Raw genomic sequence first — 63,684 nt, 5'->3', positions numbered from 1 at the left:
GGAAACAAGCCAGTCAAAGTGCAGGGTATCAACAATGAAACATACAACTTTCTTCTAGTTCTTAAATGCTTCCTCCCCCCACTATCGTGATCCCAATTCTACCTTACAAATCTGGCTAGACCAGAGGATGTACACTAGTACAGATAGGAACTGAAACACAGGGAATCCAGGACAGATGATCACTTCAGGACCAATTGTGAGAGTGACGATACAGGGAGGGTGGAGAGAAGGTGGGGTAGAAATGGGGAATCGATTACAAGGATCTACATATATCCTCCTCCCTGGGTGATGGACAACAGAAAAGTGGGTGAAGGGAGACAGTGTAAGGTATGACAAAATAATAATTTATAAATTATCAAGGGCTCATAAGGGAGAGGGAGGGGTAGAAAGAGGAAAAATGAGGAGCTAATACCAATGGTTCAAGCAGAAAGCAAATGTTTTGAGAATGATGATGGCAACAGATGTACAAATGTGCTTGACACAATGGATGGATGGATGGATTGTGATAAGAGGTATACGAGCCCCCAATAAAATGATTAAACAGAAAAATGAACACTATTTTGGTCTCTAAAGAGATTAAAAAATTCTCAGTGTACAACCATGATTCAAGAAACTCCTGATTTCTTGCCTTTTTATGTATGAAAATAGATACCATTCAGCAGCTTATTTCTGATTAAAATGAAAGAACAGAAACACATACATGCTTCTAATGATATTAGAGATGAAAGGTCTATTAATAAAATGCAGTAATTTGTTGTAAATTTGCCTTCTGATCATTAACTTTTCTTTTATAATATTTTTCTTTTGTTTATTTATAATTGTACCATTTATTATGAGACAAACATCAAACTTGACATGTGCAATCTTTAAAGCACAATTTGTGAAAGTTGATTTTTTGTTGTGTAAAATCAACAGAATTAAACATTGATTATTGAAAAGAAAGAAAGAAAAACTCAATATTCACTTAATAGAAAAATGAAACAATCGATATCTCACACCATATACAAAAACTAACTCCAGATGGATGAAAGACTTAAATGGATGTGGTAGTTACATAATTGCAGGTCAACTTGATAAATAGGATATAGGGATGGAGTCTAGCCTGTCAATCAGGTCACAGCTTGCTTGATGCCTCCTTGTGGGCATGGCTTTCTCATGAGGATTCTGGCAGTTTTCCTCTCTTCCTCCATCTGTCTACTAAACATTCTTGTTGACAAACCACATGGCTGATGGCAGCCAGAGCCCTGGAGCCATTGGACCCACAGGACTTCCCACCCACCGGCGTGTGGTCTTCCTGCACTCGGCATCACTGCCTGTGCTGCGTGAGTCTGAAGAGGAATCATGGGCTAGTATCAGACTTACTGCCTAATATCGAACTTATGGACTTGATCTGGACTGGGCTGGGATGTTTTCTTAACACACACTACTCTTTGATATAAAACTCTCTCTTACACACATATGAGTGTGTCTGGATTTGTTTCTCTAGTCAACCTAGACAACCACAATGTAAAACCCGAAGCTATAAAGATAATCCAAGAAAAACTGATGCCAAACCTAGGGGCCCGAACCCATGGCGTAGGGACAGTATAAACACGTGAACAGCAGAAAACAATCCACATTCCTGGGGCCTCCTAAAATTAGCTTTGATAGACAACAGGGTGAAAAGAGATCATACAGAGGGGGCAATGTTGACCAAAGGGATAATCAATCTCTCAAATGTTTAGAAAACGTCAATACCTCAGCAACAAAAACACAAACAGTTAATTTTTTCAGTGGGTAGAGGACATGACAAACACCTGAAGAAATGAATGCTTGCGATTATTAGACAAAGAGAGATGCGAAGCAAAACAACAATAAGATATCTTCTCCCCCTGCTATCAATAACAACATTCCAGAAAGACAGAAAGATGCTGGTGGGAAGTTTAAAGGCTGGAAGCCTCAGACACAGCTGGTGCGACTGTCAAGTGGTGCAACACTTGAGCTTCCGTTCAAAGTTGGAATCAGAAATACCATATGATCCAGTAAGCCCATGAAGTAGCTTAGAGAAATAAAGATGTGAAGCAGACATGCACCTCAATGAAAAACTGTTGTTGTTGTTGTTGTTGTTGGGTGCCATTGTGTCTGTTCTGACCCAGAACACAACAGAATGAAACACTGCCCAGTCCTGTGCCATCCTCACAATTGTTCCTATGTTTGAGCCTATGGTTGCAGCCACTGTGTCAGGACATCCTGTCAAAAGCTTTGCTCTTTTTGCTGCACCAAACATGATGTCCTTCTCCAGAGACAGGTCTCTCCTGATCACCTGTCCACAGTCTGTAAGAAGTCTTGCCATCCTTGATTCTAAGAGGTGCTCTGGCCGTACTTCTTCCAATGCAGGTCGGTCTGTCCTTTTAGCGGCCATGGTATTTTCAATATTCTTTTCCAGCACCACAATTCGAAGGTATCGATTCTTCTTTGGTCTTCCTTATTCCAGCTTCTTTATTCTGTATGCGCAACTTTCACATGCGTCTGAGGCCATTGAAAATACCATGGCTTGAGTCAGGCTCACCTTCGTCCTCAAATGAAATTACCATCCTTGCTTTTCAACACTCTAAAGAGATCTTACGCAGCAGATTTACCTAGTGTAACTCATTTTTGATCTCTTGACTGCTGCTTCCATGAGCATGGATTGTGCACGATTCTTGACAATTTCAACCTTTTCTCCATTATCATGATGCTGCCTGTTGGTCCAAATGCGAGAAAGACTTTGGTCTTCTTTAAATTGAGTCATAATCCACGCCGAAGGCTGCAATCCTTGATCTTTATCAACAATGATCTCAAGTCCTCCTTACTTTCAGCAAGATTGGGTCTTCTGTATGCTACGGGTTGTTAATAATATGAATGAGTTAGTAACCTGGCTGTATCACTTCCAAGATGGATTTGTTTGTCCTTGTAGCAGTGCATGGTATATTGAGTATGCTTTACCAACTCCATCATTCAAATACATCAATTCTTCTGCGGTCTTCCTTATTCATTGTCCAGCTTTCAAATGCATACGAGATGATTGAAAGAACATGATTTGAGTCAGGCACACCTTACCTTACTCTTGAAAGTGATATTTTCACTCTTTCTCCCCTTAAACAGGTTGTTTGCAGCATATGTGCTCAATGCAATAAATCCTTTTAGTTCTTGACTGATTTTTCCTATGAGCATTGATTGTGGATGCAACGAACACTAAAACTTTGATCTTTCAACATTTATCATGATGTTGTTTGTTGGTCACGTTTTAATGGACTTTTGTTCTTTGGTTACATAGAGGTATAATCCATGCTGAAATCCGCAGTCTCTGATCATCTTCAAGAACTACTTCAAGCCCCCTTCGCTTTCAGCAAGCAAGTGCTTGTCATCAGAATACCACAGGTATTCAGGTGTCAGCTTTCCTCTAACCCGGAGACCACGTTCTATCTGACTCTTTGCTCAGCATACAGACTAAGTCTGATGAAAGAATGCAAATGGTAGGAAGGCCTGTAAGGTGTACAATAACACCAGGGGTTTTCACACACCTTGGAACAATCCAGAGGGATCCGAGGGCAGGATTTTCCCAGAGTTAAAGTTCAGAAGGCAGGAAGGGAAAGGAAAGAAAGATGAAGGGAAATAATAAGCACAAGGAAGAAGTGGGAATCCTGATGGTACATTGTGTGAAGGTCATGAAGCAGACTGCATATGAGTTGCCGGTTGGAAAACCAAATTGTTCTGCAAACAGTCACTTACATGAGAATTCTTTAATAGGATTTTCCTAGAAATGGATAATACAACAGAAGTGTTGGGAGATTGTTGTGAAAACAACTGTGAGATACCACCTAACATCCTCAAAGATAGCCCGATTCAGGAAAACAGAAAGCAACAAGTGGTAGAGGGGTGTGGTGAGAGAGGAACACTCATCCACTGCTAGTGGTCCTATAGGTATGTTCAGCCATTATGGAGATCGAGATGGTGATACCTAAAACAAATGGAAATTGAGCTCCTATATGACCCAGCAATCCCCCTCCTGGGCATATATCCAGAAGAAGTAAGAAATAGTCTGTAACCACTCCTCTGTGTTCCAATGTTCATTGCAGTACAGTTCACAATCACAAAAAATTGGAAAAAGCCTAAATTTCCATCAACCGATGGAGTGGGTTAAAAACTGGTACATGCATACAATGGAGTACTATGCCTCCCTAAAAAGCAGTGGCAAATGCATGAAACATATCAACACATGAGAAGACTTGGAGGAAATTATGCTAAGTGAAGTAAGTCAAGCACAATAGGACAAATACAACTTGAGTCCTCTGAGGTAAGTTTAAAAAGCACAAGGGCATAGGGGAAAAGCAACCAAGTGCATAAATTCCTGGGACGAGGTCCTGGCACCCTAACAGGTCAAACCCAACCCAAAGATGCATATGGCAGCCAACTAAAAAGGAGGGGGAGAGGGGGAATACGTAGATAATGGGGAAACAGGACACTAACTCACACAGAGTGAGGGTATTGTTCATGTTTCCACAGGAAACAAGAAAGGAACCAGACCTCAACCTGGGCACCAAGCCTCAAAGGCAACATTCCGGCATAGAGCAACAAGCAAGCAGAAAGGTCTGCGGGGGCCAGCCCCAGTCCCAGCTATGTTGACCTCATCCCCCAAAGAATTAATTACTGAGGACAGCACTGAAGATACAGCCGGGGGAGAGTTGCGGGTCTGTCCGGATCACACAAGAGCAAACAGAGTAAGAGAGAGAGAGAGAGGGAGACTGCATCTTGGTCCACCAAGCCTTGAGGACAACATTCCTGCTCAGAGCAGCTAAAGCACAGAGAGGACCATGAGGCTAGTCCCACCACGAGACATAACGACCCCCTCACTGAGCCCGGGAGACACAGAGTGGGAATTGTGCCCAGTCTGACACCCCACACCAGGGTGAAACACAAAGGGAGCACAACAGAGGAGCAGAAGGAGCAAAAAAAAAAACGTCCCCAAGAAATCGGAAAATAGATTTCAGAGTGGGTTTGGAAAATATTCAGAAGGGTCAGCAGACAGACCTGGAACTATTTACATAGGAGTTTTTTGTGGTGCTGGGTTTGTTCTGTTTGTCGGTTTTTCTCTTTTTTCCTTTCTTTCTTTTTTCTTTTTCTTTTTCTCATGTCTATCCGTACAGGATAGGTAAGATAGCTGATTGCAAGGAGAAAATAATGAGACCCACGCCTCTGGGGGGACATGGGAGAGGAGGAAGCTGGAGAAAAGGAGGAGCTAGCCAACAAACCCAGGGACAAGGGAATAATAAGAGATCTAATATTGATGGTGGGGAGGGTGTAGAATGCCTGATGGGGTTTGATCAAGTGCAGTGTAGCTGAGAGAAAATACCGAGAGTAGAATTAAGATCGAACATGATAGTGGGACAGGAGGAAAGTAAAAAAGAAATAGAGGAAATAACTAGGAGGCAAAATACATTTATAGAGGCATAAATTTAGGCATGCATATATGTAAATATATTAATATATAACAATAGGAATATAGGTCTACGTACATATATTTAAAGGTTAAGCATTAAAGCAGCAGACGGGCATTGGGTCTCTACTCAAGTACTCCCTCAATGCAAGAACACTTTGTTCTAATTAGCTAGCATTCTGCAATGTCCACCTTCCCAACAAGATCACTAAAGTCAAAATGGGTGCTTAAGCAAATGTGATGAAGTAAGCTGATGGTGCCCAGTTATTAAAATATATAGCATCTGGAATCTTAAAGACTTAAAGTTAAACACGCGGTCATCTAGCAGGGAAGCAACAAAGCCCATACGGAAGAAACATACCAGCCTGTGTGATCACAAGGGATCAGGTAACAGGCATCAGAATATCCAAAACAAACAAAAATATTGATGCAAACGATGGGAGTCAGAGTGGAGACCCAAGGCCCATCTGTAGATAATCGGGCATTCCCTCACAGAAGGGTCACAAGGAAAGAAAAAGACCCCAGAGTGCAGCACAGCACCGAAAGAACACAAACATCCCTCTAGTTCAGTGGTTCTCAACCTTCCTAATGCTGTGACCCTTAAATACAGTTCCTCATGTTGTGGCGACCCCCCCAACCATAAAATGATTTTCGTTGCTTCTTCATAACTGTAATTTTGCTACTGTTACAAATCGTGCAATCCCTGTGAAAGGGTCGTTCAACCCCCAAAGGGGTCGCAACCGACAGGTTGAGAACCACTGCTCTAGTTCTTTAATGCTTCCTCCACCACCACCCCCGCCCCACTATCATGACCCCAGTTCTACCTTACAAATCTGGCTAGACCGGAGAATGAACGCTGGTCCAGATAAGAGCTCCAGAAATGTGGAATCAACGACGGCTAATACTCTCAGGAGTTGCAATGGGAGTAGAGAGACCATGAGGGTAGGAGGAAAGTGGGGGAAGAAAGGAGAGAAATGGGGAACCGACTACAATTATGTATAGTCCACCCCCTTCCCCAGGGGGATGAACACCAGTAACATGGATGAAGGAAGACAGCAGGCAGTATAAGATATGAAAATAATAATAATTTATAAATTATCAAGGAATCATGAGGGTAGGAGGGTTAGGGAGGGAAGAGGGGAAGAGGAGCTGATACCAAGGGCTCAAACAGACTGAAAACATTTTGAAAATGATGGTGGCAACATATGTACAAATGTGCTTGATACAGTTGATGTATGGATTGTTATAAGAGCTATAAGAGCCTCCCATAAAATGATTTGTTTGTAATAAAAAGGACATGTGCTGGCTGTATGATATGTAAATCATGTGCCAATAAAACTGTTGGAAATCAAATAAAGTGTGTCCCCCCGACCCCGCCAAAAAAAGAAAATATGCTGGCTTTGGTCAGCACATCTTAGTCCTCAAAGTGATGTCTTTGTTTCGCAACACTTGAAGAAGATCTCTTGTGGTAGATTTGCAATATCACTTGGCTTCTTGACTTCATCCTTGGGTGCTGACTGGATCCTAGCAAAATGAAATCCTTGGGAATGCTGTGTTATCCGTTTATCACAATTCCCCATTGCTGAGAATGTTTGGGTTTGTGCTGAAGAGAAATAGAATGTGAAGGCTGTAGTCAGATCTTCATCAGTCAATGTTTCAGGCTCTCACTTCCAGGGAGCAGAGTTGTGTCATCTGAATGTTGCAGGCTGTTCATGAGTCTTCCTCTAATCCTGATGTCACGTTCTTCTGTGTGTAGCCTAGTTCCTCGAGTTATTTGCTCAGCATTCAAACTAAGTATGATGAAAATATACCACCTGATACACACCTTTCCACCCAGTTCTTTGCAAATGACGGCCTCTTTTACTGTGTCCTGGTTCACCAATTCCACCTGAGCACAGGAAATGTTCTGAAATTCCTCTTCTCCTCAAGGTTGCCCATAATTGTCTGTGAGTCACACATTGAGATGAATCTGAATAGTCAATAAAACACAGGTAACTTGTTTTCAGTAGTGACCCTCATTCCTGATCTCTTCCGAGTGCAGCTTGAATTTCTGCCAGTTCCCTGTCATTGAATTGCTTCAATTGTGATAGGATAATCCTCAGCAGATTTTTATTTGTGTAGGATATTAATAGTGGTTTTTGCCTTCTGTTGGGTCACCTTTCTCAAAAATAGGCACAAATATGGATCTTTCCCCCATTGATTAACTAGCTATCTGTCTTCCAAATTCACATATAGAACTCTTTGATATTGCAACTCATCTGTTTCTCTTTTCTTTCCGCTTGAGGAATGCCACGTGCGTGGTTCTCCAACCCAGGTCTTTGCACATGTCCTGAGGATACTCCACGTTGCCTTCTCAAGCTGCCCTTTGAAATCCTCTTTCAAATGTCCTCTGCTTCTTCCACTGCCATGTGTTGAAAAACGAGTTTCAGAGCCTCTTCTGGCACTCATTTGGGTCTCTCTCTCTCTCTCTCTCTCTCTCTCTCTATATATATATATATATATATATATATATATATATATATATATATATATATATATATATATATATATCTTTCTTTCTTTCTTTCTTTCTTTCTTTCTTTCTTTCTTTCTTATTTTTTGTGCTGTCTTCAACTAGAATGTCCCTGATGTCAAACCATAGCTCACCTTGTCTTTGGTCATTAGGCTCAGTGTATCAAATCTGTTCTTGAGATGTTCCAGGTTCAAAATCTATATGTTCTATAGATTCAGACGAGCCATAGTTTGACTCAGGTTTTCATTTTCTTCAGCTTCAAACTGAACTTGGCATACGCAGTTGGCCCCTGGCCTTGTCCTGTTAGATGATACTGAGCTTCTCTATCATCTCTTTCCTCAGATGTAGTCCATTTGGTTCCAGTGTATTCCACCTGGTGAGGACCATGTGTATACTTGCCATTTAAGGTGTTGGAAAAAAAAAGAGTGAATGTAATGGATAAGTTGTTGATCTTGTAAAATTGTATTATGAGATCTCTGACTTTGTTTCTGTTGCTAAGGCCAGATTTCCCAACAACTGATCCTTTTCTTTCTTGCTTTTTGCTTTTGTTTCCATTTTATAAATCACTGTATTGGGGCTCTTACTACATCTCTTATAGCAGCCCATTGATCCTTTTCTTTGTGTCCAGCCTTTGCATTCCATTCACCAGTAAGTGCGGACACATCTTGATGGCATGTTTGATCAATTCAGGCTTCAGAATGGGGGGCGGGGGACTTCACTGTTTTGATCTTTGGCATGAGTGATGGGTGCATAACTTTTTTTTAAGGGGCACTCCTATGCCTTTCCATATATAGATCTATTGTCCATCTTTTTATTGTGAGTTGTGTAAGGGTTTATATTTCAGATCATTATGTTTGTCTTTCAATGATTTATAAAACTTAACAAATCTCCCAGTTGGTTGCCAGGGATGTACTCCTGACTTTTTTTCTCATTCCCCTTGTAGAATAGAGCAATCCCATTTTCAGGAGTGTCTAGGAGTGCAATTGCTCTAAGCCAGTGTTTCCTACATCAGGCAATACCATCCAGCAGAGGCACCGGAGCAACCCAGGGAGACCGACAAAGCAGACCCTACACTTACCCTGAGGCTAGAGTACAAATGCTTTCAAATGTCAGTGGGACACTATTTTTACTTTATTTCATTTTTCTTGAAAAGGGAGCAGTAGGACCAAATAAGTTTAGGAAGTTGTGGTCTAATCAATAAGGAAGTACAGGAGAGAGAAATCCGTCATTCAGGAAGGAGGGGTGGTTCAACATCAGAGAAAGAAAAGGTTGTGTTGGGGTGATGGCGAATGAAGGTGCCATAAAGCAGCTGTACAGGAAGTTATGGAATAACGTAGGCATCAGAGCATTTGGGCTCCAGGCCATTATCCCCATGAGAAGGCAAAACTGACACCTGCCCACCATGTCCAAATGGACTGATAGTGTTACACTCTTGACTTGGTGTCAAGGGTGAAGTAGTTGGTTACAAGTATATAGAAAAGAAAGCAGAGGAAACGTGAGGGGAAACAAGATCCTTTGCAAGAAGGAAATGTAGTCATTGGTATAGTCTATACCTCATGAAGATCATTTATGTAACTATGACAATGTACGTGGTGAATATTGTTCCATACCAAAATGATGGTGGGGAGGAAGCATGTGTGCATGGTGTTGGTGTGTGTGCAGAATGTGGTGCGGTTGGGGAGAAGTTGTATAAGGAAGCTAAGTTACCATTTACCATAGTACCTCCACCTTGAGGATGAAGTAGAGTGTGTGGTCAGATGCACAAACAGGTTTGCAGCGAACCACAGGACTGGTGGCAAGAAAGGGGCAGGAATCTCCAGCTGAGCAGTTTGCCCTCCAGCTCCTGCAAAAGCACGGGCCCTGCTGGAAAGCTTTCACGGGATTGTAGAGGGTGGAGAATTGTCAAGAGGAGGCTACAAAAGAGACTTGGAAGAGGTTGCTCTCACAGTAGATAGTCTAGACAAAGATTTGCTCAGCATCTTAGAGTCAGTTAAGATTGAAGATGAGATGCAAGTCTTCTAAATTTAAGGGTCATGCCCTCAGGACATGTAGCAGGTCAGTCCTCCAGGAAATCAATGGTGCTCTATGGTGTGTCCTTAGAGTGACCAGGAGGACAACAATGGCACATGGTCTATCCCAAGGACTTAGTCCACATCATGTGGCTCACCTACCATGCAGAGAACAATGCTGAGCAGTGAGGGGTCCTGCTAATCCTCATAGAAACCTCTCAGTGTAGGCAGGATTTTATTATCTCTATTTTCTAGAAGGGGAAACTGAACAACAGAACATTTCATAATCTTACCAACTTTTCCCAGATCATAAATAGCCACGTTGGTGTTTGCATACAAAATGTCTGATTCCAGGCTCATCACGCACCATCATAGCCCATAAAAACAGCAAAAATGTGTTCAGAGCCTTTAAGGGAGAGACTCAATGACTCGCTGTTACCAAGGGGTGGGTCCAGTCCTCTGACCCAGGTCTCCAGCGATTCCTAAGACCATCCTACATAGCTTTGGGTTATTCTTGTTGTTATGTGCTATCAAGTCAACTCTACCTTATGGCAGTAATATGTGTAACAGCATAAGACATTGCCTGGTCCCACGTCTGTTTTCATGACAGGTGGTATGTCTGACTCTGTTGTTGCAGCTATGGGATATAAAAAGACTTCTCCCAGCTTGTCTCCCCAAAATATATGCTATACCTAAGAGGCCAATATATGGTGGGAAATCAGATATTTGGAGATATTCTCCCTAAAGGCATTCAACCATTTAGAGCAATCAGACTGTATTGTCTGTCCTGCCATAGGTGGGGCTCGCTCCCTGCTGTTAAGGACAATGGATTGCTTTCCTGATGGAGAGCTCAGAATAAGTCAAACCCGCTCAGCGACAACCAAGGTTAGGCTGCTATCCTGCATCTAGGATCCTCCCATCTTGTCACATGTGTACCCCTAATCCATCCTCTTCCTATTACTTATACACCCCCTAGATCATCCCTGACCATATTGCCATATCATACAACCCCTTCCTGTGACGTATGTAGTTACCTGTAATCAAGGACTTGCACGTCCCCCAAGTATAAATAAGTTGGTTAGAAATGAATCCCCTCTCTCCTACCCTCTCCTCCATCCATGCTCTCCATCCATGACTGCTGAGATCATGGCCATCCAGGAGATGAGCATGCTACCATGAAATGTGTCTGACTCCTTTATTTTACTCTCTCTCCTATCTCTCTTATTCTCTATGACTTTACTATAATCCTTATGTATTATAACTGTACACTTGTGCCTATGGACCCGTGACATACTGTTAAGGGCTGGTCTCCTCTGACATCAATCCACTTCATTAAGGGTTTCTATCCTGTTCACCAACCTTCCACTTGACCAACATGATGTTCTTTTCTAGTGACTGGTCTATTCTGATGATGTGTTAAAATGAGTGATCAGAGGTCTCACCATACATGCTTTTAAGGAAAATTCCATGACAAACAAAGCAACCGAATTTTAAAACTAGGTCATCCTTTGTCCTAGAGTTAACCTTCCCACGAGTGCTCAATGGAATAGAGTAAGCAATTACAAAATCCCCGAAGACCTGGTCTTCCCAGACTCTCAGAGTGCAGATGGTAAAATGACTTGCCTGCCCTCTCCTAGCCTTCACCCTTCTAACCCTGGCAGTGTGGCACAGGAAAGTTTAACTTTGGAAATTGAGCACCCAGCATGCTAATCCTGGGTAAACCACTTTCCATCCTTATCAACTTGGACAAGTTACCTCAATCCCCTCTCTTCCCTGGTGGCAGAATGCTGATGATAATAGGGTTGTTTGATGACCCAGGGGAGCTCAGAACAGTGCTGGTCATGCACTAAGTGCCTCAGAGGGCTGATTTTTTTTTCTCATTACCAAAGACCTGCTGGACCAAGCTCAAATGCTGCTGCCCACTTGTGCCTGCACATAGCCTGCTTAGCATCATCAGACCTACTTCTTTTCTTTTCTGCTGTTTTTTCTTTGTTTCTAAGAGGGATGTTGTTATTTGGTTACATTGAAACAATTCCAACTCACAGTGGCTGTGGAAGTTACATAATCTGGAGTCAATTTGAGACTATTAAGAGTAAAGAGTGGAATTTAGCCTGTCAATCAGGTCGCAGCTTGATGGCCTCATTTGGAGGCTCTCTGGAGACAAATAGCTCACTGGAGGCCAGACCCACACTCTCTGCTACACATTCCTATTCACAGGCCACATTGGAGCTATGCTGATGGAGCCAGAGCCCTAGAGTTGGAGGAGTCACAGGAAGACCCACACTAGTGCTGAGATACTTTAACCATCACTGGATCCACAAGACTTTCCACCCACTGGCCTGTGATCTTCCTGCATTCGGCATCATTGCATGTGTTGCATGAGTCTGAAGAGGAATGTATAGACTGGTATCAGACATATGGGCTAATAATTGACTTAAGGACTTGGACTGGAATAGGCAGGGGTGTTTTCTCAATATACAATTACTCTTGATATAAAGCTCTTTCTTACACAGATTTGAGTGTCTATGAATGTGTTTCCCTAGCCAACCCAGACTAGCACAGTGACCCTAGGCACAACAGAAAAAATACCTTCTTCTCCTGCACCATAGTCACAAGTTTGCTCAGGCTTGAGCCAATTTCTGCAGCCACTGTATCAATTCATCTTGTCCAGGGTCTTCGTCTTGCTCTCTGTCCCTCTACTTTATCAAGAATGATGTCCTCCAGGAACTGGTCCTTCCTGATAACATGTCCAAAGTACTTGGGACAAAGTCTAGCCATCCTTACTTCTAAGGAGAATTCTAACTGCACTTCTGAAGAGACAGATATGTTTGGTCTGTGGGGAGGGGGGATGCTCATGGTACTTTCAGTATTCTTCGCTGGCACTGTCACTCAAATGCAGCAATTCTCCTTTGGTCCTCCTTATTCACATGCCTTCAATGAGGAGGAGATTGAAGATATGGAATGAGTCAGGTGCACCTGAGTCGTCTACATACCATCTTTGTCTTTCAACACCTGTGCACCACATTTACCCAATGAGAGGTGTCATTGATTGTGGATTCAAGCATGACAAAATCCTTGATAACATCAATCTTTTCTCCATTTATCATGATGTTACCTATTGGTCCAGTTGTAATCCATATAGACAGCTGCAATTGGACTTCTGGCAAGATGGCAACTGAGCAATACGTACCAAAGGGAATCCACAGCAACACGTACCAAAGGGAATCCACAGTGAAGGACAGTCACTGAGAGGGAAATTACACACTGCCGGGTCCCAGGAGGAGCATCATAAAGATAAGTAGGCACAGATCCCCTAGGTTTTGAGGAGCTGGGGGCTTTGGCTTACCACAGTAGAGGCCAGCTAGGGCTTAACTTTAGTCTCACCACTGTCTTGGCCAAATGGGGATCACTTAGAACTGGCCCAAGGGCTTTATCTCAACACAGTCACAGCTTGCCACCACCTCAGGGCAAGGTTTAAACCCCTTCAACCCCAAGACAGGGTTCGGGGCTCAGTCATGTTGTTACTTTTGTTTTCCTTTCTTTTCTCTTTCCCCACAGTCACGGTGGACTCAGGGTTTTTTTTCCTTTCTTTTTCTCTTCCCTTTTTCCTCACATGCCATTGCCGACCTCGAGGTCACTCCCTTTAACCTAGGTCATTTACACCTGCCCTCTACCCAGCTGGGGGAGCTCCCCCCTCTGCAGCATAATCCGAGGCTGGGGATTTCCTCCAGAGGAAATGCAGCCTGTGTGGCTGGGGGTCCTCCCACCCACCTTCTGTGGTCACACATGACTGAAGGAACTTCCTTCTGCCTACTGTAGTGCCTCACAGAGCCTAAGGCAACACTTGTTGGTCGAGCTCGGCCAACACTTGCCAACATTCCACGCTGCTGTGGGAACTTCTGCCCAACTTCTGCATTGATCTACCTGATGAGGGCAATTCCGCCCACCAGTTGTGGTGCTCTACACCAAAAAAGGCTCACCCACCTGCCTTCTATGGCACTCCAGCTGCAGCAGGCACCCCTATGCCCTTTGGACAGTCAAAGCTTCCATGGGCTACACCATCACGGCTTCTTGTGGGATCGCCCAGGGCAGCACCATCCTCAAGGGTCCACAACTTGTCCTTCAAGTAACAGAACACTGGTTGACTAGGGAAAGAGTGAAGCCAGGGAAAGATAAAGTGATATGCCAATTCCGTAGTGCAATTAGGTGCAGGCAATTCAAAGAAGCATTCCTATGAGTGTCCCAGAGAGAGCTCAGTGCTCTTCAACTCTATGGAAAATGGCACCCAGTTCCTCTAAAACAACGCAACACAAAGAACAATCAGCCCCAATGACCTCAACTAGAAAATAGGAGAAACAAGAGGCAATGGCAGAAGATGTCCTGAAACTAACAACATGCAAAGAAGAAGCAGACATTGATCTGCCAGAGAAAGAAATTTTCAGAATGCTGCTTGGAGTCATACAAGATAAGAGGGAAACAATACAGAAAAAGGATGAATTGATAGAAGAGATAAACACCACACACCAAAGGGAAATAAAAGAGCTTAGGGATGAGATAGCAAAAAAGAGTAGCAGACTCACGGACTTTGCCAACTGCTGAAGGAGGTAGACAGATGCACCAGTGACCTAGAGCACTGCCAAGCAGATTTTAACAAAATGTAAACAAAAGTCTAATAAGATCGTCATAGAAGCTGTAGAAAACCTAAGAGCTAGGTCAGATGCTGTGAAGAGGAATAACATCAGCATAATTAGCTTACTGGAGTAAGACACAACAAAGAAATCATCTGCAACAATAGTGAGAGCATTCTTAGAGGAAAACTTCCCTTGCTTAATAAATGAAAACGAGGCAACCATTCAGGAGGCTGAAATGACACCAGCTAGACTGACGTCACCAACTTGGAGGAATAGGACAAAATTATGAGAGCAGCTAGGGAAAAACAAGCAATCACATGTAAAGTTTCTCAAATAAGAATATGCTCAGACCTATCAGCAAAAGCTATTATGAAGGGAGAGTGAGTAACATGTTCCAAAAATTAAAGGAAAATACTGCAAACCCAAGAATACTCTATCCAGCCAAATTATGTATCAAGATAGATGGAGAAGAGTCTTCCCAGACAAGAAAAAGTCAAAGAATACGTTAGAAAAAACCCAGTCCTACAAAAGATCCTTGACGATCCAGTATGAGCAAAAGAACAGCACTCACTGGGCGCAAATAAGAGACCACCACATAGAACAACCCCCACCCCCGGGGGCAACAAAGAGAAAACAGCCCCCAAGATAACCTTGGCTTAAAGGTGAGCCACACACACACATGAATACATACACGCTCATCACACTGATAAGAAAGGGAGGTAGGCTCAGTGTAAGAATATTGGTTCTACACCAGCCTGTGTGATCGAGTGGTCCCGAAGGGATCAGTTACCAGGCATCAAAGAACAAAAAACCATATCATTGACTACACACCTCCATGATAGGATCGCTGAAGACAAATGGGTGCATAAGCAAATGTGGTGAAGAAAGCTGATGGTGCCCGGCTATCAAAAGAGATAGTGTCTGGGGTCTTAAAGGCTTGAAGGTGAACAAGCGGCCATCTAGCTCAGAAGCAAAAAGGCCCACATGGAAGAAGCACACCGGCCAGTGCGATCACGAGGTGCCAAGGGACCAGGTATAAGGCATCATGCAAAAAAAAAAAAAAAAAGATATAAGTGTGTGTATGTATGTGTATATGTGTGTATATGTATATATGTATATGTATATATGTATATATATATACCATATTAAATGAAGGGGGAAGTGCAGAGTGGAGACCCAAGGCCCAAGTGTCGGCAAATGGAGATCCCCTCATAGAGGGGTTTAGGAGAGGAGATGGGTTAATTAGGGTGCGAGGTAGTACCGATCAAGAACACAGCTTTCCCCCAGATCCTGGATGCTTCCTCCCCCCAACTACCATGATCCGAATTCTACCTTGCAGGCCTGGATAGGACAGAGGCTGTACACTGGTACATATGAGGGCTGGAGGTACAGGGAATCCAGGGTGGATGATACCTTCAGGACCAAGGGTGTGAGGGACGATGCTGGGAGAGTGGAGGGTGAGTGGGTTGGAAAGGGGGAACTGATGACAAGGATCCACTTGTGACCTCTTCCCTGGGAGAGGGACAGCAGAGAAGGGGGGAAGGGAGACTCCGGATAGGGCAAGATATGACAAAATAACGATGTATAAATTACCAAGGGCACATGAGGGAGGGGGGAAAGGGGAGGGAGGGGGGAAAAAAGAGGACCTGATGCAAGGGGCTTAAGTGGAGAGCAAATGCCTTGAGAATGATTGGGGCAGGGAATGTATGGATGTGCTTTATACAATTGATGTATGTATATGTATGGATTGTGATAAGAATTGTATGAGCCCCAATAAATTGTTAAAAAAAAAAACAAAAAAATAACTATGAATGCAAAGAAAAAAGAGAATATTGGTTCTATTAGCCTGGCATTCCATGATTCTCACCTTCCTGACACAATTGCTGAAGACAAAGTGGGTGCATAAGCAGATGTGGTGAAGAAAGCTGATGGAGCCTGGCTATCAAAAGATATAGCATCTAGGGTCATAAAGAATTGAAGTTAAACAAGCGGCCATCTAGCTCAGAAACAACAAAGCCCACATGGAAGAAGCACACCAGCCTGTGTGTTCATGAGGTGTCTATGGGATCAGTTATCAGGCATCAGCAGAACAAAAATTCATGTAATTCAGAATTGGGGGTGGCAGATTGGGGCCCAAAAGTCCATCTGTAAGCAACTGATATCCTCTTACAGGAGGGTCACGGGGAGGAGAGGAGCCAGTCAGGGTGCAGTGTAACAACGATGAAACATACAACTTTTCTCAAGTTCCTAAATGTTTCCTCCCCCAACACTGTCATGACCCCAATTCTACCTTACCAATCTGGCTAGACCAGAGGAGGTACACTGGTACAGATAGGAAGTGGAAACACAGGGAATCCAGGACAGATGACCACTTCAGGACCAGTGGTGAGGGTGGTGATGCTGGGAGAGTGGAGGGAAGGTTGGGTAGAGAGGGGGAACTGATTATAAGGATCTACTTATAACCTCCTCCCTGGGGGACAGACAACAGAAAAGTGGGTGAAGGGAGATGTCAGACAGTGTAAGATATGACAAAATAATAGTTTATAAATTATCAAGGGTTCATGAAGGAAGGGCAGCAGGAAGGAAGGAGGAAAATGAGGAGCTGATGCCAGGGGCTTAGGTGGAGAGCAAAGGTTTTAAGAATAATGAGAGTAATGAATGCAAAAAAATGTGATTTACACAATTGGTGTATGTATGAATTATGATAAGAGTTGTGAGTCCCCAATTAAAATGAACTTTTTTTTTAAAGAAAGGGGGAAAAAAGAAGAAAGCGAGGTAGGAAAACACCCAACAAAAAAGGTATAAGATGACATCACCAAGTCCACAGATGGATGTAATAACCCTGAATTTCAATGGACTGAACTCAGGCATTAAAAGACTGAGGCTAGGAGACTGGTTAAGCAAACATAACCCATCAATCTGCTGCTTACAGGAGACACATCTCAAAACTACACACAAAAATAGGCTGAGAATCAAAGGCTAGAGGAATACATACAAAGGAAATATAAATTCAAAAAAAGCAGGATTGCAAACCTAATCTCAGATAAAAATTGATCTCAAAGTGCAAACCATAAAAGGAGATAAGGAGTGACAGTATGTAGTGCTCAAGGAAATGGTAGACAAACAACCAGTAAGTGCTTTAAACATGTATTTCCCAAAAGAGACACTCACAGAAAACGTCAATAAGATGCTCCAAAAGATGAAAAAAGAAATCACAGGATCAACAATTATAGTAGGTGATTTCAATACACCAATCTCTGAGAAAGATAGATCACAGGGAAAGAAGCTCAATAAGGAGGCTAAAGTAGAAAGTTTGACCTGATAGATATTTACAGAGCTCTTTACCAAAATACAAAAAAATAAATCACATTTTTTCAAGTCCACATGGCACATATTCAAGATAGACCACATGCTGGGGTATAAGTTGAATCTGCATAAATTTAAGCACATTTATATCATACAGACCTCTCTCTCTCTCTCTCTCTCTGACCACTGTCCCATAAGGCTGGAAATCAATAAAAGGAAGATGAAGAAAACAAAAGCAAACCATTGAAGGCTGAATAACTCTCTATTGCAAAAAGAGTATGTACTGGCCCAGATCAGAGATGAAATTACAAAATTTCTAAAACCAATGATAATGAGAACACGATGTACCGAAATGTATGGGACACAGAAAAGGCAGTTATCAGAGGAAGTTTCCTAGCAATACAGGCACACATGAAAAAGGAAGAGAGACTCATGATTGATATGCTGGCACAAAATTTACAGCAACGAGAGCAGAGCCAACAAGCCCATCCTACTAATAGCAGGAAAAGAAATCATAAAAATCAGGACTGAGATTCAGGAGAGGGAAACTAAGAAAACTAGGGGTAACTAAATGCTGCTAAGGGTTGGTTCTTTGAGAGAATAAACAGACTCGACAGACCACTGGCAAACCGAACCAAAAAAAGAAGGAAACAAATTTGAATAGCAAGGATGAGGGATGAAAGAGGGGACATTACGATAGACCCTACTGAAATCAAAAGGATAATGACACAGTACTACAATGGACTGTACTCCAATGAATTTAATACTTGGGAGACATGGACAATTTCTTGGAAAAACAATCCCTCCTTAGACTATCCCCGATGGACATCAAGAATTCCAACAGACCCCTAGCAGTAGAATAAATAGAAAAGTTTATCAAGGGATTGCCAACAAAAATATCCCCTGGACCAGATGGCTTCACTGGGGAATTCTACCAAGCATTCTGAGAAGAACTGATACCAATCCTACCCAAACTCTTACAGAACATATAAAAAGGTGTCAATCTCTTTCTATGAAGCCAGTATAACTCTGATACCAAAACCGGGCAAGGATCCCACAAGAATCGAGAACTACAGACCAATATCCCTAATGAACATCGATGCAAAAATCCTTAACAACATACTGGCCAACAGAATACAAAAATATATAAAAGAAATAATTCACCATGACCAAGTGGGATTCATACCAGGGATGCAGGGATGGTTCAACGTACAAAAGACCATGAGTATCATTCATCACATTGACATGAAAAATAATAAGAACCACATGATAATATGGACAGGTATGGAAAAAGCATTTGGCAACATCCAAAACCAATTCCTGTTTAAGACACTCAATAAGGAATGGAAGGAAAATTCCTCAATAAAATACAAGCTATACATGAAAAACCAACAGCCAACATGGTAGTCAATGGAGAAAAAATGAATACAATCCTATTGAAAAGGGGGACCAGAGAAGGATGCCCCTTATCCCTACTCTTATGTAGCATTGTATTGGAGGTCTTAGCTAACAGCATAAGGCAAAGAAAAGATATCCAAAGTATTTTACTGGGAAAGGAAGAGGCGAAACTACCATTATTCGTAGATTATATATTATATATTTATATATGTAAAATCCCAAAAGCTGCAAAGGGGGGGTCCTGGAAGCAATAGAGGAATATGGCAGAGTGGCAGGATACAAGAACAACAAAAAGAAGTTTATCGGACTGTCATACACATCAGACAAGATCACAGAAGAGGAGATCAAAAAGGCAATACCCTTCAAAATAGCAAAGCACACATAGAAATATCTAGGGATATGCCTGACTGAAAAAGAGAAAGAGAGATTTGTATGCGGAAAACTATAGAACACTATCACAAGAAACCAAGAGTGACCTCAACAAATGGAACAATATCCCCTGCTTGTGGATTGGAAGACTCAATATAATCAAGATGTCAGTTCTGCTCAAGGCACCATAAGTTTATTGCAATCCCGATACAATAACCATCATCTTTCTTACAAGAAATAGAAGAACTGATTACCAGAGTGAAGAAGCCCAGAATTAGCAAAGAACTCCTCAAGAAGAAGGACACAGTGGGAGAGCTTACTTTATCTGAATTTAGCACATATTATACAATCACGGTAGTCAAAACCTCCTGGTGTTGATATAATGACAGATACTCAGGTCAATGGAAAAGTACTGAAAACCCAGAAATAAAAACATCAGCATACAGACTACTGAGCTTTGATGAGGGACCAAAAAATATCAAATGGGAAACGGATGCCCTCCTCAAAAGTAGTGCTGGAAAAAATGGATGTCTACCTGCAGAAAAATGAAGTGAGACCCTTATCTCAGTTCATGCACAAGAATAAACTCAAGGTGGATCAGACCTTGAGGTAAAACCCAAAACTATTAGGGCCATCGCTGAGGGAATTGGGGCAAACCTGAGGACTATGGCGCAGGGAATACACAGGCTATCAGAAACAGGGAAGGACACAAACACAGAGGAGTCACAAATTGACAAGTGGGATATACTGAAGATAAAACACCTTGTACATTTAAAGAATTCACCAAGAGAATAATAAGAGAGCGCACGGACTGGGAAAACATCTTTAGCAATGACACATCAAACAAAGAACTTATTACTAAAATCTACAATACTCTGCTGGCTTCCAAAAAGAAAAAAAAAACTAATTGCCCACTGACGCGGTGGGCAAAGGACCTGAACAGAAGTTTCACAAGAGCAGAAATCCAAATGGCCAATAAACATATGAGAAAATGTTCTCAATCATTAGCCATAAGAGAAATGCAAATTAAAACAACTTTGAGATACCACCTAGCACCCTCAAAGATAGCCCAATTCAAAAAAATCAGAAAACAGCAAGTGTTGGAGGGGCTACGGTGAGATAGGACTCTCATCCCCTGCTGATGGACCAGTAGGTATGTACAGCCACTATGAAAATAGATTTGGCAATATCTAAAGCAGATGGGAATTGAGCTACCATATGACCCAGCAATCCCCCTACTGGGAATATACCCAGAAGAGGCAAGAAACAAACCACAGTGAGACATCTGTGCTCCAATGTTCATCGTGGCACAGTTCACAATTACAAGGAGTTGGAAACAACCCAAATTTCCATCAACAGACGAATGGATTAAAAAACTGTGGTACACACATACAATGGAGTACTATGCATCTTTAAAAGGCTGTGATGAATGCAAGAAACACATCACTGCATGTGAAGAATTGGAGCAAATTATGCTAAGGGAAGTAAGCCAAGCACAAAAGGACAAGTACAACATGAGTCCACTGAGGTAAGCTTAAAAATGCAAAAGGGGAATAGGGAAAAAATCTACCATATACAAACATTCCCAGGGTGAGGTCCAGGTAGTATGGCAGGGGCCAGACCAAATCTAGGGATACAATCTAGTCAACTAAAAAGAAGTGGTGGGGAGCAAAAAAAAAAACCAACATGGGTATCAGGAGAACAGGGCACTAACCCACCCAAAGGGAGGGTATTGTTTATATCTCCACAGAGAAAGAGGGACCAGACTTCAATCCCGTGTGCCAAGACGTGAATGCAACATGCTGGCATGGAGTAGGGAACCAGTGGAGAGGTCTGAGGGGCTGGCCCCAATCCCAACTACATGGACAGCACCCCTTCCCCTAAGAAAAATTCACTTCAGAGAACAGCACTGAAGCTACAGCTCAGGAAGAGGACACAGGGACAAATGAAAGGGGAGGAAGAGAGAGTGGAACACATACTGGTCCACCATGTCCTGAGGATGATATCCCCACTCAGAGCTGCCAATGCACAGAGAGGACCACTCACAGCTCTTCCCAGGACAGCCCCACTATGAGACACGACGTCCCTCACTGACCCATAGCACTACAGGGACAACACTGGAGTCAGTGCAGGAATTGCGTGCCATCTGACCTCACCACACTGAGGGGAAGCACTGAGGGTGTGCAACAGAACAGCACGAGGAACAGGGCAAAGAAGTCGCCAGGAATACCAAAAATAGACTTTGGGGCCAAGGTGTGGCACCCTATCAGACTAGACCGGAAAACACTACTAAAGTTCAACAAACACACCTGGAACAGGATTTTTTTTCCTTTTCTTTTTTGTCATTGGTTTTGTTGTTGCTGCTGTTGTTTTGTTTTCTTTTGTTGCTTTGTTTTGCTCTCTCTTGTTTTTTTGAGCATATTTATTATCTCTGCAGGTTTATCTAGATAAGATAGTTGGGATATACAATCTGGAGAAGAAAACAATGGGGCCAATGGTTCCGAGGGGACATGGGAGAGGGTGAGGCATGGGAAAGGAGTATGTGCTAACAAACCCAGGGACAAGGAAACAAGTGATCCAAAATCGATGGCCAGGGGGTCTAGGAGGTCAGGTAGGGCTTGATCAAGGGCAATGTAACCGAGAGAAATTACTGAAACCCAAATAAAGGCTGAACATGATAGTGGGACAAGAGGAAAGTAAAAGGAAATAGAGGAAAGAACTAAGAGGCAAAGGGCATTTATAGAGGTCTAAATACCGTCATGTACATTTATAAAAATATTTATATATGAGAAAGGGGAAATAGATCTATGTGCATATATTTATAGGTTTAGTATTAAGGTAGAGGATGGACATTGGGCCTCTACTCAAGTATTCCCTCAATGCAAGAACACTTTGTTGTGTTAAACTAGCATTCCATGGTGCTCACCTTCCCAACACGATCGCTGAAGACAAAGCGAGTGCATAAGCAAATGTGGTGAAGAAAGCTGATGGAGCCTGGCTATCAAAATACATAGTGCCTGGGGTCTTAAAGGCTTGAAGATAAACAAGCGGCCATCTAGCTGAGTACCAACAAAGCCCACATGGAAAAAGAATACTAGCTTGTGTGATCACGAGGTGTTGTTTGGGTCAGGTATCAGGCATCAAAGAACAAAAAAAATCACATCGTTGTGAATGAGAGGGAGCGTGGAGTGGAGACCCAAAGCCTATCTGTAAGCAACTGGACATCCCCTTATGGAAGGGTGGTGGGGAGGAGACGAGCCATTCCCCAGGTGCAGTATAACACTGATGAAACATACAACTTTGCTCCAGTTCTTTGATGCTTCCTCCCTCCACCCCTATCATGATCCCAGTTCTAGCTTACAAATACGGCTGGACCAGAGGATGTACACTGGTACAGATCAGAGCTGGAAACACAGGGAATCCAAGACAGATAAACCCCTCAGGACCAATAATGAGTGTAGAGATACAAGGAGGGGAAGGGAAAGGTGGGGGGGGAAACTGATCACAATGATCTACATTTAACCCCCTCCCTGGGGGACAGACAACAGAAAAGTGGGTGAAGGGAGACATCAGTCATTGTAAGACATGAAAAAATAATCATTAATAAATTATCAAGGGTTCCTGTGATAGGGAGGGCCGGGGAGGGAGGGGGAAAATAAGACGCTCATACCAAAAGCTCAAGTAGAAAGAAAATGTTTTGAGAATGATGATGGCAATAAATGTATGAATGTGCTTGACAATGCATGGATGTATGGATTGTGATAAGAACTATACAAGCCCCCAAGAAAATGATTTTTTAAAATAATCAATCACAGACAACAAATCTCACAACTGACTATGATAAAACTGTGGTTGAGAAATGGTCTCCTAATACACTTATTCTTCCAAACACCACATTTTTATTTTGATTTTTTTTAAATTTAACTAACTCATAGTTCCTTTCTTTCATGAATAGTACACATTTCCAATAAATTAATTGTAATTTTCTTGAGGGGAATTCCCATGAAACAAGTCCTATGACTTTCCCCATTGCATGGAAAACCCTGAAAATGTAATGTTTAACGCAGAAAGCCAGTTGTAGAATGCAACATAGAATATATTACTTTAATATTTTCCAAAAATGCAAAGTAAAACTATTTTATAAATAAATACAAAAAAGGAATGCTGCAATTCTTGACCTCTTTTAGCAAAAAGGATCGTCTCTTATAATATAGGTAGCACAATGAGAGTCACACATGTGTAGATCAGCTCATGAAGAAGGAAAAGAAAGGTATTTCTTCACAAGAACATCATGAAGCTGTTACTGTACCAGTAAATTAATGGATGTTTTATCTCTGTTTTAAAATAATTTTAGGATTGAACACCTGGTCTGGCAATTTGCAGCCCAATGCCCAATCCACTATTCCACTGCCTAGAAGTCTGTATTGCAGTGAACAATCTTCTGTGAATGTTGAGTGCATGTTTGATTAAGTTTCGACAGCAAAAGTTGGTAAAAATCTCAATTTCTTCATGCCTGGCATTAATGATTGGTGTGAAAATTTGAATAAAACATTCGCATGAGCTGGTCTTGTAGGAATATTGATATTATCCTATAGTTCACAGCATTGTAGTTGTGCTTTAAGTTCAAGCTTGAAATTTTCTTTTTGATGATGAGTGTGACATTCTGCCTCAGTCTGTCAGTCCCGGCATAGTAGATCCTGCGATTATCTGATTCCAAAGGCCCATGACCAGTCCTTTTCTGCTTACAAATGCCAAGGATCCACTATTTGTCAGTTTGTCATTGTGTCCTCCCATCGTACTTATTAAATCTGTATGCTGAGCAAATAGTCAGAAGCTAAATTATGAAGAAGAACGTGGCATCAGAATTAGAGGAAGGCTTATTAACAACCTGCAATATGCAAATGACCCAATGTTGTTTGCTGGAAGTGAGGAAAACATGAAGCACTTGCTGATAAAGATCAAGGATTCTAGCCTTCAGTATGGATTACGGCTCAGTGTAAGGAAGACCAAAATGCTCACAACCAGACCATTAGGTAACATCATGATAACTAGAGAAATGGTTGAAGTTGTCGAGGATTTTTTCTTGCTTATATCCACAATCAATCGTCATGGAAGCAGCAGTCAAGAAGCAAAGGATGCATTGCATTGGGTAAATCTGCTGTACAAGACCTCTTCAGGGTACTGAAGAGCAAGGCTGTTACTTTGAGCACTAAAGTGCACCTGACCCAAGCCATGGTATTCTCCATTGCCTCATACGCATGAGAAAATTGGACTTCGTGTAAGAAAGACCAAAGAAGAATCAACGCGTTTGAACTGTGGCACTGGAGGAGAATTCTCAAAGCACCATGGAATGCTAAAGGAAAGGGCGATCTGTGTTGGAGGAAGTATGGTCGGAGTGCTCCTTGGAGGCAAGGATGGAGAGACTTCATCTTACATACTTCGCACATGTTGACCCTGGAGAAGGACATCAAACTTGGTAAAATAGAGGGTAGCATAAAAGAGGAAGGCCTCAAGGAGATGGACTGGCACAGTGGCTGCAGCAATAGGCTCAAGTCCAAGAGCAATTGTGAGGAAGACACAGCGATGAGCAGTGGTTCCTTCTGCTGTGCATACAGTCGCTGTGGGGGAACCCTAACAGCAGCAACAATAATGCCCAGGAGACTGATCTTTATGAATCCCAATTCTTCTGGATCACTTGCATTTTTCACAGCTTCATGCTTCATACAATGCATGATCCAATCATTAAGGCATTTTGGAAGCTGTTTGTGGGAGTTATATAATCCGGTGTCGATTTGAAACTTAAGGGTGTAGTGGGGGGAGGGGGGAATCTAGGATGTCAATCAGGATATAGCCAATGAGACTTCTGTGTGGGCATGGCCTTCCCCTAAGTCAATGGTTCTCAACCTGTGTGTCCCGACCCCTTTGGGGGTCAAACAACCCTTTCACAGGGGTCGCCTGTGAAAATAGCAAGATTAGAGTTATGAAGTAGCAATGAAAGTAATTTTATGGGAGGGGGTCACCACAATATGAGGAATTGTATTAGAGGGTCACGGCATTCGGAAAGTTGAGAACCACTGCCCCACGTTGTCTGGAAATTCCAGTATTTCCCCTTTGGAGGTGGGAGACCCCTCTCTCTCTGCTCACTCCCTGGGAGACTTTGTAGCTGACAAGACACATGGAAATGCACTAGTGCCCTGACCTGGAGAAGCCATTTGAAGAACTCTGCCAGCACTGAGATGTTTACAACGCCACTGGGCCCACAAGACTTTGCACCCACTGGCCTGTGATTGTCCTGCATTCAGCATCATCGCATGTGTTTCGTGAGTGTGAAGAGGACTTTATAGATTGGTTTCGGACATATGGGCTAATATCAGACTTATGGACTTGATCTGGGCTGGGATGTTTTCTTAATGTACAATTAGTTTGATAAAAAACTCTCTCGTACATGTATGAGTCTCTATGAATTTGTCTATCCACACTAACACACTGTTTCTTCTCATTTTGGATCACGGCCCCGTCAGCAAATGGGGTGCCCGTGTGCTGGTAGTCCATCAGAACAGGTTCTGCTTCTCTACAAAGGTTTCCGCTGGCCAATTTCTTCAGAAGTGGATCACCAGATTCTCACTCCTGGCTTTAAGTTCTGAAGAAACCTGTCTACTATGAATGACCCTGCTGGTAAAATGCAAGCAACACGGTTTCCAGCATCACAGCCACATGCACGCTACCACAGTCAGACAAACTGACAGGTGACTGGTGGCTCCTACCATCTCCACCCAAACCAAAACCCAACCCACTGACATTGAATCAATCCCAACTCATAGGGATGCTGTAGGACAGAGAAGACTATTCCTTAGCGTTTCTGAGACTGTAAATGTTTCCAGGAGCAGACAGCCTCATCTTTTTCCTACAGAGCAGCTGGTGGGTTTGAACTGTAGATACTGTAGTCAGTAATTTTATGCTTAATCGAGAGTGTCACTAGGGCTCCTTCTAGTCCTCCTAGTAGTAAATAAAATGGGCAGAAGTCTTCCCATTTCACTACACAACTGCACAAACAGGATCTGATTCAAGCTTCACGACAACCACTGAAGGGATCAGTGTGGCCTCCATACACATAAATGCAGGTTCAGGCAATTTAGACAATGTCCCCAAAACGCCAAAGAATGAGTGACAGAGAGAACTAGACACCAGATTTTTATCTCCACACCTGAAGTCTATGCCCAGAAGGTCCTCACAGGCTCATAATCCCAGCCTTCCACCATCCCAAATCACAGTAGAGGAGATTTCCAAGTTTCTGTTCCAGTCATGACCTATCTCCTACAGACTGAGACCAACATGGGCAGTTGTTGTGCATGTTCACTTGGGCAGGACATGGAATCCCAAATGCTTACTCTCACCTCAATACCCTGCCCAAATCTCTCTTTCTCTCTCTCTCAAGATGGCTCAGTTACTGTCAATGGTCTCAATGGCTTTTCAGATTGAAACCTCTCATAATAGCCATCAGGGAATAATGGAACGATCATCTATATTGGAAAATATGTAATTGTAGCACTTCAATATACTGATAACTGACATTTATGCTATACTTTTGAATGTAATACAATAAAAGATATTTAAGGTCTCAAAACAATCTTCTAATTACACACATTTATTATTAATTCAACATTATTTTCAATATGGACTACAACTCAGTGTAAAGAAAACAAAATTACTCCCAACTGGAACGATAGGTAACAACACGATTAACAGAGAAAAGACTGAGTGTCAAGAATTTCTTCTTGTTGCGCATGGAAGCAACAGTCAAGAGGTCTAATGAGACACCATCGGGTAAATCTGCTGCACAAGACCTTTTTAAGGTGTTGGAAAACAAGAGTGTTCTTTTGAACACTAAGGGGTGCCTTACCCAAACCATGACATTTTCAAACTCCCTATATGCCTGTGAATTTGGACATAGATTAGGAAGATGGAAGAAGAAGGATTGATGCATTTATCTTCAGGTGTTGGCAAAGAATCTTGAAAGATAACACTATATTATTATTTTAATTATGTGAAATAAGGCTCAGACAACTTAAAATATTTCCTAAAGTCTATGTAGCAAAAGTATGTCAACTTTGGAATTGCTGTAGTTGTTATTGGGTGCCATTGAGTTAGTCTGCCTGAGAGTGACCTCATGCACAACAGAACAAAACATTGCCCGGGCCTCTGTGCGAGTCCATTGTGGCAGCCATGGCGTCCATCCATCTCCTTGAAAGCCTTCCTCTTCTGTGCTTTTTCTCGATTTTACCAAACGTGATGTCCTTTCCCAAGGAATGGTCTCTTCTGATCAAATGTCCAAAATCCATGACCCTGACTCCCTACATCCTTGCCTCTGAGGTGCACTCTGGTCATACGTCTTCCACGATGGGTTGGTTTGTCCTTGTAGCAGTTGATGGTGCGCAAGAAGTGGTGGCCACAATTTGGATCATGACAGTGAGTGGGGGGAGGGGAAGCATTTAGGAACTAGAGGAAAGTTGTCATTTTCATCGTTGCTACATTGCACCCTGACTGACTCATCTCCTCCCCAAGACAGATTTTAACTCAACTTCACCTACAATAATCCACTTTTTTATACGCCCCACATGATAGCAAGACCGTTCACATCCCTTGTCTGTGGTCAGCGGGGATTCACCAGAATGAAGCCAAAAATGACCCCTCTATCTTCCACATTACATGTCCAATTCATCAGGAGATCCTATTGGTCTACTTGGATCATACATCCAGACCCCACCACAGCTCACCACTTGTGCTGCTGACCCTGCATTCATCTCTTCCCCATGGCTATTGCAATTCTGCTCTTTCTGTGTCCCCTTCCCACAATCTATTCCACACAAGCAGCCAGTAGGCCCTTTACACCATCCCCATTCTCAAAGCTTCTGCAATTCCCCCTTCCCCTCAGAATGAAAGACAGCATCCTGACAACCCAGGAGACATCCTGCTGGCTCCACTGCCCTGGCCTCCCCACCAGCCTCTCTGCCCTTGCTCACTCTGCCCAGGCACACTGGCTTCTGCTGCTGTGGCCAGGGCCGCCAACTGAATGCTGTTGCTCCCTGGAATGTTCACTTTCCACAGCCACAAGGCTCCTGTCTTCACCTGCTTCAGATACTTCATCCATGTCACCTTCCCATGGACAGCTTTCCCACATGGGCTACTGGAAGCACAATGCTACCTCTGCCCACCCCATCCTCATTTCTCTCCACTGGACCTATCACCCTTTCTTGGGCTACACCATTCACTTCATTTAGTGATGATCTCTCTCTTCCCCCAAGGATGTCAGCCATGAATACAAGTTTCTCTCTGGTTCACTGCTTTCCCCCCAGCACCTCTACCAAAGCCTGGCACAACGTAACCCACTGCCTTCAAGTCCGTGTCGGCTCATAGTGTCCCTATGTAGGGTTTCTGAGGCTGTAAATCAGCAGATTCAACTTTCTCCCAAGGAGTGCCTAGTGAGTTTGAATCATCAACTGCAAAATGGCAGCCCAATGCTCACCCCACGAATGCCTCCAGGGCTCCTTGGTGCATCGCGGGTAGTCAATAATCCATCAAGTGCAGAGTCTATGAATCAGTCAGTTCATAGGTAGATTCGAATGACCTCCTGAGTCTTATAAGTCAGACATGCGTTTGCACCGGGACATGCAGTGTTTTTCCTGACCAAAGGTGTCTCAGAGAAGTGAGACACGCTGCAGTGGTCCAGTCTGCATCCCAGGATCAGGATGCTCCACATACACGTGTGAGAGTTGAGAACAGGAATCCACACCTCTCAACAGCCAACTCCCTGCCAACCACACAGTCAGCAATTTAAACCCACCAGCCACTCTGAGACTCACAACCTCAGAGACTCAAAGAGGCAGTTCTACTCTCCCGTAGGGTGTCTACGAGTCAGAATCAACTCAGTGGCCGTGGTGCTTGAGAGTGAATTTAGAAGATGGATTGATGTACCACCCCTGGCACTGGTCAAACGTGACCATGTTTGGGAACAAAGGGGTCTTTGTAGATGTTGTCAGGTAACCGAAGGAGGACCTACTAGAATAGGGTGAGCCCTAACCCTAATCCCTTCAAAGTAACGTTTTATAAAAGAGACGGACAGTCATGGACATGCATCTCACAGAGCAAAGACAGACACCATGTGAGGACAGAGGTCGATGCATCTGTATGCACCATAGAAGGCCAGTGTCCACTAGACACCAGGAGGGAGGCGTGGACCACTGCCTCTCTCCAAAAGCAGAGAAGGAAACAACAAGGCCAAAGCCAGGCACGGACTCCTAGCCCACGGCAAGGTGACACCAAGCACCTCGTCTCTAAAGTCACCCACTCTGCAGTACTTTGTGATGACAGCCCGAGGTCCCCACTGGACCAATAGAGACTGCTTAGGATTGGCAAGCACCTGGCACGTCACCGAGGGCATGGGGCCATCCGCTGGCCCAGCCTGCAGAGTTGGAGGTTCCTCTGAGGAGAGAGAGGCAGAGCACTCTGGGGAAAGCAGTGGCACCAGAGGCAGGTGGCGCTCTGGGCAGGTGGGCAGCGGAGAGAGGAGCTGCTGTGCTCTCCCGTGGGCTCGGAGCAGCTGCCCGTGTGCTAGGCCCAAGGAGGGTTGGTAGTGAGCGTGATGAGTCACCAGGTGCGTGTGTTCCTGCGCTCCCTGTGGAAGGGGTGAGCTCCTCCCCACCCCCCACCCTGTGGGGATATAATGCAAAGGCTAGGGTCCGACCAGCCATGCTAATCACACTGCCTGTGGGGCGGCCCCTCGGGGCACCCCTCTCTTTCAGCCTCCCCCCACTCCTCCACATCCTCCCTCTCCTCCGTGCCTTGCCCACAGCAGCACCAGAGTGCCCTGGTTCTCACTCTCTCCATGACCTCTTCCACCTCCGGTCCTGAGCCTCCTCCATTCACCCATCTCAGCCCTGCCTCTCGCTGAGCCCAGGTAAGCAGAAACAGTTGGGTCAGGTCGTGGGTGGAGAGGGGAAGGAACACCAGAACAGATCACAAACACGGGAAGTCCAAACACTTCCAACGAGCTTTGTCCAAAGAGAAACCTGAAATAGAAATGGGTATGCAAGCCCCTGTCCCTGTCCTCCTTGATCAACAAGGACACCTGCTCAGTCACACCGCTGTGGCCTCTTTCATCTTTCATCCTGGGGGTGCAAGGAGGCCGAGGACCATGGACAGCTAAAGATGGAGGGCTTTCAGGTCAACGTCATGGTGAGACACAAAGTCTTTTCCCAAAGGCACCTCTCCCATCTAGATTTCTCGGTGAGAGGCAGGGGTATCCTGTGTTTGTGACCATCACCAGGAGAGGGGTCCCATGCCACACACTTCTGCACAGTAAGATGTCAGAGTTGACCTCATGAGAATTCAATTCCTCCAACTTCTAGAGGCAGAAAGAACACTTGACAAGATGTCATCATGGCTACTGGCCAGCTCCACAGACACCAACACTTGCCCAATGAGAGGGTCAACAGAGCAAAGGCTCCATTGCTATTTCTGGCCTAACCCAAGCACCAAATTCCAGGCAGGGGGCCACAGCAACGCCAAGGGGATGGCTTTGCAGACAGCCTGGCCCCTCTAAAGCAGGTCTTCAGGCATCACGGGTTCTTGCGTTCTCAGGCACCAGCAGGGGCTCTGTGGAACTAGCCTAAATGACCTACAGAGCTCCATCCCCGCTGAAGGCTCTCTTGGCCTCTGAGCACAAAGCCAATCACAGAGCTGTTGGAAGCAGCTCTCTCAGGAGGGCGGCGGGGTACCTGGACAGTGGGTTTACCACATCATGAGGTGCCGGATGCAGATGGGGGCAGCTGGTGAATTCGTCTGAGCAGCTGCAGAGCCCCATGGCTCTCAGGCTCTGCACAACCAGAAACAGAAAAGTGGCTTCTAATGGGAGGATCTTAGGGTTGTTCTTGGAAGCCCCCTTTGGCATCTGTTTAGTAGCTCAAGAGATAGTTTCAGAATTAAAAATAGTTTCCCAGTGACTAAAATAGGCGACCTGGAACATGATGGTTGATTTTCCCCCTTTTCCTTATTGTGATAAATGTGTAACCGAGCATTAGCCATTTCAACATCTGTGAGGTATCCGATTCAGTGGCATGAGTTATGCTTAGCATGTCATTTAACTCTGCTCACCATCCGTCTCCACATATCTCCATCAGTGTTCATGGAAAATACTAGCTCTCCCCTGGCTTCCTGAGCAAACATGTGCATCCTGCCAAAGCGGCTGATGCTTGGGCTCGAAACGCCACCCCAAAGATGACGCTGCATGTGTGCGCAGTGAATTTGACCTTCTCTGTCCCGGGACCGGGCAGCCTCCTCTCCAGACTCTCTCAAGGCCACTGGAATGCATTTTGTTTTGAAGCTGGTCCTTCCTCCGACGGAAACCTGCTTTAGAGACATTCATTCAAACGGATGCTGCCTGGTTCTGGGAGAAAGTTGTTTTAAATGCGCCAAAGACAGCACACCAGCCCCAAGCTCAGTGGGAGTCCTTGCTTGTTCTAAGCTGCTGGGGAATGAAGGCAGAGAGGCCAGGGGGCCTGAGATGACTCTCGCCTCAAAGCCCTGATCCCACAGTGGATTCTTGGGGGGTCAGAGAACCAGCAGCTACTACTACTGAGGCGGCTCAGAGACCAGTGCATGGTGAGGACTGGTGAGTGCAAACTGTCGAGAAAGAAGGGGAAATGTCCAACATGCAAAGCCGCCCAGAGCCCCCGGACCAAAGGTTGCCCTGTGATCACCAGTATAGGGAAGCGCTCCGGCATGGACCGGCAAGTGTGAACACATCGCATGGGTCCCCCTGCAGCTGAATCTCTGAAGATACAGAAAACACCAGCCCAGGAAGGCCAAGAATGTCAGGCAAATATTCCCTGTGCTGTTGTTGATAAATGCCATAAATACAGTTCCAACTCTTAGTACGGCCCCGGGTGCAGCACCGTTGAGTCCTGCACCATGCTCACACTGGCGCTGAGGGTTCAGCCCACGGTTGGAGCCGCTGTGTCAGTCCATCTGGTCTAGGGCCTTCCCCCTTTTCCCTGGCCCTCTACTTTAACCAAGTGCGATGCCTTTCTCCAGGTCTGGTCTCTCCTGGCAACATGTCCTAAGTATGTGAGATGCTGTCTTCCCTCCATCCTTGCTTTGAAAGAGCATTCTGGCTGGACTTCTCCCAAAACAGACTTGTTTGCTCTTTTGGAAATTCATGGTACTTTCCCAACTAAATAAACATAGATGTTTGTAAGGGAGATAATGACCAACAAGAAACGAACAAGTGATTGCTTGTTACTGGGACTGAAAATGCCTTTGATAAGACATCACTCCAAATTTGGGCCCAGGAGGCTGTTCGGCCATTAAATGGGAGCCGGGCTCATTAGATAGAACAGCCATGAGGAGCCCCTGCCACCTCCCAGGAATAGAGGCTGGAGTCTAAATAAAGGGAAGGGGAGACACCGGTGGAATTCCTAAATCCAGAGATGTGATTCAGTTCTTCTGATTAAAGGAACTGCCAGATGGATTCGAACACAGCACTGAGCGATAGCAAATGAGTTTTCATTCAAGAGATTTGGTTTCAGATAACACATCTGAAATGTCTAAGAATGCAAATAAGTAAATTGATAAGTCTCTAGTTGACCATCATTTATGGCCTGGGACATTGTAGAAGGGGCGGTCCTACCATGACAGCATCCGTAGCCACATTTTGTTGCCAACGTTGTGCCTGGAGCTGGGTTGTGGACTTTCTTTAAAGTCCATCCAATTCTGGCCTCGGAAGTCAGTATCTTTGTCTCCATTTAGAGGTAAATGGGACTGAGGGTTGGGGAAACTGAGTCTCTACAGGTAACATGACTTGTAAGTGGTTGAACTAGAATGTCCACCCAGGAGTGTCTCTTCCCCATCGAGACCACTGGAATTCTAAGAGATCAAGAGTAGAACAATCGAACTGCAGAAATAGATTGATGGGTGGATGGGTAGATGGAGCAAGAGAAATGATAGAAAGATAGGTAGACAGACCAACAGATAGATAGATCTATTGACAGATGAGATGGCAGAAACGGAGTGGGTGTTATCAATGCCCATGACTCCTTACAGTGGGCACACACAGCTAACGTGCACAGCTGCTAAGGGAAGGTTGAAGGTTTCCCTCTACCCGGAGATACTGCATGAGCTGTTCACGTCCCCAAAGTCCGACCACCAGAAGCCCCACAGAACACAGCTCTGGGACAAAATGCATGAGGTGGCCTTGTGGCCAGTGTAGATTGGAGGGCAAGTGGCTTTATTGCTTCTGTTCCCCTGAGGTCCCATACCCAAAACACTCTGCATCCTGAGCCTCATCGGGAAGACAGGGAAAGCACTGGAAAGCCTCTAAGGCCACCAAGTGCAGGATGAGGACAGGTTCCCATGGGAAAGCCAGCCGTCCAGCCGTGAGGAGCGGAGGCTAGGTAAGCATACACTGCTGAGTCCATGGACACCTGCTGCGTGCAGCCTCCCTGCTGCAACTTCTGTGCATCCTCGCAGCGCCCCTCACAGCGCCCCTCTGCCCTTTTGCCATCAACAGGGGACTCTAAGGCGTGGGGAGAGATGGGTCACTCACCCCCCAAATCAAGCACTCAGCAAATAACCAAGCCAAGGCCTAAACTGCGAGGCTCCTTCGACTGCAGCCAGGGTGAAGGCTGACAGACGAAAATGCCGCCTACTGTGTGCGCTGTGTGTGATTCCCGAAAGGAAGCGCAGATGGAACGGGGGTTCCGGAACAATGCTGCTCAGATCCGGAGCCTAGCGGCCCTGGGCGGGTAACTGAGTGAAGTCGGGGAAACCAGACAGACTCTGGTATAAGTTTGACTTCCCGTGGGCAATGACCGGATATGGCCAGGGCCTCTCCTTTGGTGCGCCTGCAAACTATCGTCACATGAGGCTCGGGTCTCCTCTGAAGACACGTCTTGGAGAAATGGGAGCACTCAAGCAGGAGTCCCATGACTGCTCTAAGAGAGCTGTGGGCGCCAACTAGCCGTCCCTTCTCTCTGGGCCACTGCAGCTGCACCACGATGACCTGGACCAGACAGCCTCTGAGCTGTGCGTCAGCCCAGTGCTCCGTGGCCTCTGCCCACCTGGAGGAGCCTGATACACTCCTCACTCCACAGTCTCTCTGTAGAGGGCACCATGCACCATGGAAGTGGCTGGATAGCCCCTCCAGTCTCCCTGCCACAGCCAGATTCCCCGGGCAGCCAGCCAGCTTTGCTCTGGTTTCTCTACACGGCTCATGCAGTGAGGATCCTGCATCATGGAACAAGGAGAGCTGGAACTAAAGGGCAGTTGTCTTTAGACACGCTGTCGACACGATCAGAATGAGTGGCCATCCACACATCCTCCAGACCAATGTCAAATGCCAGGGAGGGCATACCAGAGGACAGACATGGCCAGGGACTGGGGTCCTTTTGGGGCAGGTGGCGGGAAATGTGAGGATGGGACAAGGTGTCTTATGTGGAAAGAAGTCTAGGGAGAGGCTTTCACAAGGAAGATTATTTGGTGGGAAAGACCATGGGCCCAGGAACTGGACTGTCTGTCTTGACCTCTGATGAACCATAAAGGAGTCCTGCTGATACTGTGGCTGATCACAAGGTCAGCAGCTCAAAACCACCAGCTGCTCTGTGGGAGACAGGTGAGACTCTCTGCTTTGGTAAAGAGTGACAGTCTTGGAAATACACAGGGACCGCTCTACCCTGTCCTGTGGGTCCCTGTGAGCCTCCATTGACTCCATGGCAGTGAGTCTGATTTGGGAATCATCTCACACTGCCTTTCTTGTAGCCTCAATGTCCTCATCCATGAGCTGGATGTAATAAGAGCCCACCTACCTCATCCGTGAGCTGGGTGTAATAAGGGTACACCCACCTCATCTGTGAGCTGAGTGTAACAGGGTCCACCCACCTAATCTGGTTGCTGCTGGGATGAAACTAGTTAGAGGGTTTAGCGTGCTCAGGACAGTTTGCTGGACACTCCCTGTTGCTGCTGTTGCTAGTGGCCCACGCGGCAGTCCTGGCTCACAGCCACCCCTGGTCTCTGCGGGGCTTTCAAGGCTGGGGCCTCTCACAAGCACGTTACCAGGGCTGTCTTCTGCGGGTGGGTTTGAACTGCCAACCCTTCTGTTAGCAGTGGATGTGTGCCACCCAGGGTCCTCTCGAAGCTATTGTGAGGCTGTTAACCACCTGCAAGGTGGGGCAGTCTTCCCTCTGTCCCTACGATGGGGGCTTGACAGACCCTGGAGCAGTGTCTCGTCTCTCCACACAGCTTCTCCTTCTGCCGTAGTGGTGGGCATGGACTAGACCAAATCATTCACAATTTGGAACGTGCCCCCCACACCCTGACATAGAGGAAAGACTCGGCATGTCTATCATGGATTCCTGGAGGGTGACAGCTTCTCCTAAGCCCTGCAATCACAGGAGAAACTCTGCTGGGCCTCCTCCTGTTCCAAAGCTGCCTGGCTGGCTTTGCATGGCCGGCCTCATTGTGGGAACTTAATGGAGTGTCCAATCCCATCCCAGGTTCGTCAGCATGGTGCCAGCCCACCTGACCTGACCCTGCATTTCTGGGAAGTGTGGACATCGGTTTGTCTCCCTCCCCATCCTCCACTCTTGAAGGAGATGAAGGGGAGGATGTAAGAGAGACAACCGAAGTCCCTTCAAACACCTGAAGCCAGAACAGCTGCCAAGGACCAGGGACGAGGCCCTCCACGCAGGTTGGTCATATGTGCTCAGTACAGTGGCTATCACCCCAGTTGAAAATAGGTAAGACATCTGTATTCTACAACAGGTATGAGCCATGACAGCTCCCTCCGACCCAAATCCACTGACCCTCCTTCCTAAGACAGAAAACTGGGCTGGAGGGACTTCCCTCGGAGGAATAGGAAAAGTCCAGATGGCAGTGAGAGCCGCCCCCCGGGACCCTCCCTTCCAGCAGCGGCCACGGTGTCTGAGACCCAGCTCTCGGCGAGCCTCCTGGGTCTTCCAACACGTTCACCTTTACCCCCTTGACCCAGCTGTACCGCCGTCACTCTCTGCGGCTGAACAGCTAGCGGCACGTCTCCTGGTGCCCACGGGCTGTGAACAGAGAAGCAAGTGAGCAAGAGGAAAGACGTATGCAGCTCCTGCTGTGAGCAGCTCCTGCCGTGAGCACGCATCAAATGAGACAGGGCCTAAAGGAGATGTGGACTGGAAGAGGCCAAACTTGCCCTCCAGCGGCACGGCCTCATCTCTCCCTCCTTCTTGGGAACATTTCCCCTGGGGGGTGCTTCTCCCAAGGTGGCTGCGGGCGACTCACGCAGGAGCAGCCACGCTTGGAGAGGAGCTGTGACCTGACGTGTGTGTGGAATGTGCTGCTTCCCCTGAAGGACAGGTTGCAGCTGACGCAACCTGCTTCTCCTGCTCGCCAGGGGTTAACCACGTCAGAGACAGACTGTCCCAATTGAGCTGGGCTGTCCTCCATGTCAGGTCCAGGCCAGCCTGCCCGCCACTCCTACCAGCTGGGCGACTTCCTGGGACTAACCAAAGGGTCTTCTTCTGAAGGCTGCACAGTATGGTTGGTTGACCCTGGGCTTGTTCTTGGCCTCCACCGAAGTCTCCGCGGAGAGCCCCGACTGGGCTTGGAGCGCAGACCTGGCTGCCTGGGAAGGCGAGATGTCCAGCTCCTGGAGCCTTCCACATCTCTGTGAAGTTAGGGGGTGCAGGGGATGGCCCTGGGCTCCGGGGACACGCAGAGAACAGTTGACGTGGTGGTGAGGCGGAGGGTGGGAGGAGGTGGAGACAAAGAAACAGGGGCTACAGAGTCCTGCTGGCCTGGGGAGCTGGGCCCCTGGCAGTCTTGACCCTGGGGGGACTGCAGAGCCCAGGAGATAAGTGGCTGGTGCAGTCTGACTTGCTTTTGAGTTAGGCCCAGCATGGGGGCATTCAGGACATTCAAGTAAACTTGTATCCAAGGCCTGGCATGGTGGGCATTCAAGCAAAATTCAAGAAGGCCAGGTTCTTGGAAAGAGGGTGTTGAGAGAGCAGTCCTGGGAACCCCAGGTCCCAGGGGCAGAGGGAGAGTGGTCCAGATTCTTCTAGAACTGGTCTGCCTTCCTGGGGCCAGGAAAGCATGCTGGAGGGGACATACCCTCTGGGTCCCAGCTCCTCCAGCAACCTTTAATCCCACCGTGCGCCCCTGTCCCTCCCCCGCAGGCCCGGCTCCAAGCCCAGGCGGTGCCCGGCGGGTGCATGGACAGCGCCCTCAACGCCAGCGAGCCCGGTTTCCTGCTGCAGGGCTTCTCGGAGTTTCCGCGCCTGCGGCCCGCGCTCTTCCTGCTGCTACTGGCCGCGCACCTGGCCACAGTGACCGGCAACCTGCTCATCCTGGCGGCAGTGACCGCGGCCCCGCGCCGCCCGCCCATGCTGCTCTTCCTGGGCCAGCTGTCCGCCATTGAGCTGGGCTACACGCTGGTGGTGATGCCGCGAGCGCTGGCTGACCTGGCGACGCCGGGCCCCGCGCGCGGGCGCCCCATCTCGCGGGTGGCCTGCGCCGCTCAGATGCAGCTCTTCGTGGGCATGGGTGGCGCCGAATGCTTCCTGCTGGCCGCCATGGCCTACGACCGCTACGTGGCCATCTGCCACCCGCTGCGCTACCCGGCCGTGGTGACGCCCGCGCTGTGCGGGCGCCTGGCGCTGGCTTGCTGCCTGGGCGGCTTGGCCGTGTCGCTGGGACTGGTGGCCGCCGTCTTCCGCTTGCCGTTCTGCGGGTCGCGCCTGCTGGTCCACTTCTTCTGCGACGTGACGGCGCTGCTGCACCTGGCCTGCACTCGCGGGTACGCGGACGAGCTGCCGCTGCTGGGCGCCTGCCTGCTGCTGCTGCTGCTGCCCTCCATGTTCATCCTGGCCTCCTACGGCGCCCTGGCCGCCGCCCTGCGCCGCCTGCGCGCGCCGGGGGGCCGCCACAAGGCCGCCTCCACCTGCGCCTCGCACCTGGCGGTCACCTTCCTGCACTACGGCTGCGCCACCTACATGTACGTGAGGCCCAAGACCGCCTACGCCCCGCGGCGCGACCGCACGCTGGCCCTGATGTACACCAGCATCACGCCACTGCTCTACCCGCTCATCTACAGCCTGCGCAACCGCGAGGTCACCACCGGCCTGCGCAGGGCGCTGTCCTGGTGGCTCTGGTCCGGCCGGTCCTGACCACGGGTGGGATGGCCAGGGCGAAGCTCAGCCAACACCCGCCCCCACGCCCCAGACTCCCCGGTCCGTGTGGGGGCTGACTGGGCAAAGAGAATAAGGACGCCTCCCAGCCTGACCCCCATCCTTCCCTGAAGGGCTGCGCAAGCCAGGGTATAGACCCACGAGCTGGATTTAGGGGCTCTGTAAAGAACCGAGCTGTGACCGCACACTGGGTCCTGCAGTCGCTGTGTGGAAGGTGGCAGATTCTCATCCTCCGCGAGCTCACAGCCTAGGGGGGACCAGTGGACTGCACCCCAGGCTCACCGCAGCCGAGGGCCACTCAGGATGGCTGCCCACGTGGGATTTTGTGAGCCTGGCCGGGAGTTGGGAAAACGTCTGGGCCAGGGGGACACTATGAGCTGAACTCAAAGGGTGCAAGGCCACCAGGCGCAGAGGAAGAGTGGAGATAGCGCTCACACCCCAAACCCACTGCCATCAAGTCCATCTGAGTCACAGCGAACTTATACCCCAGTGAGTTTCTGAGATTTTAAAATCTTTACAGGACAGAAAGCCTCCTCTTTCTCCCACCAGGAGACTGGGAGGGCGGGGAGAGGGGCGATTTCAAACCATTGACCTGATGGGTAGCAGTTCAATGGGTAGTCCACTAGCCACCAGAGCTCCTTGGGAGAAACTGCTAAGCATAGGGCGTGTGGGGGATGGTGAGGGAGGGTGGACTTGGATCCCCACCCTGAGAAGATGGCTGTGGTGTCAGCAAGAAGCATGGTAGGGTCAGGCTGGATGCCAGAGGGATGTGCAGGGGGTGCCAGCCCAGACGCAGCGGAGGAAGGTGAAGGGCTGTTCATGCCCTGTGGGCACCCTCACAAAGGGCCACAGAGAAGATGGTCGGTGCAAAAGCACCCCAAAGTCTGAAACCCAGACGCTGGCAGACCCTTCTCCTTCAGAGTGCTCTTGGGGAAGAGTCGTCCTTGGCTCCCCAGCTCCTGGTGGCCTTGTGACAGGGTCTCTCCAGTCTCTGCCCCAGACTGCACATGGCTGCAGTCCCTCAGTCTCTCTGTTCTTCTCCTCTGGTTATAAGGACTCAAGTCAAATTAGATTAGGGTCCTCCCCACTCCAGTCTGGCCTCACCTCCACCCAATGGCATCTAGCAAAGACCCAATTTCCTAAGAAGGTCACATTCACAGGTACCAGGGACTAGGACATGAGCATGGGTTTGGTATGGACACAGAACGGCTGTCTCGCATGGGAGCCACCACTGTTTTGTAGCCCTGGCTTCAGCAGTCAGGCACAGGCTTGGAAACCCTACAGAAGCTTTCACTCCATCCTTAGGGTGGCTGTGGGCGTGTTTGCTTTATGTTCAGTCAGGAAGTGCCCTGTTCCCTTCAGAACACTCTGGCTACAGTGTGAGCCTGGACCAGAGCAGGACAGGACCGAGATACATTCACCAGGAAGCTCCTGAAGGAATGCAAGTTGGATGACATTGACTCCTTTGGGGGAAATGGAGAGAGATGGACAGGAGGGAACAAATAATCAGAAGGTAGATTTATCAGACTGGTGCAGATTGCATTGTGGGAATAAAAGAGGAAGAGCATTCTGGAAAGATATAACTGACTGTCCCTCTGAGATGTAGAGCCCAGGAAGAGAAGGCGGTCTGGGAAGGGGACAGGTAGAAGTGGCAAGGTCAGCACTGGCTGTGGTGACACAGGTGTGCGATAAATAGCTGGTTACTTGGATATATCCAAAGACTTAGAATTCTCAAAAATAAATAACTCACTGCCATCTAGTCGATTCTGATTCACAGCAACCCTATAGGGCAGAGTAGAACTTCCCCCTGGGGTTTTCCAAGCTCTACATCTTTAAAGGAGTAGAAAGCCTCCTATTTCTCCTGCAGAACAGATGGTGTGCTTGAGCCACTGACCTTGAGGTTGGCAACCCAACAAGTAACTCACTACTCCACCAGGGCTCCTGGACCCAGGGCTAGAGAAACATATTGGAAAGGGCCAACACATCTTTGGCAGTTTCCGTGGCTGAGCTGAAGCACAGAGAGCGGGTAGGACTGGAGCCAAAGCAGTTCTGAGGTGTGATTCCCCACAGGAACATGAGCACAAGAGGGCAGGCTGACTTCCTGAGCCTGACATAATTCCCAGAATTCACTCATTATGGAAAATTACCAAAGCTGTCTGTGTGGGACACTGCCTCGTACAAAATGGAAAGAGAATAAAAGCAAGTTTGGGCAATACTCACCTTCATGAAAGGATCACTGAAGATTTAGGTGCTATAGCCAAGTGTACTGGAGAAAGTGGATGGTGCCTGGTTATCATGATAAATGGTGCCTGGGCTCCTAAAGTTTTGTGTTACAACAAGCAGTCATCTAAGTAAGGTGTTGGCTATAGCCACACAGAAGCAGTTACAACTAGCTGGTGTGATCCAAGGATTATAAATAATAAAATTCAAGACTAGAGGTGGGAATCATATTAGAGTTTAAGTTTTGAGCACCCTCTTTGCAGAAGACTATGCCTGACAGTGAGAGCCCAAAATCCATGAAGGGCCCCCACGTAGGCTAAGTGTACATTGAACTCCCTTGGACATCATTGACCGCAGAAGTGAATGGTGTTTTCCTCAGCCAGAGTGCTTTGAAAAATCAATTACTGCAGATACAGTTAGCTTAAAATCTAACAGCTTACTATTTGTGTCCCTTTTGACCCACTTTCAACTTGTTTCAGTGTTTATTATTTTCTGCTTTCTTGTAGATTCTGGTTTATCTGTGTTTTATTTTGTTTTTCCCTGATGGGTTATTTATTGTTTGGGGTGTGATTTTCTTGATATAAAATCTGGGGCAAGTAATCCATGAAGAAAGTAACTATATTAATACACCTTTAGGGCTTTGGCAGGAGGACTGGGGGCAACAGGTAGAAAATCACAATGGATATAAGAATGATTTATGTCATCAAAAATTGATGGTGTTGGTAATTGTACGACTCGTGTTAATATATTTAAACCACTGAACTGTAGTGTACATGAGTATATGTCAAAAATGCTAAAGACAATGAAATAAAAACAAGCTTGGAAAAAATGCTTGATGTGTGGGAAAGACTAGTTTCACCATTATATAAAAATCCCTTTCCAATCAATAAGAAAGAGATGAATAGTCTACACGGAAAATGAGCTAAGGATCCAAATAGTCTGCAGAAAAGAAGATATCCTCAATTCACAGGCATTGAGTCCATGCTGACATGTTTTGGGGCACACCACATGTTTTGATGGAGCTGTTCCCACTTCTTCCACAGGCGCCCTGGTGGCACAGAGAACTACACATCAGGCTGCTAGCCTGAAGGTCAATGGTTCCAACCCATTGCAGCCTCGGGAACCCAGTGGAGCAGGCCCACTTCTTCCAAGGAGGGTGACGTGGATCTGCTTCTATTTGCCGTACCTGAATTCATTTGCTGCAGTAATTCCATCACTGGGGTGTCACCCTACAGGTTCTCCTGCCTGTACAGTTCTGTTTCAGAATAGCCATGTCCACATTGCTGGGCTTAGCAGGCTTCACATGAGAGATTTCTTAAGTGTGCACCAGAGTATAACTCCCATGCCCGTCTATCCTATGCTGGTTGTCTGCTCCTGGTGAAAAGATGGAGGCAGTTTTGAACATGGCAGCTGTGGGACTCACTCCCTGCCATTGGGTCCTGTCCAACCCATCTTGATCCAGTAAGACAGAGCAGGGCTGCTCTGTGAGTCTTTGAGATGCTGACTCTTCACAGGAGGAGAATGCCTCATCTTTCTCCTGAGGAGCGGTGATGGTTCAACTTGTCCCCCTCTGCACCGTGACAGATCCGAGCTCGGGGTCACCTCAAGTAAAGGTGGAACTTAGGACATCGAGGTGCCCGATGGCATGGTGAAGGAGTCGCTAGAATTTCCTTTTTTGTTTTTTCTTTTTCCCCAGGCAGTAGTAGTTGTATAATCTGCTGTCAATTTGAGAGGATTAAGAGGGAAGGGGTGGAGTTTCACCTGTCAGTCAGGTTGTAGCTTGATGACCTCATTTGGAGACACTAAGGAGGTAAATAGCGCTCTTGAGGCAGGACACAGGCTCAGTCCCTACAAGACATTCTTTTTGACAAGCCACATGGACACAGGCTGATGGCAGCCAGACACTTGGATATGGAGAAACCCATTCCCCCTCTGCCACCCCCACCCCCGCCACCAACACGGTGATGTTTACAATGCCATTGGATCCACAAGACTTCCCACCCACTGGCCTGTGATCTTCCTGCAATCAGCGTCATTGCATGTGCTTTGTGAGTCTGAAGAGGACTTTATAGATTGGTATCAGACATATGAGCTAATATGAGACTTTTGGACTTGATATGGACTGGGCTGGGATGCTTTCTTAATGTACAATTATTCTTCATATAAAGCCCTTTCTTATATACATATGAGTGTCTACAAATTTTTTTCTCTAGTCTACCCGGACTAACACACAGGCCCATCTTTTGAATGCCATGCTGGGATGCCCCCCTTCCCCCACTTCCAAATGGCTCGTGCTGCCTGATGTTGTCTCAACCCAAATATCAACCTACTTACAGGGAAGCCTCCACTGGTCGCCCGTGCCTGGTTCCTCCTGCCCCCTCTCACACCACCATGCTGTCATTCGTGGCCATCCCTCCTGGTTGGAAGCCACTTTGTCTATGGGCTTCCTCCTGGGTCACTGACAGACCCCTCTCCTCCTCTGTCCCTCCAGAGAGCAGGGGACACACCAGGACATGCCAGGCTATGGGAACCAAGGAGAACATTTCCAAAGGAGCCAAGTAGACAGGCCAGCAAAAATATTACTGGTGACTTCTGCTTAGTGACCCAGTCTGACTGCCAGGTGGCTGTTCTATCCCAGGTCAGGTCTGGTGAGATTGCACCCATTCTCCACCCTCTGTCTTCACAGGGCCCACCCCCACAATCCTTCCATCTGCAGAAGAACTTGATGGGTCAGGATGACTTGCCAAAGGCCAGGAAGAAAGTAGCAGCTGAGCTGTCTACAGAGGGGTGGAGCCAAGATATCTAAGGAAATAGGGAGTTTCTGGGGAGAGGGCTGAAGTGCTTGGAGGCTCAGCAAACAGTTTCTTCGGGCAGCCAGGAGGGGGCAGCCTCCTGGAGCAGAAACCCGCCCGCTTGTTACCTGGGGGCATTTGGAGAGACCCTGACTCCCCGTGGAAGTTGGGCCTGTGTGGGAACATAGGGGACAGGACCTGGACGATATAGGTATGCTGGGACAATATTTGGGGAATATTACATCAGTATTTTTGTTTTTGCTAATTGCAAATTGCTGGTGGACTGAGACACCTCTGTGAGACACAGACATTTTAGACTTGACCCCGAGAGTTGGGTAACTGGGGCACACAGGGACCTCAGGACAGAACATTAGTGAAGCCCACCTTCCACACAGGTCGCACAGGTGTGCTGGGAGACAGGAAGTTGACAACTCAGTAAGTTGTCCTGACCACTCCTTGAAGGGACAATGTCCCTGAGGACAGAGAAGTGGCTCTGTGAGGATATGACCCAAAGTGAAAGCGCAACCGTGGGTCCCAGGAGAGCAGGTGACCCAGCAGTACAAGGAAGGCAGGTGACCCAGCAGTAGGAGGAAAGGGGGTGGGGGTTGCATGCTTGAAAGTGCACCTAAATGTGCACCTGGTGTCTGACAGCAGGGGGCGCGGCCCCGTTTATGTGTGCTCCATGGGGTGGAGCTAGTGGTCCACCAATGGCCGGCCAGGCGGGCCACAGGTGCAGAGAGCAGCAAGGGGATTTCCCAAGTCAGGGCCCCAAAACACTTACGATCCACCCTTGGAAGTGGTCTGTGTGTTTGTTACGTGTAGTGTGTGCACGTATGCTTGTGTGTGCGTGCATGTGTGTGGTGTATATGATGACGTGGTGTGTGTGTACACTGTATGGCGTGTATAGTGTGTGAGCATGCATGTGTGTGCATGTGCTGTGTATCCATTACAAGCATACACATGTGTGTAATTTGTGTTGTGTGGTGTGGTGTGTGCATGTATGTGTATGAGTATGGCATCATTGTGTGGCAGGGTGCATGTGTGAGAAGATGCATGCGTATGCACATATGCATTTGTGTTGAGTATATGGGTGAATATACTACACACATATACACGTGTGTATTTGTGTGGTATGTATATGGTGTGTGTCCATGTATGTATATAAGATGGGTGTGTTGTGAACATGTATGCCTGTGTACATGTGCCTTTGTATTGCAAGGGTATAGTGTGTGTGTGTGTGTGTGTGTGTGTGTGTGTGTGTGTGTGTGTGTGTGTAGGTTGGGGGACCACAACATTAGGAAAAGTAAAAGTGGAACCAAGAACAACTGAGCAAAGGATTGGCCACAGGACCCTGATGGAACTCAAAGGCAGCCTGTCCACCAGCCTCGCCCCACGGGTTCAGTAGCAGCCGCCTGAGCTGGTCCTCATGAGCTGTGTCTCAGCAGAACCCAGTCAGGGGATGGCAGAGCTTTCCCGGGGACTCACAGCAGGCCCAGCACGAGGAGAGCTCCCGCCCTGCGCGCTGCATACCACGACTCAGTCCCACGGTGAGCTCCTCTCACATCCAGTGACCATGTTGGGAAAGCAGAGAAAGAAACCGCCCACTCAACTCAACGCCGAGCTTAACGTCGTTTAGATCTGGACTCGGAGAGCCTAGTGTAAGCCCAAAAGGGCCGTGTATAGGGTCAGGGACTAAGATACGTGTCACAGGCGTTTGATGCTCTTGGTCCCCAATCCCCTTACCATCCAACCCAGCAAGACAGAGACTCTAGAAGAGAAGATCATGGTGGAAAATGAGGCTGCCACGTCTTCACGGATCCTCCCAGAGGAATACTCCCCCACGCGCTCTCTGCCGCATTGGCAGGTTGACTTTGAAGTGAGAGTTGCCCGGGACCCTGCATTTGTGCTTGTAATCTTGTAAGGAAAGATGTCCATTTCAGACATGAGCTGCGCTGTGCTCGTCCAATGTTAACACAACAGGAGAAGATCGCATACGGTTGCAAGGAGCTGATGCTTTGAAAGTAGCGAGCGTTCACTCAAGATGGGTTGCCGAGTGTTAGAAGTGGTTCCCCACTGGTCACATACCTGGTGTGTACTGAAGACCACTGAAGCTCTTCCCAGTAGGTAGATAGGGAAGCAGAGCAGTGCGTAGCCCCAGGTATGAGCAAGCCAATTAGAGATGAGTTGCCGTCAACATTGAAGTCAGAAATGGTCTCCAGCTCAGGGATGTGAAAGTGCCTCCTGCCATTCTGTTGGGGGAAGAGGTGGTGGTAGGGAGGGGTGTGTGTAGAGGGGGGCTTAACCACATGGAAAAGCCCATGAGAGGGCAGTGTGACTGAGAACCAGATGCAATTGGAAGTAAGCACTTCATAGTGACAGGAAAGGCTTGTGGTAAAGAGATATGAGGGTGGGTTGGTAGGCAGGTTGGGAAGTGGGTCATGGGTGGCAAGTTCCAGAGGACTGATCGCCATGACCCAGGTGAGGAGCAAGCCTGTAACTGCACAGAGACAGCAGGAAATGAACTTGTCTCCAAGAACCAGAGGTCCAGATAGGGCATGAAATATTAGCTCCTTCGGCGACAGCCCTGGTGAGGAACCAGGCTCAAAGAAGACCATGACTCCTACCTCCTGCTGCCCACAGTTTGGAAGCCATGCGGATTGACCTCAGTCCCAGAGCTCAGTCTGTAGGATGAACGGAGGAGACCACGACACGCATGATGGAAGACATGGGCAGGGAGAGCCATCAGATCTTCAGAGGTCTGATCCGGCTTCTGTGTTTCACAGATGAGGCATCGGAGACCCACGGAGATTAAGTGACCTGACCAAAGTGCTGGAGCAAGACCCAATCTTCTGAGAGTGTAGCAAAGCTTCCATTCCTGGGCCAGCCTTACGGGACCAACCCTCCAAGAGCATAAAGCCTTCATCTGACTGACACTGACCCACTCCAATGGATCAACTCTAACGGGGTCCTCACTGAAAACAATCTGGTCTTTCTTCCTGTCTTGCCCAAGATCTGTATTCTGTGACCGTAAGTTGGTGTGAGCCAAAGCCACACCCTGACACATTGCTTTCTCTGCTCCGTCTAGTAATTCCAGGGTAGTGACCATAGCTTTGTGGAGGGCGACTCAAAGCTGGAAAATCCAGTTGGGAAAAGGCTGGAAAGATGCGGGTGGGATGGAAACCTGAACAGAAATGTGATCTGGAAGACCACCAAAGCGCCAGTGTTAGTGTCGAGAGGCCGGGGGTTGCTCCCCACTCGCAGGGACCCTATGTCCATCAGAAGGAAAGAGAAGCATGGTCATCACAGTGGGCTCTCCACTGCAGCCACGGAATCATCCATCTCACTGCGAGCCTTCCTCCTTTACGATGACCCTCTACTCTACCAAGGACGTTGTCCTTTCGCAGGCATTAGTCTCTGCTGCCAACATGTCCAAAGGAGGAGAGGCGGTCTCGCCACGCTCGCTGCAAAAGAACATGGTGGCGGTACTTCTTCCAGTGGTTCTCAACCTTCCTAATCCCACCACCCTTTAACACAGTCCCTCATGTCGTGGTGACCCCCAATCCATAAAATTATTGTCGTTGCTACTTCATCACAGGAATTTTGCTGCTGTCATGAATCGGGAGACCCCTGTGAAAGGGTCATTTGTCCTACACAAGTTTGCTGTTTCTTCTGGTAGTCTGCGGTCCTTGGTTAGTCTCCAACACCATTGTTCAGTTCTTCTTCAACCTTCCGTATCCCTTGTCCACTTTCTCGTGCATAAGAAGCCCTTGAAACCAACCCATGGGGAGGTTTCAGTGGCAGGGAGTGTCAGGGCAACCTCAAAGAAAGACGTAGAAATCGGTCTTTGAAGCCATTGAAAATCCAAACTAAACTCACCACCATCAAGTCACTTTGTGGATTCAACTGACCTATGTTTTAGGCTGCTGCTGAGTGTGCGCTGAGCACATCATGCAGAGACGCCATCCAGTCAATGCTGACTCATAAAGATGATATAGGGCAGGGTGGAACTGCCCTGTGTATTTCTGAGACAGCCCCTCTTCATGGGAGTAGAAAGCCCTACCTTTCTCCAGTGGAGTGGCTGATGGTTTTCCACTGCCCACCTGGCAGATTGCAGCCAACTCGTAACCACTACACCACCAGGGTTTCGTTGGAAAGCCTAGTGGCACACAATTCCATTCTGATATGCGTGGGGTCCCCATCAGTGGGAGTTGATGCCACAACTGCTGGTTTGGTTCCCCTCCCCAACTACCCTCCTTTCCTTCCCACCAGACTAGAGGCTTGAACCTGCTATCCCTTCCTCTCGCGCCCACTGCGACCCTTACAGGCAGGGAAAGACCCAAAAGAACCAGGGAAGAGCTCATTAGCCTTGGCGCAAAGACAATTAAAAGTTGAAGCAAAAATATTTCCAGAATGTTTATTCCCTGGGGAACTTAGCAGTTGAGCACCCATGGTGGCAGAGAGCTAACTGGGAGAAGGGTGAATCAACGAACACACCAAGAGCCAATAATTGCCCTCCAGGGATGCCCGGGTTCTCAGAAGTTACCCACCAAGCCTGACGACGTGAAAATTCCATTTCCGGGAAGTTGAGGGACAACTGCATCAAGGACTTCCTCGGAACAGTGCTGCCTGCTCCGCAGAGTGAGTCCGTGTGTGAGGTGAGCACCCAACCCAAAGGGTCCCGCAGGTCCGATGCAGGGCAGTGAGGATGGAGCCCAGACCCCTGGGAGTAGCTGGGACTGTCTTGGGAGCTTCCACAGTTCTCTCTGGATGTGTTTGGGGGAACTCAGTAGAGTCCTGGGTCTGGTCAGTTGTGGGGTCAACAGCAGAAGCTGACGTCCCAGTGAGTGCAGATCTCTTTGCCGCCGGGGCTGAGAGTGGGCAGCAAAGAGGAGAAGGCTCTGTTCCGGACCTCGGAGAAGTAGAAGAGGACTCATAGAAGGACTGGGCTTGAAACAAGAGCTGCAGATATAAATACCTGTTGCCCTCACGTCGATTCTGACTCCTAATGTGTAGCCGTACAGGACCGAAGGGCACTGCTCCCAGAGACTCCAAGGCTGCCGTGTTTACAGAGGCAGGCTGCCGCCACAGCCTTGGTGGGGTCCGACCACTGGCCCTTTGTTTAGAAATCGAGCCCTTGATGACTGTGTCAGCGGCTCTGTACAGAGAGCCATAAACCAAAAGAACCAAGTCTACTGCCATGGAGTTGATTCCAACTCACAATGGCACTGCCTACAGATAGATATTTTAAAAACTCACTGCCATGAGTCGATTTCAACTCGTAGCAGCCCTATAGGGCAGGGTAGAACTGCCCCTGTGCGTTCCCAACACCTGAACTCTTTATGGGAGTAGAAAGCCCCGTCTTTCTCCCTCCATCGGTAGATAGAGACCCTTGTCTTTTCCTGAAAGGGAGAATGGTGGTCACTTCCAGCCATCAAGACGCATAGTTCCCCTGGAAAGGGGGAGGTCTGCTGAGTACAGAGTGGTAGGGTCATGTCATTTAGGGTTCCCCAGGACAGTCTTCTCAAAATGCTGCAAGTTTCCCTGTCCTGACCCACAAGATCCTCCCCTTTCTGTAGGTGTGTCCCCTTCTCTCTCCTTGCCCTCTGGTTTGCAATTTGCTCTGGTCCCACTGGCTGGCACCCCTCCCAAAGTAAAGGGCAGCATGAGTTCTTTGATCCCCAAATCAACTGCCCTCTGTGGTAGAACCTGTGAAAATGGCCAGTGGCCCAACACAGAAGGGCTTCCCTTCTGTTTGGAGCATGGGAAGCTGAAGCTGCAGGCACTCCTGGGTGGCAGTCAGTGATCAGACAATTCCTCTCTAGAGCTGGAAGAGACCCTGGCTTTGACCTCATCACCTGTCTCACTCACACTGCAGATGGAGAGGCAGGGTACACCCAGAGGTGCTTAGGTGATTGGCTGACCCAGGCAGCTAGAAGCCAGGTATCCTCATCAGCAACACAAGTGGGCTTAGCCCCATTCTCCTTTTCCAAGAAGCAGATGCATGGATTGTTTCTTGACTTCTGCAGCTGTGTTTCTCTGTCTGTCTCTCTGTCTCTGTCTCTCTGGTTATTTACACAGTTCTGCTCTGTAGCTCCTGTTACTGCTCCGCATGGCCCGCTTCCTCTGGGGCTCCTGAATGAGGTCACCATGACTCACCCTGGCTCCGTGCCTACCGGGCTATCTGCCCCGCCCATCCTGACCCCTAGCCCCAGCCCCTGGCTCTGGAATCCGCGTGTTGAGCAAAGCGAAGGGAAGTCTCTAATGATCTGCGAACACTGAGACAGAGCCTGTTGGTAACAACATTTCAGCACCTGAGCAGGGTGCCAACCATCTGTGGGCAACATGGTGTCCAGCGAGCACCCTCTGGACCAAGGTGGACCGTCCCCCTTTGTTCTTCCCTCTGCCTGCACAGGAGTCTGTGACTAGCGCCCCAGTGCCTGGTGTACTCCCGGAGGTGTTGTTGGGGGGTAATGCTGAGGAGTGGGACCCCTCTCAAGGATGCCCCAGGGGCGGAGAGGGAGGGAGGACGCAAACTCTGTCACCCAGGGATGGAAATATTTGGCTGACACGTGTGACATTTGGCTGGCCATCCACATGCGTGCGCCTGCTTTGTTTCTGTGATGAGGAAAATGGGTGGGATGCGGGCTTGGTTCGCTTCTCCTGTCCATGAAAGGGTCCCGAAGGTCCTTCTGCCTGACCCTTTTCACAGAGAACACAGGGAGCCACACCCCACCCACCTCTGCGCTGGCAGAGCTGAACCACAAGTGAAGCTGAATCGTCAATGAGTCACCACCCTGAGTTAGACCTTTCTTTTTTAAAAAAACAAAGAAACAGGACAACTGCATCATTAATTTTTGTTTTAAAGAGGATGTGCATGTAGCTGTTTCACACTTCGTGTATTCACTCAGAGGTTACTTTCGGAGACTGTGGGTTAAACATCGGGCTGCTCACCAAACAACGTGGTGCCTCCAGCCACCAACCCCTCTGCTGGAGAAGGAGGAGACAGCCTGCTCCCGTCAAGGTCAAGGCCAGTGACGCGGAGGTCCCATGAGGCTGTTCTACTCCGTGTTTCTTACAGGGCCACCATGGAACCGCTGTGGACCGGGGCTGGGGGGCGGCTCTTTCTCTGGGACAGAGGGCTGGGCTGCATGCTGGGAAGACTGGGCAGCTACGGGATGCGATCCCCTCCCTCTGGGAGCGGGGGTTTCCATCACTTCGTACTGTGCCCTGTTGGGAGGGGCTGGTCCCATGACTGGATTGTGTGAAGCGTGTCCACGGGCTAAGCAAGTGTCAGCAGCTGCCTCTGCAGGGCGAGTTCCCGAGAAAGAGGGCCCCATGCCAGAGTAACTTAATTACAGCACGCCAAAGTTAATTAGGCGAGTGCGGACCTCGTCCCTCACCTTCAGAGCGTTTAGCACAGTTACACTTAATTAATCTTTCGTCGTCGTTAATGTGATCTGTGTCCCTGTGAAGCGGGAAGGACCCAGGAAACGGGGCACCCAATTGCCTCCTTCTTGTTCAGACAGGTCCCCAGGCCCGGCCCAGCTCCTGGCACAGAACAGGGCTGAAAAGGCTTTTGTTCATGAACTGAAGCTGCACCTGACAGACGGATGGGGGACAAAGACGTTGTGAGAGGGTTCCTGTCTGGGCAGTGACCTTGCAGACGGCCTCCTGGAGGAGTGGGCAGAGGCTAGACCAGCCTTGCAGGGAGGGGCTGCTGGAACGCAGAACATCTACTCCCTTGCTTGCAAGTGTCTCGTGGGAGCCTTTCTGCCCCGCTCGCCTCTTCTCCACCCTGACCCTTCCTCTTCCCTGACTCCGCCCCATAGCTTTGCTTTCTTGGGCAGTCTCTCTTCCTCCTCGTCTGTCACTCTGCCCCCCTGTGTCCCACACCTGTCTTTTGCGGTCCACTCTGATCAACTCCTACAAGACTGCAAGGCTTGTTGTCCGCTGCACCCCCGTCATGGTGGCCCCGCACCATGAGTGCCCGGCCCCTCGCGGCCCCCACAACCAGTCACAGATTGGACTGGGTGCTCCGTAGACCTGCCACTGACTGGTTTTTTGGAAGTAGGTCACCAGGCCTTTCTTCCTAGTCGCTCCTGCTGGGTGTCGTAGCAAGCACACAGGCGCTCACTGTTAAGGGGGTGGTGTTTGCACCAGAGGTGCCCAGGCCAGACCAATATCAGACCCGGGTCCTGTCACGGAGGAGAGAACACCCCGTTGGAGCGAGCTGGCTGTGCCTCACTCGATGGGAAACAGGTCGTAAGGGTAAAAAGGTGACTGAGACGGGGACTTGATTGGTGAAAATGTCCTAGGTGAGAGTGAAAAGCCAAAATACTCCCCCACCCCCTGCCTTCTCCCTGCCCTGCTCACTACCTAGGAGAAGGGAGAGGGTCACTGACCCATTCCGTCCACCCATTCCCCTCCAGCCGCCATGCTACCCAAGGGCCTGCATGTCCTCACCGGCCCCTAGATTGTGGACCCACCTGTCCCTCCAATGCCCCTCCTCCGGGAAGCCCAGCCTGCCTGCCCCATGAGGAGGGACAACCTGACCTGGGTGAACGACTTTGTCCTCCTGGGCCTCTCCAGGGACCAGCGAGTCCAGGTAGGGCTCTTCTTCCTTTTCGGGGCTGCCTTCCTGCTGACCCTGCTGGGCAACGGGCTCATGGTCCTCCTGACCGGGCTGGACTCGAGGCTCCACCTGCCCATGTACTTCTTCCTGGGCCACCTCTCCGTGGTGGACATCTGCTACACCTCCAGCGGGGTCCCCCAGATGCTGGTGCACTTGCTCCAGGAGACGAAGACCATCTCCTTTGCCCGGTGTGGAGCCCAACTGTTTTTCTCCCTGGCCCTCGGGGGCACCGAGTTCCTGCTGCTGGCTGCCATGGCCTACGACCGCTATGTGGCCGTCTGTGACCCCCTGCGCTACGCAGCCGCCATGAGCCCGCGGTTGTGTGGGCTGCTGGCAGCCGTGTGCTGGCTGGTGGGCCTAGCTAACTCCTCCGTGGAAACAGCCATCACCATGCGCCTGCCCACCTGCGGTCGCAACGTGCTCAACCACGTGGCCTGCGAGACGCTGGCGCTGGTGCGGCTGGCCTGTGTGGACATCACCCTCAACCAGGTGGTCATCGTGGCCTCCAGCGTCGTGGTGCTGCTGGTGCCCTGCTGCCTGGTGTCGCTGTCCTACGCCCACATCGCCGCCGCCATCCTGCGCATCCGCTCCAGCCAGGGCCGCCGCAAGGCCTTCGGGACCTGCGCCTCCCACCTGGCGGTGGTCTCCATGTCCTACGGCATGGCCCTCTTCACCTACCTGCAGCCCCGCTCGGCCGCGTCAGCGGAGCAGGACAAGGTAGTGGTGCTCTTCTACGCCGTGGTGACGCCCATGCTGAACCCGCTTATCTACAGCCTGCGCAACAAGGACATGAAGGCCGCGCTGCGCCGCCTTCTCCGCGGACGTACCAACACGCCGCAGCACTAGGGCGCCCACCGGCCAGCCGGTCCAAGAAGGGCGCAGGCATGGGGGCTGTCTCTCCGCGAAAGGCCCTGTGTGAGAGGAAGCTGTGTGAGCACCCGTTTGAGAACGTCAGTGTGTGTGAGTTTGAGCACGTGAGAGTGTGGGGGTGGGGTGTGTGCACATGTATGTGCAGGTGAGAATGTGTGTGTGTGAGTATGAGCGTGTTAGAGTGTGTGAATGTGTGCATATGACAGTGTGAGGTTAAGGGTGGGAAGTGGAATCTGTGTGAGAGCTGTGTGTGTACATATGTGAGTGTGTGTGTAAGAATGTGTGTCTCTGAGTGAGTGTATGCGAATGAATGGGTGTGTGAACATGCGTGCAGGTGTGAGGGAAGGGAGTGGACTTCGTGTATGAGAGCTGTGTGTGCTCATGGGAACGGGTGTACATGTGTTAGAGGCTAAGTGTACTTGAGTGTGGATGGGGGTATCATGTGTGTGATCTCCGAGAAGTCCTATGTGGATAGATGTGACCATGTGTGTAAGGGACAGGTGGAGGGGCCACAGGTTACCTGCCACTCCAGGCAGAACACTGCCCGGAGGGAGATCTGATTCAGCCACCCCACAGGGGGCTTCCAAGACTTTAACACAGCGGTTCTCAACCTGTAGGTTGTGACCCCTCTGGGGGTCAAACAACCCTTTCACAGGGGTTGCCCAGTTCATCACAGTAGAAAAATGACAGTGATGAAGTAGCAATAAAAATAATTTTTTGGTTAGGGGGTCACCACAGCATGAGGAACTGTATGAAAGGGTCACAGCTTTAGGAAGGTTGGGAATCACTGCTTTAATGGCTTAAATGGGCAACCGAGAGCTTGTCTTTCTCCCCGCACCCTCCCACCCACCCAAGGGACTTGTTCCCTCCAACCACTGGCTTTGCAGTCAGCAGCCCATTGCCTAACGCACAGCGCCTCGTGGACACCTTTATAGGTCGTCGGAAAGGGGGTGTGGCTCCTCTGGACTCCACTCTTGATCCCTGGGTCAATCCAAAATATGGAATGACCACAGTTTGGAGAGGCACACATCACACTGAGGCTGAACATCAACAAGAGGAAGAAACAGCAGACAGGAGCTGAGGGTTGGGGGGCACAGACCTCCTGCCATGAAAATCTGGTCCTGCAACAGAAAAGTGGGTGAGGGGAGATGTCCAACAGTGTAAGACATGACAAAATGATAATAATTTATAAATTATCAAGGGCTCACAAGGGAGGGAGAGCGGGGAGGGAGGGGGAAAATGAGGAACTGATACCAAGAGCTCAAGTAGAAAGAAAATGTTTTGAGAATGATGATGGCAACAAATGTACAAATGTGCTTGACACAATGGATGGATGGATGGATTGTGATAAGAGTTGTATGAGTCCCCAATAAAATGGTTTAGAAAAGAAATAAACAAAGGCAATGTGATCTTTAAAAAAATCTGGTCCTGACTCCAATCTGTAGTCCTGGCAGAGATTCCCTGCCCACAGGGGGCCATGAAGTTGCAACGCCCCGTGTGCCCTCAAGATGTAACAAGCCAGAGGGGCAGGATCACCCATGTGACATACCCATGGCCGAGCCCAGCCACAGGGGTGGGGAGTCCTCGCACAGAGGTTATGGCCCAAAGTTTGAGCAATGGTCCCCATGGCCCTGAGCAGCCAGAAGTGGCCCCGTGCAGTCTGATACTGAGAAAAGGGGGCATTTCCCTGGCCAGCTTGCAGTGGGGCTGTTGGTCAGCCGGCGGTTAGAGTGCAGGACCGCAAACACACAGCTTTGCACCACCACCGTGTCTAATGCAACCGGGACGTGCAGCCCCATCCTGGCCCAACCACGGTCAGAGCCACCTGTGAGTGGGGGATACGTTGGGGGTGGGGAGTGGGATCAAGGTTCTCCAGCAGGAATCTTCTCCTTTCCTGCACACAGGAAAGCTCCAAATTGCTCAGCGCCCTGCCCATCACACCAGACAGCCATCCTCTCCTCCTGAACAACATTATTTTTTAAAAGACTTGGAAATCATAATAAAGCCTCCTGTCTTGGAGCGTGACTCACCACAGGTTTGTCTCGCTCCCGAAACAGACATTGAGAAAGAGCCAACCTTGGGCTCCATCTGTTGAGAAGATGCCAGAAGTTTAGGGAGAAAGGGAGTGGAGTGTGTTCTAAGATTTCCAGTGAAACTATTAAATTCTCATTTCTAGACCCTTTTTGAACAATCCATTTCTCCCCCAGATTAATAAATTATCTCTTCCATTCTTTAAAAAAAAAAAGATCCTTCTATCAGCCAATCAATTCTGAGTCAGAGTGACCCTGTAGACCTAGCAGAACTTCCCCATAGGGTTTCTGAGACTGTAACTCTTTACTGGAGCAGCCTCATCTTTCTCCCAGGGAGTGGCTGGTGGGTTTGAACTGCTGACCTTGTGGTTAGAAGCTCGATGCCTAACCCTCAGCACCATCAGGGCTGCTTCCTCTAGTCCCTCCCAAAGTCCTCTTTCCCACCCAGAACCTCCAGGTTTGGGTTTCTGTCCCCAGGAGGAAGGCTTGTCCTATTAGAGAGTGAAGGAGAATGAATCTCATGTCTTTAGTGTTGGCTGCATCTTTGGAACACTTCCCTTTGAACAATGTAACATAATATCATTCCTTCTCACATGGTCTGGTTGCAAAGTGGTCAACAGCTCCTTGAGTGGAGAAACTTGGGGTATGAGATTTTACGGTAAAACCAATAAAAGCCTAGGTGATGTCAATCAAAAACAGTGATCATGGCTTGATACTAACTGAGCTACAACCCCTCTTTATTAAATAACCATATAGTAGGGACCATGGTCTACTCAAACATTCAACACAATGAAAATATCCATCTTGTAGGTAAAATCATCCTTTGTTTCAGCTCTCCATGGTGGTTCCACACCTATCTCGTCCAAAGAAGGCATCAGTTCACTGAGCTGCAGGTGGAAAAGGAGGGGTCGAAATACAAGGGGGTACCCCAAAAAACAATTTTTTCAAAGATATATATTTTAATTTATTTACAAAACAACCTCATCATATTCAAAGTACTCTCCATTACCTTTAATACATTTGTCAAATCTGTGATTTCATTCTTAGAAATATTTTTCAAACTCATGCATTTGGATGGCTGACAACAGCTCCCTTGATTTTTCTTCGCTTCTTCTGTGTCCTCAAATCACTGCCCTTTCATGTTCCTCTTCATTCTCGGAAACAAAAAGAAGTCACACTGAGCGAGGTCAGGAGAATAAGGTGCATGGGGCAAGAGAGGCATGCTGTATTTTGCCAAAAACTAGTGCACTGAGATAGCTATGTGAGCAGGTGCATTGTTGGAATAGCCAAACCAGACCCCCATCAGCCACAAAACGCAGCCTTTTTAGAACCTGTAAATAGAAAACTTGTTTAACAGTCTGACCTATTGGAATGAATTCCACATGCACTAGGAGTTGATATTTCTATCCATTCAGGAAGTTGACAGACATCCAAAACAAAGTTTGTCATCTATCATCATTTCACCTTTTTTGAAATGAGAAAACCATTTGTACACTTGGGTTTTTCTGATAGTGCTGTCCTCATAAGCTGTGTTCAACATCACAACAGTTTTTACAGCATTTTTCCCAAGCAGGCAACAAAATGTCACAGCCACACGCTGTTCTCTTACATCAGCCATCACACAAAAAGTAAGCTTTGAGCAAAACTGCTTTTACCAAAACATTCACTGTGACCAGAGAGAACCTTCCCAGGCAATGCCACTGGGTGCACTAACTCTGAACGATAGATACACTGCAGGCTGCTGTGCCAGCTTCTCAGGTGCCCCTGTGCTGTGGTCTCTCTTGCACTCACTGTCAGTCCATCTCATTGAGGGCCTGCTTCTTATCCCTGCCCCTCTACTGACATTCATGGAATAGTGATGTCTAAATCCACTTGATCTGTCATACTTAGAACACTACACAGAGAAGTCCAAACTTCCCAACCTGTTAAACAAGAAAGTGAGGGAAACCATAGGCAACCAAATCACTGCCCTGTAAGAAGATTGATGGACTGTTCTCTGGAATTCAACTCAGAGGTCCATAAAGATGAACAGCTGGTGCAGATCAGTGCCTCCATGGAGGCGAGGATGGAGGGGAACTTCTCTGGGCCCTGTTTCACTGGACTCTGTTTCCCTTGAACTTTACATGGAGATAGATAAATCTAGTGTATCTGTATGTTGCCATATTTAAGCAATAATATAACAATACCATAAGATGGGATTTTTAATCAAAAGAAAAATGTTACCCGTGAACTTAAAATTCACAAACACCTGCCTCTCCCCTTGAATGTGAAAATCTCTTGTGCACACCTTTACACACTGCAACACTGTTCACAGCAGCTAAAAAGTGGACATGTACTCCAACATGTACTCCAACAGATGAAGGAATAAGCCACACAGGGCTCATCCACACAAGAGAACAGCATTCAGCCGCAAGGAGAAGTGATGTTCTGGGATGTGCTGTCCCGCCAAATGAACCTTGAAGACCTGGTGCTGAGGGAGATCAGTCAGACACAAAAGAGCCAAGATCCCATTTATACAAAGTATCTAGAGCAGCAAATGTGCAGAGACAGATGTTTTGAGTGGTTCCCATAGGTGGGTGGGGAAGGAGAAAGGGAAGATATTACTTCAGGACTTGAGGTGCCCTTGTTTTCGGTTGAGGTGATGGTTACACGGCAGGATGAATATAAATGATTTCATTAAATAGTCCACGTAGGGATGTTGAAAGAGCGATGGTTTCATTACATCTTTTTCTGACATGATTTCTGCAAAGCTCCCTCAAAGAAAATCCACTCTAAGATGTTTAAAAAGTATTCTAACGCTTTCTCCCTTAGTGAATTCCTGTAAACCATTGCATAAAGCAAATCATTACAAAGTATGATAAGTAGGTTTATTGTGCCAACCTGGCCAATGAATACATGTGGGATTAATTGGGGGACACTTTAATTGAAGGGCAGAGAGATAAACGGTTTGGCGAGCCTTGCCTTTCTTGTCTCTTCTTCTTTGATGATCAGACCAGTGTGCGGCTCCCTTAGCTGGTTCTCTGCCTCAACTTGCGAGCTACACTACCTATGGGACTCCCAACCCATGGGTTGTGTCACTGTAGTTGAGGTTCCTTCAAGATCTGCTTCACCACACTGCTGATGGATACATCACTTAAGCTGGGGATGTCTGACCCTGTCATCTGGCTGACTGCTGGTGATCTGCCCTGCTGTTTGCTTCCTGTGACTGAATTGCCTGCATGGCTCTACAGAGGACTCAGCTGTCTGCTCCCTTGACTTGCACCCTGAAGCCCTCATGACTTGAAGGACTGCCAGTGTATTAACTGTCTCACAGAGGTGAGTTGCACTGAGCCATTTGTACTGTTCTATAGACTAATTAGCTTTTATTTCTTATGTTGTACATATCTATCTATATAAATACATATGTAAAATCATAGGTAACCTTGTCCTGTTTTTCTAGAGAACCCTGTCTGTGATAGTTAAGGTTTGTTGTGCCAATCTGGCCAATAACCGCATGTGGGATTAACTGAAGGGCGGAGAAATAAATGGCTGGGTGAGTCTCACCTTTCTTGTTCTCTAGTCTCTTGTTCTCTGATGGTCAGACCAGTGTGCGGCTACCTTAGCAGCTGAACCGATACATGGACCGAGAGACAACTATTGAAGCCGAACGAGAGAGCACTCTGTGGTTCAAAGTGAGGGAAGGGTGTGTCACAGTTGTATCTTTCATCATGAAGATCCAGTCTGCACGCTGAGCCATACGGAGTGAATCAGAACCTGGATGACACAACGAAGAACATGACCTCAGATTTGGAGGAAGGCTTTTTGACAACCTGTGATATGCAAATAACACAATCTTGCTTGCTGGAAGCAGGAGAACTTGAAGCACTTGCTGACGAAACTGAAAGACTGCAGCCTCGCACCCCTGGTGTAGATTGCAATGTAATCCTCCCTATATGGCCTTGTGACCATCTGAAACCTCCAACTAGCTCCTCAGGAGCAGCACCCCAAATCCCGAACCTCCTCTAACATTCACCTGCCCCCCCTCATCAATCACCCCTGTCCTCTATTTTATTCCATCAGAACACTGCGCCCATAGATCCCACTCCTGTGCTGCGGTGTCGCATAAAGCACAGGACTGGGTCTTTGATTTCCAATCTCCCCTGTTCCTCTGAAAGAGCTAACAAGTCTGTCTCGCAAGGATGCTTACTAGGAGTTAGGAGAGGGAGCCTTTGTTTCCCAGACTTTGTACGTGTTGTCAGGAGGGCCCCGTTCCTGGAGATGGGCTTCGTGCTTGGCATGGAGGGTCAGCAAAAAACAAGGAGGCCCTCAATCAGTGGACTCCAACGTCGAAACAGTGGTGGGCGGCCAGGACCAGGCCACGATTCATTCTCTGTCCATCGGGTCACTGCGTTGGAACTGACTGGAGGCTCTTTGCAATGAAAACAACACAGATCCTCCCATGCGTGACCTCCTGTGGATGCATGCATTCTGCCCTGGGTCCAGGGTTTCAAAAATACTCGTTTTTGATCAGACTAAGAAAACTAAGGCTGAGGGGTCTCACGGCAGATTGTGAAAGGCCAGGTATTCAGGCCATGCTTCCCAGCTATGACCAGAGACAGCCCATCTAAACTCTCTCTTCAAGTAAGCATGAAGCGCTCCATGCCAGTGGCTACTACAGATCTTTGCTACTGAAAGACGTTTTCCTCCTGGGTTTACCTCCAAACACACCCCTCTTTCAAAAACCATATGAAAATAATACTAATTTATAATTTATCAAGGGGTCACGAGGGTAAGAGAGGGGAGGCAGGGAAAAATGAGGAACTGATACCAATGGCTCAAGTGGAAAGGAAGTATTTTGAAAAGGATGATGGCAACATATGTACACCTGTGCTTGATGTAATTGATGTATGGATTGTTATAAGAGTTGTAAGAGTCCCCAATAAAATACTCTTTCAATTGAAAATTACTTAATTAGAAACAAAAACATGTCTGGAGTCTTCAAATATAAGGGTAAGTAGCGGGCAAAGCAGGAGGAAAACGATACCCAGAGGTCCTGGGTGAGACCTTGGCTCCAACCACGTCTGAATCTGGATCTGCTTCATTTACTTTCTATTGAGCCCTTGGTATCAGCTCCTCTTTTTCCTTCCCTCCCCTCCCTACCCTCGTGACCCCTTGATAAATTATAAATTGTTATTATCTTCATATCTTACACTGACTGGTGTCTCTCTTCCCCTATGGCTTCTGTAGACCCAGGTCGATAGGGAAACCACTGTGCCCCACTTTAGAATGATCGGCCCCTGAGAGCCAAGGGGCCGCACTGGTGTTCAGAAGAGGCAGGAAGAAGGCGGAAGGAGAAGCAGAGACTCGGAGGCGGTGGGATTAGCGATGGGACACGGAAGGGATTGCCAACAATGATTCGTAACAGGGTGCGCACGGACCCTCGAATGGAAGCCGGCCGGCCCTGTAACCTTCCCCCACGGCACAATCAAAGTGAGCTTGGGCTCTGCTCCTCACCCGTGCTTGGTGGCACTCACGGTGGGCTCTCCTGAGCTCAAAGTTGGTGCCTTGAACCCACCCAGCAGCCCCAGGAGGAAGGCTTGTATTCTGCCCCCAGAGAGGTGACAGGACAAAGGGGAGGGAGGGAGAGGAAGGAAGGAAGGAAGGAAGGAAGGAAGGAAGGAAGGAAGGAAGGAAGCCTATGGAGAAGCTCTGCTTTTCAACACACGGTTCACCAAGATCCGCACCACCTTGAGGGTAACGGATGGGTGTGAGTGGGTAGGTGGGGGTGGGGGTGAGGGGGTGGGGGTGAGTGGGTGGGGGTGAGTGGGTGGTGGTGGTGTATATGTGTGTATGTGTGTGTGGTGTGTGTACGTGTATGGGTGTATGGTATGTGTGAACATGTGTGTATGGTGTGTGTCTGTGTGGGGATGTGTGTATGGTATGCATATATGTGTATATGTGTCCATGTGTCTGTATATGTGGTGTGTGCGCATGTGTGTATGTGTGGGGGGGGGGTATATGTGGTATGTGTGTGTGCCTGTATATGTGTGTATGGTGTATGTGAATGTGTATGTCTGTGTGTGTATGTGTGTCTGCATGTATATATGTAATGTGTGTGTGGATGCGTGTGTGTCAGTATTTCGTGGAGACTAGGGAACAAATGACTCTGGGACCTTTTGATGGGGCTGAAGACAGCAAGGTGAGCGTGAGCATCGAGCATGTACAGTGGCAGAGGGTCTGCCCGGGGTCAGAGCCACCCCTCACTGGCACCGTTTGTGGCAGTTTCCAAACAGTGTGCTCACCTTTATCCATCATCCCACACAAGGCAGCATGTGCCAAGGAAACAGCATCACCCCAACGAGCTGGGGACTGCGGTGGACATGGTGCCCCACGATGAGACCAATGCAGGTCTTCAGCATGCTGAGACGTAAGAGTGCCGTTCTCGCTGGGGTGGTCTCGGTCTTGTTCTTCCAAAGTGGTGGGGGTGGGGGTAACCCCACCCTGAGCAGTGAGGACCAGGGGGATCCCAGGATACACCTCCTACATTCTGGGACCTAGGAATAAGGCGCTGAGGGCTCAGTCCCACCCTGAGCAGTGAGGACCAGGGGGATCTCAGGATACACCCCCTACATTCTGGGGCCCAGGAATAAGGCACTGAGGGCTCAGTCCCACCCTGAGCAGGGAGGTCCAGGAGGTGCTAAGACACCCCTCCTAAATCCTGAGATCTAAGGACAATCCTCACTTTTCCAGACCTTTCCATATTCCTTTTGTTCATGCGACCAGCAACCACAGACACTCACTGTGAGACATTTGCTAGAAATCTTCACACAAGAAGAACAAGTCACACCTTGAGCAACTGACAGGCCAGTGGGGACTCACAGATGGGAGGGGTCTGGCAGAAGTTCTCTGCAGAGCCAGATCTGAACCCCAGTTCTGATGAAAATCCTGGGGTCGGTCTTCTCCCAGCAGCCCAGCCTGCCTTCCCCTTGAGGAGGGGCAACCTGACCTAGGTGAACGACTTTGTCCTCCTGGGCCTCTCCAGGGACCGGCGGGCCCAGGTGGGACTCTTCCTCCTTTTTGGGGCTGCCTACCTGCTGACCCTGCTGGGCAATGGGCTCAAGGTCCTCCTGACCGGGCTGGACTTGACGGTCCACCTGCCCATGTACTTCTTCCTGGGCCACCTCTCCATGGTGGACATCTGCTACACCTCCAGCGGGGTTCCCCCAGATGCTGGTGCACTTGCTCCAGGAGACGAAGACCATCTCCTTCACCCAGTGGGGGGTCCAGTGTCCGGGCACCGAGTTCCTGCTGCTGGCCGCCATGACCTACGACCACTATGTGGCCGTCTGTGGCCCCCTGCGATGTGCAGCCTCGATGAGTGTTGGCCGGTGGGCCTGGCTATTTCCACCATGAAAACAGCCCTCGCCATGCACCTGTCCACTTGGGGACACAACACAAACGCCAGGTGGTCGAGGTGGGCTCCAGCAGGGACATGCTCACATGCGTGCCCTGGCTGATGCTGGGCAAGGACTTGACTGTGTACAGAGACGTGCAGAGAACCCTGAATGGAAAGAGGAGCCTTCCCCTAAGGGGCACTGAGGGCTGATGTGCTAAGCAGCTCTGCACAGCAGTGTGTGTGGGTGAGTGCGTGGGCAGGGAAAGGTTATCTTGGCTCTAAGGCCTGGATAAACAGTGACTCAAGCCCAGGAGATGTCTTTGTATCTCTGGCCTGTCCCCCAGCAAGCTCCTAAAGCCAGCGAGAAAGTTCAATATTTGTTGGCTGACTAACAGCCACACAATGACCATTATCATTTCCATCATTGTCCTAAATGTCAACTGCGTCACCTACAATCAGTCGACTGAAGGACACATCAGTGAGCATCTCCTCTGGCTCCCGACCATGTTGTCATCACAGCTCCTGCCACCGACCAGTGAGCGTCTCCCGGAACCATGTCAAAGTCAATAGCAGTCAGTAAACAACACGCTCTGCTGGGTGCCGGGGAAGACGCTGGCATGTTCTCCTTCCCAAGTGACAGACCAGAGACATTAGAAGGAGGAGAAGGTGACGGAGAGGGTGGAGAGAGGGAGGTGGGGAGGAGGAAATCACAAGCACAAAAAGACAGCATTTGGCTAACAGCCAAATATGAAGTAGAAATCAACAGACCAAAACAAAACCCACTGACAGTGAGCTCATAGCAGCCCTGGAGGACAAACCTGCCCTGTGGGATTTCCAGGATGGCCCATCTTTATGGAAG

The 63,684-nt window shown here is 48.2% G+C and overlaps 3 protein-coding genes across 3 annotated transcripts; all 3 read left to right on the top strand.

The window, feature by feature from the left end:
* The first annotated feature begins 37,931 nt into the window (after positions 1–37,931).
* Positions 37,932–38,885, top strand: LOC142456252 (olfactory receptor 10AC1-like). Its single transcript, XM_075557437.1, has one exon. The coding sequence runs from the start codon at positions 37,932–37,934 to the stop codon at positions 38,883–38,885; it is 954 nt and encodes a 317-aa protein (XP_075413552.1).
* A 13,566-nt stretch (positions 38,886–52,451) lies between these two features.
* On the top strand, positions 52,452–53,396 carry LOC142456251 (olfactory receptor 2F1-like). Its single transcript, XM_075557436.1, has one exon. It carries the CDS (start codon positions 52,452–52,454, stop codon positions 53,394–53,396), a length of 945 nt encoding a protein of 314 aa, XP_075413551.1.
* A 38-nt stretch (positions 53,397–53,434) lies between these two features.
* Positions 53,435–63,364, top strand: LOC142456249 (putative olfactory receptor 13C6). The gene is made up of 4 exons (XM_075557435.1): positions 53,435–53,524; positions 62,440–62,619; positions 62,678–62,792; positions 63,345–63,364. Exons 1-4 carry the CDS (start codon positions 53,435–53,437, stop codon positions 63,362–63,364), a joined length of 405 nt encoding a protein of 134 aa, XP_075413550.1.
* Positions 63,365–63,684: the final 320 nt, after the last annotated feature.

The sequence above is a fragment of the Tenrec ecaudatus genome, chromosome 9 (assembly GCF_050624435.1).
Source record: "Tenrec ecaudatus isolate mTenEca1 chromosome 9, mTenEca1.hap1, whole genome shotgun sequence".
Classification (NCBI taxonomy): Eukaryota; Metazoa; Chordata; class Mammalia; order Afrosoricida; family Tenrecidae; genus Tenrec; species Tenrec ecaudatus.
This window is presented reverse-complemented; position numbering and strand designations above follow the sequence as displayed.

What these genes read in the sequence shown, in the direction of transcription:
- LOC142456252 (XM_075557437.1), top strand. Translation starts at nt 37,932, where the DNA reads ATGGACAGCGCCCTCAACGCCAGCGAGCCCGGTTTCCTGCTGCAGGGC.
- LOC142456251 (XM_075557436.1), top strand. Translation starts at nt 52,452, where the DNA reads ATGAGGAGGGACAACCTGACCTGGGTGAACGACTTTGTCCTCCTGGGC.
- LOC142456249 (XM_075557435.1), top strand. Translation starts at nt 53,435, where the DNA reads ATGGGGGCTGTCTCTCCGCGAAAGGCCCTGTGTGAGAGGAAGCTGTGT. An exon ending in GTGTGTGTGAGTTTGAGCAC is followed by an intron (nt 53,525 to 62,439) that starts GTGAGAGTGTGG and finishes AACCTGACCTAG; the next exon opens with GTGAACGACTTTGTCCTCCT. An exon ending in TCCTGGGCCACCTCTCCATG is followed by an intron (nt 62,620 to 62,677) that starts GTGGACATCTGC and finishes CACTTGCTCCAG; the next exon opens with GAGACGAAGACCATCTCCTT.